The following is a 60,253-nucleotide window of genomic DNA, read 5'->3' on the forward strand; positions in this document are numbered from 1 at the left end:
CAAGAACTCTATACTCCTTCACCTTTTGTAAATGATCATTGGGAAGACACACATTTCATATTAGAGCTTCCTAGGACAACAAAAGGTTTTGATTCGATTTTCATGGATAAACTATTCTCTAGAGAAGTGCTACATCTTCATGGTTTATCCTCAAGCATAGTGTTGGATAGAGCTCCAAATTTCGCAAACCATGATTTGAGGATTCTCTTTGGAAAACTTGCAACTAAGTTGTACACTTTAAATCCTCAAAGCCATGGTCAAAATACATTTAAAAATCTAGCTCTTCCTACCATGCCTAGAATAATCATAAAAGACAAACACAACTCTAGAGATGAGCATACATATCATAAAGTAGTTCACAAAGCTACTTATATTTCTACTTTTGAGGTCATATGTGGGTTAAATCATCTTTCTCCTTTTAAGTTGTTACCATCTTCTATAGGATTTATGCCTAAAGAGAAAGTAACCACAAATGAACATTTTCAAATAAATGAGATGATTATAGAACACATACAACCATCAAAAGAGAAATATTGTGAAAAGTTGCCAAAAACAAAGGAAAAACAAACATGGCAACTTAGTGAAATAAATTTTCAAACTAACACCTCTGCTTTATTTGATGATTTCCGTAGGTACACGTTTGACCCGGGAGGGCAATCCTAGTTCTCAAAGCAAGAGGCTGCTATCCGAGATCCAGTCTGATGATCTGAGGATAGATCTTCTCAAGAAGGAGCAGATGATGGACACCATCCAGCCACAACCATCCCCCTAGGAAGCAAAAGCATTGGATTTGAGGACAAATCCTTTTCAAGAGGGAGGGGATGATGGAAGAGGGCCAAGCACAACCTTTCATGAAAGGCAAGAGCCAAGTCAAGAACGTCCAAGACCAAGCTAGGAGCGTCTAGGAAAAGAAGACCAAGCTAGGAGCGTCTAGGACAAGAAGACTTAGATCAAGCTATGAATGGGAGAGTGGCATACTAGCACATATTCCATGAAGGCCCAACAAGTGTAGTTTAGCTTTAATTAGGGTGTAAATAGCATAGCCATGTGGACAAATGTTTATTTTTCTGCACATTAGAATTAAGGAGGAGTTAACCTTGATTAGCTAAAGGTTTCTAGAAGCCTTCACTAATCAAGGGACGGTTTTATGAAGCCATGTGCACCCATGGGCTCCATGGGCTCCATGGCCTCCACATTTCCATTTCATTTTGCTTACATTTCATGTGCACTTAGCTTAACATTTACGGCCTCTATAAAAGGAGATCTAGCACTTGTATTTGGAAGATTGAATAGAGTATTGTTATGCTGCCAATTTAGTGCCATACATTACTCCTTGCCTAGCTTCTAGGTTTTAATCTTCATTTCACCACCTTCAAAGGGGTTGGCCGAACCTCCCCATTTCCACACTCTTCATGCACCTTCAAGGTCACCATACCTTTTAGGAGGACCTTGTTCATCTCCTCCATTAAGCTTCCGCACCATTTTTCACAACATTCAAGAAGAGCTCCATGAGAATGCCATCAGATAGGCTCGAAAATGGCTCTGATACCATATTACAAAATAGAATATAGATGAACAAAAGAGAAAAGAGATGAACAAAAGAGTAAACTGAAGACAAAGGATATGAGAATGAATATCTCTTCTTTCTTCTTATTCAAATTAAAACAAATGGTCTGAATATATACAAGTAGTACACTCATTCTAGGTTTAACTAAAGAGGAAAATAATCAATAATTAAATACTAGAATAATAACACACAAGACAAAATAAAGGTTATTCACCTCTATAAAGAGAAACAACTGATAATTAGAAAAGACACCCAATTAATATTAGGATCCTTCTATAACTCTGGTATCTGTATCCTTTAATATGGTTAGATCAAATACCTTTGGAGAAATGGACACAAGCATATGACAGAGGCAGGAGGTATGACCACATGACAACAAACTTAGTTGAGTGCATGTTACGATTTGGCCATCAATATCCGAAAGATATTAATGTCTTATTACGGAAAAAGAACAAAAATTTGTTATGTTTCATGTCCAGAGCTACAATAGACAAAATTTAGAGTTTGATGTTCAAGAGCTACCCGCTGCCCAACTACGACGCCTACCTATGTCATACACAGTAAGACTTAATGACTAGTGGTGTGATTGTGGGGAGTTTCAAGGTCTTCGGCTTCCCTGTGCTCATGTTATCGATGTTTGTTCGGCATGTCATTTACAACTAATTATATTTGTTGATCCTATCTATAGTTTGTAGTATATTTTGAAGGCTTACGAAGTTGAATTTCATCCATTTTGAAATCAAGATTATTGGTATGTAAGAAATTATGTAAATTAATTTCTATAAAGTGACTCACATGACTTAGAGTTTGAGCTTTGGGCCCGAATATGATTTAATAATAATAGAATAAAGGGCCCATTGGTTAACGTGAGAAATATATATATGATGATATACCTAATGAAAACCTACATCTGATGGAGATTGGGAATTAAAGACAATAAGGTTTTGTCTCTGCAAATAATAGTTGTCTCACTGTTAACCATCACGAAAGTGTGTGACAAAAACATAATTGCTAAGAGATAGATTAGAACAAAGGAGATAAAGTAATTGCTAAAATTAGGATCACTCATGGATCAAGGTAAGTGCCTATTCCTTCTTGATTGTATGGATATATGTGATAATCATTTTTTTTATTTTTTTTATTTTTTTTATCGGCAATATATGTGATAATCATGATATGATAAGATTTGTATGTGAACATTATTGTATGTGTTCAATTGTACGTTTATTCATGTTTTAGTTTACATGTGGTATCAGGGCCTTGTTGTTCAGTTTGTGATTCTCCATTAATGTTTTTCCATAATTTTAAGAACCCTAATTCTGTTCCCAATTTAATTAATCTCAATTGAAGAACCCTAATTTTAAAATTAGGGTTTATGGATCAAAGTTTCCATTCCTCAATAACAGAACCCTAATCTTCCTGCACCCAATGTCATTAATGGCGTTAACACCCTACAAACCCATTAGCGGAACCGCAAGCCATCCGCCGCCACTTGTCCATCTCCATCACTGGTAAAGGATGCAAGTCGCCACTGCAACCTTGTGTTGCCGCCCCGACGCTGCCTTTCTATGCGAAACCGCATCTTTGTCACCACCAATTACTGGTTCCTTCCCATCGTTGTGTCGGTCATCGTAAAGGAACGAGATCATGCTAGGGTGCGGTGGTTCGCAGTTCATGGATTCTTTGGTGGCACGGTGCGGCATTGGGGTTGTAGTCTGGTGCGGCGCAGTGGTTCGCGCAATGGCCGGCACGATGGTTCTTGGCTGGCGGCGTGGTGGTCGTCTCCTTTAAACGGCTTGGTGCAGTGTTGGAGTTGAAGAGGGAGAGTGATGAATCTGAAACCTAATTAGGGATTGGGGTGGTTAATGGCGTCCTTGCACCTTAAGCAATTTTGCTTCATGAAAAAGAAGCAAATTTATTTACTGCACTTTAGGTTATCAATTTTTTTAATGCTTTTGTTAAAGTTTAATTAAAGTCTTTTCAAAATTTTATTATATTATAATATATAAAATAATGAAATGAATGTATGAAAAGAATTCAATTAATGAATCCATGTATGAATTATTCTCTGCAACTTATGTCATCAATTTTTAATTCAATTAATGAAACGCATTGAATTCCTTCCTGTAGATTAAGTTTTAATTAATTGAAATTTTTTCTACAATTTATGTTATGTTATAATGTAATTCAATTTACATTTAAATTAAAGTTTAATTAATTAATTAAAAGTGAGGAATGAAAAATTAATTTTTCACTTTATGTATTAATTTTTAATGGAATTTAATTTTCATTAAATTAAAATTTTAATGAAGTTTTATTATATTATAATGTAATTTAATTTGCATTAAATTAAAGTTTAATTAATTGATTGAAAGTGAGAAATGGAAAATTAATTTTTCTGCTTTATGTATTAATTTTTTAAATTAAAATTTTGGAATTATTTGTATGACAGATTTGTAATCACCAAAGTGATCAAATCTTTATGTTTTATTTAATTTCAAATTATAGATGAAATTTTATTTCAATTAATGATATTATTTATGGAATTATTTGTATGACAGATTTGTAATCACCAAATTGATCAAATCTTTAAGTTTTATTTAATTTCAGATTACTGATAAATTTTATTTCTATTACCTATAGAATGGATGTTAAATTATTTATATATATGGGTAAATGGAAATTCATTATTATAGGGCATTTTGGATCACCCAAAGGTTGATTAGTTGTCCTTATAATTAATATATATGATTGTTGGTAATGTGTATGTGTTATTAGTTTTGCTTGTATATCCAAAGATAACAAGTGTTTCTAGTTATGCATATATCTTGCCAAATAAAGTTAATATTATTAGCATCATTATGTTTTGTGTATTAATGAATCTCCCAAAGGAGAACATTAGTATACATAGAATGTTTTCTGAATCTGTATTGTATTTTTAGTTTATGACTCAAAGTATTAATGTTAAGCATGTGTGATTGCAGTATTTGTTCCTGTGGCCTTACATTCGCAAGCTACGTCTGTTCCAGTCTTTAATGGTCTAAATTTTTCTGACTAGAGTGAAAAAGTCCAATTTCACTTAGGTGTATTGGATCTTGATTTGGCCATTCGAATTGAGAAACTTGCTGCTATTACTGATGATAGTAGCAATGAGGAGAAAGCTCATTATAGGGCTTGGGAAAAGTCAAACAGACTTAGCTTGATGTTTATGCGAATGAGCATAGCAAACAATATTAAGTCTGCTCTTCCCGAAATCGAGAATGCAAAAGAATTCATGAAGTATGTGGAAGAGCGCTCCCAAACCGTTGATAAGTCTCTTGCATGGACATTAATGAGTTATCATCGTCATTGTTTTCTTCTTCGTTGTTGTCAAATGAAATATCAGACCCCCAATTGAAGGCATTGTGGGCCGATAACAATAAATGTTAGGAACTGGACGAAATACAAAGGGTGGTGACATTGTTGAAGTACCAAACATTTGCGATGGACCCGAAGAAAAAATATTTTCCTACAATGGAAAATTTGTGTAAGTTGATGGCACTTGCTAGTAGGGAAATTAGACAAACATGTTGTGGTGGTGGTCTATAATGCTGAATATTTGTGGTGATTGATTGAGGGAGGATTGAAGTTGGACTTGTTGTCCAAATTGTGCAACATTTGATTGAGGGTGGTCATCGGAATGGTATGGTTGACTATCGAGTGATATTTCATATTGTTGTTCAAAAAAGAATTAATGTAGGATTTAAAAAATTAACAATATGAAATGGGGTATAAATTGAACTTACATCCTCTTCAGATGTGACCTCTATAGGTGAGACGTAGCAAATGGTATGAGCGATGTACCATTGCATGTAAGTTGATTCATCACGCAAATGGTCATTTTTGTGGCATGATACTCCCTGAATTAAACGGTTTGTCGGTCATGCCACACTGTTATCCACCTCTAGTGATATTATGGCCAATACCTATATGTTCTCCCACGCATGTCTTCTTTGTGCATTCATCGAGGTTGCATGGGTCGTGTGGAACATGTTGTTGATACTCGAATTATCACATCATTCGATTTGCTTGGTGAAATTCAACAATTGCAAAACAAATTAAAGGTACGTACAATTGCCCGACTTACAACTGCCACATCAATTGTAATTAGACCACTTATTTGAGGTTGCTTATATGGAGTCCACAAAAATTGTCAACAACGGGAAATAACATTATTAATTTGTTGGATTACTCGGAAAGAATTTAGTTATTAGAGGATAAAAGGATAACCTGTTTTGGTTGCAGCTGATCTAGCATTTTCTGGATTTCACCCACACTTATTACACTCGTGTTTGATCGATGGAAATTCCAAATCTACCTACGATCAACTTTTGACATGTCATAATGAATATGAATTTTTCTACTATACAATATTAAAAAGGAAGAAAATAAATAGTAACTTCCTTGCAAGCAGAAATCTAACCCCGACATCGATGTCCTTAGCACTCAATGGGTCAATGATTGGTGAAAAACATGTCATTCGGTCCCACACCCAACATTGTAATAGCAACATGCACCATCTGATATTGTCTGGATTATAATTATTATCGTGATTCATTGCACGATACAAACACGCCAACAAAGTTGACCCTCAACTAAAATTTGATACATTATTCAAGCCAACCAGTAACAACTGATACATCAAATGAACCTGATTGCCTAATGTGTGGGGCATCAATAAACTTCCAATTAATGTTAGTATGTGCGCTCATGCGTGTTGTGTAATAATAATATTTGTTACATCGTATGGCAAGTCCTAAAAAAGAACTATTCAACTAAGATATGTTGATTGTGTTTCCTTGAACCACAATTTATGGTGCCACGGATCCCAACAATGTCTCACAGAGAGATACCAAGTCGCCACTATTAACACTCGTAACAGGTTCCCCATGAATTGGCAGTCCAAGTTGAAAAACAACATCTTCTAAGGTGATTGTCGTCTCTCTGAGTGGCAAATGAAAGGTGTGCATTTCAGTTCTCCACCTTTCGACTAATGTCATAAGTAGTAGATGATGATTTATGTCAATGTTATTCAAAGTCGGTATGTGTCCGAACCTAACATGTTAAATTAAATTTTGGACTCGGTGATCAAGTTGTTTGGAATGTTTGAGAACCTAAATGGAATATCGTCTAGGCCTTATCAGTCTTTCCTTCCCCTCCCATAAAGCTTTCGTCACATGTTTATGTTGCAGCCACAAAAGTGGCATATCAGATGGTAGTCTTGCATTGGCTGCCATTGGTATATAAAAGAATAAAAATTATGAAAGTTCTAAATTTATTAAATATCGAGACTTCTAAGTTGAAAAAATAAATTTAAGAGTTACTTGATGATATGGACGCCCATACAGTAGTATAAGGCACAAGCTAAACTTGATCTCTAGAATCACAAGGAGGAGACAACAATGAAGGAAATGGTGGTATGCTTCTATGAACTAACACATCAATTTATATGCATTTGAATGCAAACTAACACATTTAAGCATCACATTCATAGTGTCTGGCTTTCACGAGTGAATAGGAAATATTCTTGAGAATCTTTACCAAAGAACAAAATTTTCAAATGAAGCATGATGAAGTGTTGGACTCACCTATGATATGGAAAGATTTCTTGTAAATTCAGCCTTGAAGATTCCCACGTGAACCAACCTTGGAGATTCCATGTCGTGAAGGAAAGCATAATGAAGCAAAAAGCCAAAATTGGAGAAAGGGAACTCGTCCTCCACATTGGCAAGTTCAAGTGAAACATGTCCTCCACATTGGCGAGTTTAAGGTGAACTCGTGGTCCCCATTGGCGAGTTCAAGTTAATGGCACAAATGAGTTGGTGAAAGCACACTTCACTAAAAGCATAGATCAGTTGAGTGAAAGCATGGATAATAGGTTTTGTGCTTTGGTCAAGACTAAATGACTACACTATGTTAAGCAAATTGAATGTCACAGTAAAACTTATTGGGTTGGTTTTAATAATTTAAAAGTTAAAGTAACTATGATATATGCCGCAACCAATCAATGAAAGCAACTCTTCGTGAAACCACAAAATCATCAAACTTATTTCATAGTTTAGGAAAAAAATCTTAGTAGGAAGTTTTCGATTGGAGCATAACTTGTCTTATATATTCATATTCACAAGGTAAAACTTTAAAGTTTGTATTGAAATATTTTCTAAGTATTCACACTCATTGCATGCACTTTATGCACTTTATAATAACAATATTAATTACATGTTGCATATGGTAGATGAATCCCTTTTACATTAAAGACAGTTCTAATGGCCCCAAGAAGAACCCGTAATCAGAGATATTATTAATGATTTTAGTGAAGATGACGATGTTAATGATTTACCCGAAGATGGTGGTTTTGCAACGTATCACTCCATCAAAGTGATTCCAATAATCAATCCAACCAAATAGTTCAATATGACCTTTCTTAGCGAATGAGTTTTCCTAATATAGAGGCTACTTTGGTTGTCATCAAACAATATCACATAGTTGAAGGCTACAAATTTGTTGTCGTGAAGTCAAAGACGAATCGATATGTAGTTTGGTGCATTAACTACAATAATGGATGTCAATGGTAGCTTAGAGCATCCTTTAGTAAAATTTGTGATACATGGGAGATCAAAAATATTGAAGCGCCCCACACATGTTTGTCGACCACTCTTTCTAATGATCACGTAAATTTGGACTCTAACCAAATTGCAACTATAGTGGTCAATTCCATTAAAACAAACTCATTCATCCCTGTGAAAAGTTTAATTGCAAAAATTAAAATTCGTTATGGTTATTTTGTAACATATAAAAAAAAATATGGATGGCAAAACAAAAGGCGTTTTCCATGAAATTCGACAATTGGGAAAAATTCTATAATCATCTTCCAAGATGGTTGTAAGCGATTCTAGAAAGTGTTCATAGGACAATTGTTGAATATGTAACTCAACCTTTTGTTATAGAAGGTGTTCAAGACAACTTGTGTTACATCTTCGAACGTGTATTTTGGGCTTTCAAGTCTTGCATTGATGGCTTCAATTACGGCAAGCCAATAGTCCAAGTTGACGGAACATTTTTTGACCGAAAAATACACAAGACTTTGCTAACTGTAATTGGTTAAGATGAAAATAAGAACATATTCCCTTTAACTTTTGCCATAGTTGAAGGTGAAACAAAATAAGCATTGATCTAGTTCTTCTGCCTGTTGCAATCACATGTCATACCACAACAAAATATCTTCATGGTAACTGATAGAGGAAAGGACATTTTATCAGTATTAAAATCTCCAAAAGTTGTTTGAGAATGACATGGTCTCCTATCAGTATATTGCATATGTTGCATTGCATCTAACTTCAATAAGAAGTTCAAGAATGTCGAGGCAAAGAGACAATTGATAAACATGAGTATTTATCTTAATTTAATTGACTTATATTTATTATTCTTGTTGCAACCCAATGACTTTAAATGATTTCATTTTTTACATTCTCACAGATAATGAAATGAAACAACCAACTTTTTAGGCAAAGTTGTTAGGTCTAAGATCACAATTTCAGCAAACTTTTGCCAAGATAGATCAAGTACCTTTAGAGAAATGGACACAAGCATATGACAGAGGCAGGAGGTATGACCACATGACAACAAATTTAGTTGAGTGCATGTTACGAGTTGGACATCAATATCCAAAAGATATTACTGTCTTGTTATGTAAAATGAACAATAGTCTTGTTATGTAAAATGAACAATAGTTTGTTATGTGTCATGTCCAAAGCTACAATAGAAAAAATTCAGAGTTTGATGTTCAAGAGCTACCTACTACCCAACTACGACGCCTACCTATGTCATACACAGTAAGACTTAATGACTAGTGGTGTGATTGTGGGGAGTTTAAAGCTCTTCGGCTTCCTTGTGCTCATGTTATCGATGCTTGTTTGGCATGTCATTTGCAACTAACAACATTTGTTGATCCTATCTATAGTTTGTAGTATATTTTGAAGGCCTATGAAGTTGAATTTCATCCAGTTCAAAATCAAGATTATTGATTTACTTACATGGGATCGGATTTCACTTTGAACCACACATGTGCTTAAGGAATCAGGCAGACCAACACCTAATTATGTACATATGAATCACTTCCAAATAAGTCAAACAAATGTTTTCCCTGTAGGAATGAAGGTCACAATAGATCAAATTGTTCATATCGACAATAATAGAATGTAGACTCTTCTACTATTGTATGCTTTATGACAATTAAAATTTTCGGTGTTCTTCATTTTAACTTAAGTTTCTGATTTATTTTTAATATTTTAAATTTAGAGTTTTACCAACTTTATATTTTATTATGGATTAAATTTACTTCAATTATTTTTTTAAATAATTAACTTATATTGTTTTATATTATTAAAGTGTTATATAATTAATTTTATTAAGAATTTAAAATAATTTTAATGTATTTAATTTATATAATAAAAAATTATTTTCTAAAAATTCAACAATTCTTTAATTATATATAATAAAAAATATTTTATAAAATTTTATTTAATTAAAAAATAATTTTTTTAATTATATAAAATATTATAAATAATAAATTAAACTTATCTTATTTCCTATTATTTTTAATTTTAAATATTATAAAATATATATTAAAAAATTATAAATGTATATTTTATATAAATTTAAAGTAGAAATCGTATATGAAATATACGAATTCTAGATTTTGAAATTTAGTTTTTTTTTTAATTTTATATATTATATATTATAAAATTAGAAAATGTATATAGTTGAAATCGTGTATTATATATACATTTTTTTTTTTAAATTATAAGTGTCGTCGACGATTTTAGTAATATCTCACATTGAAGATTTATTTATTTTTGGAAAAAAAAATTATCAATTTTAGAAAATTAAAAAAAAGGTTATACTACTTAAAGAAAAAAAACTTCAAAAGTTCCTATTATCTGACCCATATGAAAAAAAGGAAGTAAAAGGAGATATTAAACCATACAAAATAAAGAAAATTCAACTAGAATATAAATCTATTTTATTTTATTCCTCGTCACTTTTACTAGACATAATTTAATCGTAAAAATGATAAACAGTTTGACTGAAAAACTAGAGAGAAAAATGAATATTCTAAGTTTTAGAAAGAAAGTTATTTAATAAATGAAGATAAAATTGATTTTAAAATGGTTTATAATCCACTTTAAAAATAATTTTCATCATCATTTAATTTAAATTCTTTCTCATAAACCTAATAAAAGGGGGTCTTGGAGAGTATCTATAAACACATTTCTAAGCTTTCTCAAAAACTCTTTTTGTTCTCTTATATAATATACAGATTAAAACAATTTTTTATTGCCAATAAAAATAATTTCTCAAAACTTTAAAATCATCTAAAAGTTTTATTAAAAAAATATATATACTCCATAAATATGACATGTATTTAAGAAATAACATGCATAGATACACGATGTACCCCTTTTGCCAATTGTCAAATGTTGAACATTACTGCTTCTTCACTTTCAAACACGTTTCCTCATAAAGCCATTTTCAATGACTTCACCCACCGAATGCCTAATATATGCATTGCATCATCTTTTCATTTTAGCTTTCTAATAACTTATTTGTTTTCTATTTGCTAAACTTTTAAATTTCTTTCTTTAATTTTTATAAAATAGTAAGTGTTTAGGGTTTAGGGAGATGAGCTTTAAAGAACTATTGAGAAGCTTCTTTTTTCATCTTTAAAGAACTATTGAGAAGCTTCTTTTTTCATCTTATCGGGTGGTTGACCTACACTTTAACTTACTCCTTCAGTCTTCCTGCTACTCCTTTGAATATCGGTCGTTTGATCACTCAATCTTCTGGGGGATGCCGAATGAGAGTAGAAGGCACTCCGACACTCAAGTCAACAAAAGGTGTTTGACACTCGGTTATATAGTAATTAATGACGTATCTACTTCTTAGAATGTGCGTTATTTATATTATTTTAATGAATTTATCTTATTGGATCACTGAGGTAGGTCTTACTTAAAGGTGTATTATCTAATTTACAATGATAATTTAACTTTACTGACCTTAATTGAACGTTAATGGACCGATGATATCGATCATTCTGCACAGACATGCATCATTCTATTTGTCTGGCTATGGGAGTCGAGCCTTGTATTGAGACCAGTAAGTTTGGATTTTCTTCTACAATCAGATACACTGTATTTATTTCTTAGCATATATGTTAACATAGATAAAAAATTATTTATTTTTAAAATATTTTAAATATTAAGATTTCTCGCAGATTGAATTGTTTTTGGAAAAAAATTATCATTTAATTGAACACTGATCAATTTTCTCAATTCACTGTCTCAATTATTTTGGTTCAAAGTTAATCTGATTTAATTTAAAGAAGTTTAAATTTTTTATTTCATTTTTAATCTTACTTTTATTTTCTTATAAAATATTAAATAAATGATACCATAAATAATAAATAACTAAATCAAACATTTCGTTATATGTCATTATATAAATAATAAAAATATATTTTAAGTATGTATACTCTATCAAAAATAAATTTTACACAGCTTCATAATTATATCATACGTCTCAACTTAATAATAGTAAAGTTATTTTAATATATTTTTCATATATATTACGTCATAATTTGTCAAATACGTAAGAAAAAAAATATAAATACGACTGATATGATAAATTTATGTATTGAATGCGTACATATGTACAAAATCGGTTTGGATAGTATTTGCTTTTAAAATCGCATCCCAAATTCGATTCAATCCACACACACACACAAAAAGTTCTTAAAATTTATGATTGTCGATTCTTAGTCTTTAAATTTGTCAAATTCTCCTCCCCTTCATACATTAAATAACTTTTCATTCTCATATTTTTTTTCAACTACAACACTTTCAATTTTTTTTGTTTAAGTATAATATTTGATAAAAATAATTCCATCATTTAGAAACAACTTATTTGTTCTTTCAGTTCTTGAGTTTTAACTCTCTTTAAGTCATTTTTGGCACAGCTGATTCATGTAGGCAGTGCAGAAGCATCCCATCCAGCTTTGGGTGATTTGGTTAATTTTTGAAAATATCCGTTAATTTAGTTTTTAAATTGATATCTAATTAGTTATTAAAGATTTTGTTATTAAATATATAATCTAAATAATTGGTGGTTAAAACTTTAGTAACTAATTAGATATCAATTTAAAAATTATTTATCAACAATAGAAATTAATTTAGAAATTAATAATTTTTTTAGTCTTTAAAATGATCTCTAATTTAGTTATTATATCAACTAATTATTTTTTGTCTCTAAAATTTGTTTTTATTTAATAATTTTTTTTGTAGTGTGTAAGTGGAAGGACTCATATTTTGTTATGAAGAGCTTATTGCATATCATCTTCTCTTTTCTATCACGAAGTCAAAGCTAATGCCTTTTTTATGAGGAAGTTTAAGTTTTTTTTATGTAAGTTAGAATGATACGTTTTTATTTTGTGTTTGTATAAAGGTTGTAATATCTTTGAAATGTTTTTTTAATTTAATTATTTTTTATTAATAAAAAATATATTGATCATTTAAGTATGGGTGAGCGAGAATTTCTTTTCATTTTACATTTTTTTGCATAAATATATATATTTTTTTAGTTTTATATTTATTTTGAAAAATCATCATCACTTAAAAATAAAAACTATATTCTCAATCAATATTATTAAAATAAAATAAAATGAGATGCAACTTAAAGATATGAGTTACAGAGAGAATTTCCCATAAATTTTTGGATCAGTTTTTTCAGTTCTTATTATTAGATCGATTTACTGACATTTCCAAAAAGCATGCATCTGTAATTGTCGCATGAACATAATCGGTTCATTTTGTATTAAATACATAAGCACTTAATACGTGTGCAATATTTTATAATATAGAAATAAAAAAACATTTAAAATTGATTAAAAATATATTTATTTTTTTCATAAAAATATATTTAGTTTAAAAAGAAATATCCTTATCCTTAGAATGCCATTTAAGCCTCTTGTCTGCATTGCACCGCACCGCGTGAGCACCCAACACACACGCATTTCTTTATTTACACTCAATATTAGCTATAACTTAGTACTTAATAAATTTTTAAAAAATGTTAGTGCAAAAGCTAAATTTTAAATTATTTAAAAGTTTAAATTTAATAAGATCTAACTTTATCTTCCCTGTCAGTATTATTCTGACTAAAAAAATAGTAACTTAATATATATAGATTAAAGGACTTGATTAAATAATAGGTACATAATGATAATAACATTTTCAAAATTAACCTTAAACTGTGAAATAAACCTATATATAATTAAGTTTTGAATTAAATCACTAGCTTTTAAATTAGACTTGCATAAAACAAACCTTCAATTTGATAAAATAAATAACATAAAATAGTGAAGTTTAATGAATTGTTTGGCACTTTGTTTGCATGAATCGAGGAAGTGGATTTGAAGCGGTGGTGAATGATGTTACAGATGGAAATATAATGGATAAGATTTGTTAACACTATAGTTTGTGCCCTCCAACTCATGCATGAGATAGCCATGGACAATGTTTATAAGAACTTCAAATTATGAAACTATAATTTAAGGTTTGAAAATTTCTATACAAAAGAAATGAGTGAGAATCTTTACCATTAGGGATTGAAAAGTTCTATAACTGCATAATGCTGTGTTAAACTATTTCATGTTTATGTGCACAACTTTTTTTGGTATTTCATGTTCATAGCATTTTTCAGAATACACTTTGCTGTTAAGTTAAGGATAATGTAGTTCGTGAGACTTGAATTGCACCCACCCACATGTAAAATCTTACTCTTAAATTTAAGAAAAAAATAGTATAAACTATGAAAAAATTTGCATCCACAAAGTCCCAGTGCCACGTGGCTAGCATCCATGTGTGTGCTTCCTTAAGGTGGCTATAAATTATCATCCCACAACACCAACTCATGCAACTCATCACAATAGTCATTGCTCTCTCTAGTAAAAAAACATGGCCACTTATGCCACCACCACCACCACCACCTTGTTCCTCCTCCTTGGCATGGCCACCACCACCCTTTGCCTCCAAGAAAAGGGTGTCCTCCAAATGGCCCAAAATCATGTTTCTCTAGCCAAGAACTGGGTGGCAAACGCTTTGAGATTGCATGGCTTTGAAAGCCTAAGCCTTTCTGACAAAACAAGTGTTGTAGCCCTTAGAGACTGTGCGAAGCTGTACGAGGAGAGCGAGTGTAGGCTCTCTCACATGATGTCCCAAAACAGCAGTTACACCAAAGAAGATGCACTCACATGGATAAGTGCTTTGATGACAAATCACAGGACCTGTTTGGATGGTCTGCAAGAAAAAGGGTATGTTCAAGCTCAGATTCTGGATACAAACTTGACCATGTCGCTTAAGCAAGCTCTTATTTTGTATTCAAAGAATAAAGGCATAGCCAAAGGTAAATATAATGTTACTTAGTATATATATATATATATATATATATATATGAAAATTTCCCTTTATATATATGAAGATTCCTTACACATACTGATACATATGACATGTATTATATATATTATATATATGTGTGTATGCATGTAACTGAGTATGTATTCAACTCTGACATAAACTAAGGATTATTCATATTCTGGCAATTGCACTAAATTACATAAATGAGAATGGTGGTGGCCTCCATGCACACCATTAAACCTATTTTAAAATATGAGTTAACACTGCCTTTCAACAACTATCATACACGTGCACGTATCTTTTGTATATATAATTTTTATGTTATATATATATATATAGAGAGAGAGAGAGATTTAATGTCAGATAAAAATTTATCAGGACAGTCAAAATTAATCATATGTATTGGGAAAAAAATTAACAGAATCACATTTCGGACTGACAGAGACATTTAGAAATTAAGGTGGGATTTTGTACTTGTGACATCAATTTGACACAAAAACATTGATAAAAACAAAAATCCATAAAATGTTTTTCTTAGTAGAATTTTCTTAGTCTTTTCATGTTTTTAGGCATAAATTTCATCTGATTTTTGCAGTTTTATAGAAACTACATGTGTGTGAGCTTATCTCCACCTATATTTCCTAAAGGATATATACAATTTGAATCTTTGGGGCAAAAGAACATAGAAGAATGTGTTTGTTACGGAAGGTCAGAATATTGTCCTTTAGTAGATGAAACAAACAAAAGAATTCAAAGAACGGTGACTGGGATATGCAATAAACTCATTCATTTACTCTCCCTAAGTAGATGTAAACAAAAGTCATTATTAACTGTTACCTAAGATGTTTTGTTCCATTGTCACTAACTATTTGCTTTCTTCTCCCTTTAAGATAAAAAGCTAATATTCTCTGTCATCTCATACACCAACCACCCATTTGACCATGCACTTATGTAATAAATACCATTTCACACTATTTAAACAATATAATTAACATTTTAAATTTAATACCAAATATTTTATATTTTTATTATCAAGAAAATCATAAAATAAAAATTAAGTTTAGAGACTAGAAATAATTAATTGTTATAGTGACTAAATTAGAGATCATTTTATAAAAAAAAATAATTTTAAATTAGTTTCTATTATTATTAAATAATTTCTAAATTGATATCTAATTTTGGTTTTTCTACCAAATTTAGAATTTAAATAAATAATTGGTAGTTAAAACATTGATAGGTAATTAGATACAAATCAATAAATTATTTAATAATAATAAAAACTAATTTAAAAGTCATTTTTTTTATAAAATAGTCTTTAATTTAGTCATTATATCAATTAATTATTTTTTTTCTAAAATTAGTTTCTATTATTTTATATTATATATTAAATTTCTGAAATATTGATCAAGGTAATTTAAAAAAAAGTAGTTTACTTTAGATTCTTAAGGTTTATACACCCATATTTATTAGTATTAATGAATGTCTGAGTGCTTCAGATTCTAATCATATAAATTAATAAATTGTGTTGGAAGAGAAATATTGATAAGGAATAAACAATATCATTTATTTATGAAATAAATTGTTTACGGAACAAATAATGTATTTATGAAATAAATTATATATTGAAAGAGAAATATAAAATGTTGGTTCAATAAAATAAATGTTAAAAAATAAGTATCTTTTGTGTCAGTGGTTTTGGAATAAATTATTAATTTATTTTTAGCATTACAAAATATCTTGAATATTGAGTAAGGGTAGTTCTAGAAAACATATTAAAAAAGAATCATTGGTTTTTAAAATGAAACAATACTCTTAAAGAAGAAGATGATAGATATCATTCTATAGTAGAATGGAGAGAGTAATTAATACTAGTATCTTACTTCTTTTGTTTTACTGATATTTGAATTGTTTGTTTCAGGACCACCACCACAGGGAACAATATCCAAAGCTTCTGGCATTTTAGAATCATGGAGTGAAGCAAGCTATGAGCCAGACTTCACAGTGGCACAGGATGGTTCAGGAACCCACAGAACAATCCAAGCAGCAGTGAATGCAATTGGACATGATCGTCCTGCAAGAGTAATCATACATGTAAAATCAGGGATCTATACTGAGAAGGTGCAAATTGGACAGAAACTGCATAATGTAATGCTTGTAGGAGATGGCATAGACAAAACTATTGTTACTGCCAACAGAAATGTTGCTCAAGGTTCTACCACTATGAACTCAGCCACGTTTGGTAAGACTCAAAATCTTTGCTAAATAGAACAGTTGTATGAGTACAATGTCTATATACTGACACCAAAAATAAAAAACTGAAGATAATGTTAAAGGGGTTACTATTTTAATATATCTTAAGCTTTTAATTGATTGTACTTGTACAATAATAACTTGTTAATTGGAATCTGCTTAAAGTTATTAGAATGCATTGGAGGTGTTTTACACAGCAATTATAGATCCCACACCAAATTCCAATACCATGAAACTAAGACTATATTATCATATGGAGTAAATTATCCGTACACTGAATCATGTGATGATCGTGATGGTATAAGAAGTCTCTCTTAATGCATGAAAACTAAACTGTGGTGAAATAAGTATGAAACATTTTGCTAACTGAGTTTGGTACATGAAGCAGATGTATCAGGTGATGGATTTTGGGCAAGAGACATGACATTTGAGAACAGTGCAGGCCCAGAAAAGCACCAAGCAGTGGCACTAAAGGTTAGTTCAGACTTATCAGTGTTCTATAGGTGCAGCTTCAAAGGCTATCAAGACACTCTTTACGTTCATTCAAATCGCCAATTCTACCGTGACTGTCACATATATGGCACCATAGATTTCATATTCGGGGATGCTGCAGTGGTGCTACAGAACTGTGACATCTTAGTGAGGAAGCCAATGAGCCAGCAAGCCAACTTCATCACAGCACAAGGAAGAGATGACCCTAACGAGAACACTGGGATTGCAATCCAGAGTTGCAGGGTTAGAGCAGCATCAGAGTTTGTGGCCCTGAAGGACTCCTACAAGACATTCCTTGGAAGGCCCTGGAAGAGGTACTCAAGGACTCTGTTCCTCAAGAGTGAGTTGGATGGACTAATTGATCCAAAAGGGTGGGGTGAATGGAGTGGAAACTTTGCAGTCTCAACTTTGTTCTATGGAGAGTATATGAACACAGGAAGTGGTGCCTCTACAGAAAATAGGGTGACTTGGCCTGGTTTTCATGTGCTGAGAAGTGCTAGTGAGGCCTCACCCTTCACAGTGAACCAGTTTCTGCAAGGAGAAAGGTGGATTCCTGCTACAGGGGTGCCATTCTCTTCTGGAATATGACTACATACATCATCTCTCATATGTGCCTAGCTTCACCTTTGCCACAGTTTGCAATGTATATCATCATATATGCAATAAAATTATCCATGGATTGGTCTCACCGTATACTACTGTTGTTATAAATTCTGTATAAATATTTTTAAGAAAAATATAAAGAAATGAAATTTTGAACTTATTTATGAATTAATTTTAAAACTTAATATGATTTTTTAACTTAATCATAAGTTTTACTTCAATCATCGAGTAGGAGTTTAATTTCTTATGAAAAGTTTATTACTCAAAGTAAAACTAAGTTTTTTTTTCTTTGTAAAGACTTTTACTCTAGGAAAAATAATTAAGGAATAACTTATCTTCCAATATTGATTATATTACTTAAGTTAGTATAGGATCTATAAACTTTTACATTATGAAACATAAAATTGTTAGATTTATTTTTGGAGTTATTGTCCTAATTAAAGTATTATTTATTATATCTAATACGTTATAGCTCAATATAACCAAAGCACATGAATGTGACGCTTCAGTGTATGAGTGAATGTTAAAATCCTGAAACCAACACCCATTTCAAGCTCAATTAATACAAAACCTATATAAGTTGGTATGAGAAAAGCCATGTTACTCGATTTCGATTATTGATCGATCAATAAATTAAAATAATAATAATTGTGAAAACTACGAATTATGATTATATCTTACTAAATCTAAATAATATTATAAAAAATAAGTTAATATTGATTTAGTGAAATATAATATTCTCTAAATATACTAATATACCAACGTACCAATATACTAATATATCTTCCTTATACTAATATATCTTCCTATAAAGGTTCTAAAGGTAGTGGGAGCTGGTCTCATGAACCTTATGCAGGTGCAGGTTTCGGGGGTTTTTAGGTGTGTGATATAACTCACATGGAAAACACGTTGGGCTGACTAAAATCTATGGTTCTAGGAGAAGGATCTATTGCATCTCCGAAATCCAAATGATGAGCTTATCATGCCTATATGAGATTTCAGTTGATGGGAGTCCTGGACATAGGATTGGTTTAATGTGTAGAATAGGAGAGATGCTTGTGGAATATGGATCTTGCTCTTAAATTTTGGGTTGGTAGGCTGCTGCCATAATATCAATCTGTTCTGCATCTGTTTTTTTGAGATTCGAGAGATCAGAATATCAATCTCTCTGGTTTTACATATGTGGGTTTGGTATGCTGGTTTTTGCTGGATGTGGGTTTAGTGTGTTGGAAAGGGCATATTTCATCTTAGTAGCTTTTTAGGTTATGCTCATGCTTTGATCAGTAGGTCTTGGGTGCTCTGAAAGTGCTAGCCGGTATTTAAGATTTATCTTAGTTAGGAGTACCTATCTTATGTATACGGGTTGTGACACCTCTGAAGTGTCCCATTTTAATTTTATTCATTCTTTGCTGTTAAAAAAGAAAAAAATCTTCCTATAAATAGGAGATCAATAAATCAGTTAACAACTGATATTTGATTGATTCGGTCCATGACAATTAGGGCCCATGACTAAACACTATAAATAAATCTTTTACGTAGGTGTAAGATATGCTTTAATCAGCTTTCATTATACGCTCTTAACACAAATTACTTACTTAAACGTCAAAGTACATTTTTCAGGTCAACTCCAACAGAACACCAACAATTAAAGAAGGATTGAAGTGAAGAGCGAAAAGACAACCGACATATAAGTAATTATACAACCAATTTCAGGTATTATTTAAACCTATTTTATGTAAAAATGTTTTGTTTTAAAATAAATAGTTAATATAGATTAGGTCAACACTGAAAATAATAGTGTGCGCTGGATTGCCGCTTAAGGAGACGAATTAAAAAGAAAAAAAGGTAACGTATGATAAGTCCACAATTAAGAAGAAGCTAAAAATAAAAATGACACATTGCATATATGTGCGTTAGATAGACGAATTAAAAAGAAAAATGAAAAAGTAACGTGTGACCATGCTATAAAAAATTGGAAGGATTTATCAAGTTCTAGTGTTCTCACCTTCTGATTAACCTGTCCAACATAATCTAAATCCTATACTAATCATTCTAAATTCATTCAACTGCTATTCCAGTCAGATATTGAAATCTTTTGCAATGATAAAATACGTCTGAAATGAGTACCAAAAATCATCGGAAAACATCGTGAATCACCACACACAAGTGCAAATAATCAATCAAAGTGAGTCCAAAAAACAGACAAAACAGAAGAAAATGAGAATCTCAACCACAAGAAGAGTACACAGAAATGGAGAAGAAAAAAAGCCAAAACCTACTTAAAATTTTAAAACCCATAAGGATAATTTCGTCTTTTTCCTTATAGTGATTGGATGCAAGTTCCAATTCGTATGGTACAAGAAGCCATAGCCCCAAGATTTATAATTTCGTCTTTTCCTTATAGTGGGGTGCAAGTCCCAATTCGTATGTTGCAAGAAGCCATAGCCCCAATGTTTTCAGAAAGTTTGAAATGTCTTTGAGACAGGTGTTGTTATTTGAAAAATTTGTTCCATGACCTTAACGTAAGATTCCTTGACCAACACGAAGTTATAAAATGTCTCCTCACTCTCTCTCTCTCCCGCAGGTTGGTCTAACTTGTTTTCCTTTGTTTGCCACTCCCTAATTTTACCTTTTTGCAATCAATGGCGGGTGAATCTGATGTGTCCGAAAACAACATCTCTTGTGCTAACTGTGCCAAACCCGCCAATCTTCAGTACTCTTTCTTCTCTCTCTGTGTTCTATAGATGCTCACAACAAGTCACAATCACTGTGATTCCACTTTTTTTTTTTAATTTATTTTGTTTGGGGGTTGCAAGTTTCTGTTTTTTGTTTTGATATGTGGTAAGGACTAAGCTATTGCTTTGGTAAAATGGGGTTGTCATGGTTTCAGCTCAAGTAGATTTTGCTGCTGCTTGCAAGTTGCAATTTTGATGTTTTCAATTTTACGGTACACAAAATGTGTTGCATTTAAATGCTGGTGGTTTTGGTCAACTGGGTGCTGAAAGTTTGAATTTACAAGTTTGTTATGATGGTCTTGCAATTGGGTGATTGTGGTTTGGTACGTATGATAATGTTGTAGAAACAATCCATTGATAAGTTTAATTTACTTTTCCTCCTTTTTTCTTCAGGTGCCCAAAGTGCATGGAACTGAAGCTTCCTCGTGCAGGTTCTGCCTTCTGGTTTGTGACTATTCCTATTTGTCTGTTATTTGCATTGTGAGACCTTTTTTTTCTGTTAGTTATATTAGCCTATAACTCAATATTGTGACATTTCTATGAGTTATATTGGTTTATAACTCAATATTGTGACATTTCTACAAGTTTTTGCCTAGTGGTAAGCGCTCAATTCAATAATTGGTACTAGAGCCAAGGTCATGAGTCTAGTGAGACAATTGTTCAGGGAAAGATTGTTGCAGTTGCACGATTATCTTGTGATGTAAGCTAGGTGGGCTAACTCATAATCGAAAAGTTCAATTTCTAGTACAACAATTACTAAGGAAGAGTTTGTTATAGGTTACATCAACCCTCCTAACATAGGGTAGGTGAGTCAAGTCAAAATCGAATATTGGCGCTTCAGTTGTACTTGACTATCAATTATTCCTTCTCATATTTGGATTCCCGGATCTCCTCTAAAAGATTTTGATCCTTGCTGTCTCTAGCCACATATCCATTGTGAATTGGCAGCTTCATTAAGACGAATACCAAATAAAGTCAAATACAAGTTTGTAGATGGGAATTATCAATCATCATAATCTTCTAAATCCAAGCCGTCTTCATCATTTTCATCACTACTGAGCTGTAGATTTCATTTTTAGAAATTGAAATCCCAAGAGTTTACCCCCAGAGAGCCCTAACCTATCTGTTCAAAGGATGTCTTTGGAATCAATGACTTGCTTCTACTGTAGTTGCTATTCGGCCAACCATTTGGTCTACTACATCTGCTATGCTAAACAAACCGCAATGCTGAAGTGTGTAAGGAAATAACGGATTTCCTATTAATGGGTTATATATATAATATACAATTATATTTCCTATTTACCTTATTAATGTGGATTAAATGAGTAGATACCAATATTGCTTAATTAAGGGGATTATGAGAACCCTAATTAGCAATATAAATATAGGCTATTGGTTATGGTCCCCAACACACCAAATAAAAACAAACGTTATTCTTCCCATTAAGAAGAGAGACTAAGGTCCCATAGAGGAATTAGGTTATTTGGTTGAGGAAGACCACAAACCTCCTGTTCTTGATTGTCGTAGAGATTCCGCAACAATCGGCGATCATCACCATGGATCCAGCTATTTTAATTCATATTCTTGATAATTAGCATGAAAGATCTTGACTATTTTCGAATTATAGAATTCAAATGGCAATATTGAGAGATATAAACCCTCCCTTGTTATAATTTCTAATTATATAATCCGAAAATAGCCAAGATCTTTCATGCCAATTATATGAATTAAAATACTTGGATCCATGGTGATAATCGCCGATTGTTGCGGAATCTCTACGGCAATAAAGAACAGGAGGTTTGTGGTCTTCCTCAACCTAATTCCTCCCCTATGGGACCTTAGTCTCTCTTCTTGATGGGGAGAAGAAAGTGTGTTTTTATTTGGTGTGTTGGGGACCATAACCAATAGCCTATATTTATATTGCTAATTAGGATTCCCTTAATTAGGCAATATTGGTATCTACTCAATTAATCCACATTAAGGTAAATAGGAAATATAATGGTATATTATATATATAACCCATTAATAGGAAATCTGTTATTTCCTTACAAAGTGAACACTAAAGTTGCTAGGGCCCGCTACACTACTATATCGTGCTATCTAAAATCCTGAATGCTACTATTAATATATCGGTGCAACATAATGTATGAATTAGTGCTGACTAGTAATACTTATCGACCATTATAATAAAAAAAAGAGTAAGTTCTGATTGATCTAATTTAATACCCATAGCAGACAAATTTACTTCTTCATATCCTTCATACTTGAGCCAATTTTGATATCTTTTGACAGCTCTCAGGAATGTTTCAAATCTTCATGGAGCTCTCACAAATCAGTGCATCTGAAGGCAAAACTATCCTCACCAGACACCCAAAATTCAGGCTCAGTCAGTGAAGGTTGGTTATATTGTTTAAAGAGCGGGCAGGCTCGAACACCAAAGCTTCCTTACTTTGACTGGACTGGGTAGGGCTTTGCATATCTTCATACTCTAACCTTTCAAATCCCCACAATTTACTTATTACAAGATGTTGTGTTCATTATTAGTAAAGCTATTTCACGATTTTTCATTTTAATGGCCTTTTGTGATTGTTCATTGTTCTCCTTCTTTTCATTGATTCTTCTTTTTCGAGTTTACTTCTAATTACTTGTTCATTTGTTGAAACCAAAATTTAATTTTTGCTCTTGCAAGATCACTGCGACCATATCCCATTTCCAGTAAACGGGTTGTCCCAGATCAAATTGATAAGCCTGATTGGGCTGATGATGTAAGTTATCCGAGTTCTTCCTGTTTAAATGCTTTGTGTCTTCTCTGATTTAGCGTATTTTGCTTAAATACCATCGGATGTTACTTTTTGATTACTTAGAGGAGGGTCCATTGGTTGCTGACTTGTTTTTATTTCTTCTGTGTTTAACTTCCAGGGAATTCCAAAAATTGAGCCCAGTAGTGGTCTGCAGTATACTGTTGAGGTGGGTAATTTTAAGATACATGAGTAGGTCCAAAAATTGTCTTTATTCTACTTCCTAACTTATACTAATCTGTAGGTCAAAACTCCAGATCAAATCCAGAGAATGAGGGAAACTTGTCATGTAAGTTCCTTGCCACTCTGTCTCTGTAGTTTCCCTTGTTTATAAGAAGAGGATCTTATTCCTCTGCCATCTCAATCATAGTTATGAATCCAGGATAATGGTGCAGAGCTGCTGGCCCAAAAATTGGGATAGCAGGATAGTGGATATATACTTTAAATAACTAATAGTATGCATACATAAATGCTAAAAATAGAAAAATTACTTAAAATCATGAGTTTTGAATTGAATGACAAATTCAGAAACTGTTCAATGTGAGTAAACTTTTAGTTCTGATCTGAAAGGTCTTTTAAATAGTTGTTTCTTTTCTATTTTGTGTTGGTGTATTTAGCCTCTAATTATGGGTGAATTGATTTATACTTTGTAGATTGCAAGGGAGGTGTTGGATGCAGCTGCTAGGATTATTCAGCCTGGTGTGATGACTGATGAGATTGATAGAGTTGTTCATGAGGCAACTATTGCTGCAGGTACTAAATTTTTATTGTGTTTCCTTTTGAAACACTTCAAGTCTTAACAATTTTAAATTTATTGAGTTTTAGTAATTTTATCAATCAATGTAACTCGGATACTTCAACTTAGTAGCCTTCTCTGTGATGTACTCATTTTTTATGTTAAACTCTTCACAATCAAATATTCCTATTGCTATTTTACATTTTATTTTTAAAACCTTTATACAAATAGGTATATCATGATACCTATAATAAATAAAAAGTTTGAGATGGATTATTTTTGGGAAAATAATATTTTTCTTTTTCAAAAACTATTATTTGTCCAAAATATAGTGTTGATTTTTCTCGGCAAATGTACCGAATCAACTGTAATATAGTACTCTTTAAAGTACGAATGTCGAACCCACAGGGAACAATTCTAATTAAGATGTTCTGTTATAAAACTCATTAAGTATAGGAAATAATGTTCAGAACTTTGTTCATAACCAAATTAAAGATTTCACAAATAACTCGGAGAGTTAGGGTTTGATTCAACCAAAACCAAAACTAACTTATCAAATATAAAGAAAGATACTTGGGATTGAATTGCGTCTATCTCAATCATCTGTATTTTGAATAATACAATATATAATACTCAAAACTACTTATTCTTGATGCTTAATTTAAAATCATTCACCTTGATTCCTCACTGATGAAATTCATAGGATAATTTCTCAAACACTGATTCCTCAGATATTTAACAAATCATCCAGCTTTAGGAACAGAATTATAATGCAATCAATAACCTGAAATCTATTCCTAGCATTACAAGTTATCAAGTATTTTCGTCTATTTCAGATCCTTAAAGGTACTTTCCAGTTAAATTTAAGGATCAAAATCAAGCAATAAGCATAAAACGAAAATACCAAGAACAAGTAGAAAAGAGAATATTATATATATAGTGGAAAGAAATAGATGAAATATATTTATGAGATATCTTACAAATGTGATTACAGTCTCTATTTATAGACTGTTTTACAACCTAATTAAAGAAAGAAATAATAGGCAATGAAAGCCAGAAATAATGAGTGTTTAAAGTTGTACAAATCAAATAAAATCAAATCACTAACAAATCTGTCCTAATAAATATAAAATAGAATCTGCACTTAATTATAACATAATTCTCCTGATTATGCAACACTCCTCCTCAAGTTGGTGAATGTATATCTATCATTCCCAACTTGCAAGTAAGATCTTCGAATTGTTTTGTGGGAAGTCCCTTAGTAAACATATCTGCCAATTGGAGTCTTCAAGGGATGTACTCAGTGGCTATAAGACCATCATCCAACTTCTCTTTAATAAAGTGTCGGTCTATCTCTACGTGCTTTGTTCGATCATGTTGAACCGGATTGTGTGCAATACTGATAGCGGACTTATTATGACATGCCAAACCCATAGGAGCTTCATATTTTATTTTTAGGTCATCAAGTATGATCTTCATCCATAATAGTTCACACACCCCTTGAGCCATGGCTCTAAATTCTGCCTCTGCACTTGATCTTGCAACTACATTTTGCTTCTTGCTTCTCCATGTCACCAGATTTCCACCCAAGAACATGCAGTAGCCTGTGGTGGATCTCCTATCAACAATCGATCCTGCATAGTCAACATCAGTATATACTTTCATGGATAAGTTTTCCCCCTTTTTGAATAGCAATCCTTTTCCTGGAGAGGCTTTTAAGTACTGAATAATTTTATCTACTGCCTGCAAGTGTCTTTCTCTTGGATCATGCATAAATTGACTAACCACACTAACTGCATAGGCTATATCTGGCCTAGTGTGTGAAAGATAAATGAGTTTTCCCACAAGTTTTTGATATTGTGTCTTCTCCACTTTTGGGTTTTTCTCATCATTCCCAATCCTATGATTTTGCTCTATTAGCACTCCAGTGGGCTTACAACCCAACTTACCAATCTCTTTGAGAAGATCAAGGATGTATTTCCTTTGAGAAATAAAGATGCCCTGTCTCGAGTAAGCAACCTCTATCCCAAGGAAGTACTTCAGCTTCCCAAGATCCTTCATTTCAAATTGAGCAGCTAGTCTCTCCCTCAAATTTTGTTTTTCAATCTCATCATCACCTGTAATAATCATATCATCTACATAGACCAAAAGTAGAGTGAGTTTACCATTCTGAGAATGTTTTATAAACAGAGTATGGTCACCTTGGCTTTGTCGGTACCCCAAAGATACCATAGCTTGAGTAAACCTTCCAAACCAAGCACGAGGTGATTGTTTAAGACCACATAGGGCCTTCTTAAGTCTGCACGCCTTATTCCCTTCATTAACAATACCATAACCAGGTGGAATCTCCATGTATACTTCTTCCTCCAAGCTTCCATGAAAGAAGGCATTTTTAACATCAAATTGATGCATTGCCCAACCAAAGTGTGCTGCCAGGGAGAGAATAATCCTGACGGTATTCATTTTTGCCACTGGAGCAAAAGTCTCCTCATAATCGATCCCATAGGTTTGAGTGTACCCTTTTGCAACCAACCTTGCTTTATACCGATCCAGTGTGCCATCAGACTTATACTTAACTGTGTATATCCACCTACAACCCACTGCTTTCTTATCTTTTGGTCTCTCTACAATCTCCCAAGTGTCATTCCTTTCTAACGCGCTCATTTCTTCATTCATGGCTCGAATCCAGTTCTCATCTTTTAAGGCTTCTTGTACCGATGTAGGGATTTTGATAAAATCAATAGCTGAAAGAAAACTCTGATGCTGCATAGAAAGTTTTTCTGTAGACACAAATTGGGATATAGGATATTTGGCACAAGATCTTTTTTCTTTTCTCAAGGAAATAGGTAAATCATTTAGGTTAGGTTCAAAACCAGTATTTAAGGTGTCCTCAAGAGTCTCACTGGTATGAGTTCTTACCTCCGGTTCAGACAATTGAAGTTGTTGTTCAACCAGGACGGGTTCTTGTTGCCTTCGCTGATATTGTTTTTCAAAATATTTGTCTTCATTATTCTTCTCTGGTAATGATGTTGGTGCAGGGTCTTTGTCATCCTCCCTAAGAACGAAATCCTGCAACAAAGGAAAAAGTGGCAACTCAAGGTCCTCAGCTTCTTGAATACTCTCCCCCTGAAGCTGAGAACTAGGAAAGAAAGACTCTGTTTCATGGAAGGTGACATCTTTGGAAATATAAACTTTACGACTTTGAGGATGATAACATTTGTACCCCTTTTTGTTGGGGGCATAACCGATGAAGACACATTTGATGGCACGAGGATCTAACTTACCCCGATAAGGACTATGAACATGGACAAAAGCAGGACAACCAAAGATACGATTTTGAAGACTATTCAACATGGGAATAGAAGGATAGAATGTGGTCATAACCTGAATAGGAGTAACACCCTCTAGAACCCGAGAGGGTAATCTATTAATCAAATAAGTGGCAGTCAGGATTGCTTCCCCCAGTAAGATCTAGGAACAGATGTTTGGAAAAGTAAAGCTCGAGTAACCTCAAGGAGATGACGATTTTTCCTTTCAGCAACCCCATTTTGTTGAGGAGTGTCCACACAGGTTAATTCATGAACAACTCCATTTTCCTCAAGGAACTTGGAAAGGTTTTGGTTCACATATTCTCTTCCATTATCATAACGCAATCTCTTAATTGGACTTTCAAATTGTGTTTGAATCATTTTGTAAAACTTTACAAACAAGTGAAAAACTTCAGACTTATCTTTCATGAGGAATATCCAAGTAACCCGAGTACAATCATCAATAAATGAAACAAACCATTTTGCACCCGAGATATTAGGAATAGGTGAAGGTCCCCATACATCTGAATGAATAAGATCAAAAGGTTTAGAACTTTTATTACCATTGGGAGGAAAAGTTGTCCGATGGTGTTTAGCAAACTGACAAACATCACAATGAAATGACTCAGCAGACACTTTTGTAAATAAAACAGGAAATAAGGACTTTAGGGTACTAAATGGAGGATGACCAAGACGTCTGTGTTGAAGCCATATCTGAGAGGATGACAAAGATTCACGACCTTGCTGAAGATTAGAAGTGTGTGCCTGTAGTCTAGCACCCTTTTTACTTTCTTCATGCTGTAAATAATATAACCCACCCTGCTCTTTAGCAATTCCAATAGTCTTCCCCGTGGCAAGATCCTGAAAAACACAATGGGAAGGGAAAAATACCACTGCACAATTTAAATCTTGGGTAATCTTTTGAATAGACAAGAGGTTATTGGATAGTTTGGGAACATGAAGCACATTTTTTAAAGGAAATGAAGGTTGAAGGTGAATGTTACCACGACCATTAATGGGGATAGTGGAACCGTTAGCAACAGTAATATATGGCTTACCGGATAAAGTAGTGTAGGATGAAAAAGAAGAGGAATGAGGTGTCATATGATCAGTAGCACCAGAATCTATAATCCAGATATTTTCAGTACTAGAAGCATTAAAGGATAAAAAACTAGAACTCTTACCACTCATAGTAAAGGAACAATAGCTAGATGGCTTACTAAGGGAGTCCGTGAGAGTTCAAAACCAACTGAGTTTTTCAGATTGGCAAAATTTGATCCTGTTCACACAAAAAAAAAAAAAAATCCGTCGGAATAATTTTCCGGTGGCAGTTTCCGGCGGCGATTTCCGGCGAGCAGTGGCAGTTTCCGGCGAGCGACGACAGTGGTGGTCGGTGGTGGTGGTCGGCGGTGGTCAATGGCGGTGGCAGTAACGGTCAATGGTGCAAGGTGGTGGTGAATGGAGAAAGGATAAGGAAAATAGAAAGTTGCAGCAATGAAGGCTGTCCAAAAAAAAAAAAAAATTGCAGCAATGAAGGCTGTCAAGGAAAATGATTACAGCAATGAAGGCTAAAAAAAAAATTGCGGAAGCATAGTCTCCTAGATCAGGAGCTCTGAGCTCTGATACCAAGTGGAAAGAAATAGATGAAATATATTTCTGAGATATCTTACAAATGTGATTACAGTCTCTATTTATAGACTGTTTTACAACCTAATTAAAGAAAGAAATAATAGGCAATGAAAGCCAGAAATAATGAGTGTTTAAAGCTGTACAAATCAAATAAAATCAAATCACTAACAAATCTGTCCTAATAAATATAAAATAGAATCTGCACTTAATTATAACATAATTCTCCTGATTATGCAACATATATATATATATATATATATATATATATATATCACCAAGAATACATTTGATCAAGGTAAATTACATTCAATCCCAAGTTAGAAAGCACTTAGCCACTCATGACAGCTCCTTCAATCTTCATTCTTGATCTGGATTGCATAAGAAGGGCTGATCTGAGCAAGTTCTTCTCCTAAGAACAGAGGTTTCTTCTCTTTCTCTCACTAGTCTCTCTCTATAAAAACCCAATCTTTTTCCACCGCTGGTTTTGAGTTGTGTTTCAAAATTTATATAATCAACTTTAGCTCAAGCTAGCCCGTTTTAGCTTAAGCTAGATCTTTCGGTGCATTTTTAGCTTGAGCTAGCGATTCTAGCCTGAGCTAGAATTGTACTGCACCTTTAATCAACTTTGGACAGTTTTAGCTTGAGCTAAATCCTCTAGCCTGAGCTAAATCTTCTTGTGATCCAATTAAGTTTTTACTTTCTTTCTTTCAATGCCAGCTTGAATAATTCTTTCAATGCTTCATATTCATCTGCAATTTACACAAAAATTGAGATTAAATTTCTTCATTTGTTTCTTGGTTCAAAATATATAATCAGATTCAATAATTCTCATATTAGGATAATTTTCTTACATTAAGCAACAATTAAGTTCCAAAGTGTTCAATTTTATCAATCATAAAAACTACACATTGGCACTTATCATATAGACTTCTCGAAAGCTATTATACAAGCTTGTGACATTTAATTGTGTCTACATTAGGGTTTTAAATAGCGTGGCACAGTCATGTAGTGGTGCAGAGCTTACAGGGCAACTTTCCTGGATCCAATAGCTGGCTGAATTGTGGCACTTTGTTGATTCCAAAAAAATACCTTACAACAAAGTCATTCAGATTATTATTAGTTTTGGGATTTTAATTTCCAAAATTGAAATCTATTGATATTATTTTTTTTAATCAGCGATATCTATAGATGTTATGATTTTGAAAATGATAAAGAAGGTTTGGATTTAGAAGATGACTAATAATTCCAATCTCGGGAATTGGTATTTGGCTTTTGTTGGTGTTTACTTGTATGTTCTGTTTAAGACACTAAGACTTTTTATTTTTAATTATAGATGTTATAAATATAGAGAATTTTATATAAACAAAAAAATAGTTCACAGTAGAAGTTGTTTTGTTATACCCAAAAATTGGATATAGCCGGACAACTTCTATTATGTATATTTTTATGGGTTCCTGTTAAGTGTTGGCAATACTGCAGCTCGTGACTCTTGAGCATGCATCCTCTATTGTTTAGTGTTATAATTGTGGAGATATATGGTGAAGAGACAAAAGTAATCTCTCTCTCTCTCTCTGTCTATTCCACTAGAGGAGCATGTATATATTTATATGTCTATGTCTCAAATACAAAGAAGATACAAAGTAATGGCCCAACCTTCTCATAACTTTGTTTCCAAATGGTTGCTTGAGTTTCTTAATGTGAGTGTCATTTGGTTATTTCAGATAGTTATTGATGATGATATTTTTTTTTATTTTTAACCTTTGCAGGAGGATATCCATCACCTCTCAATTACAATTTCTTCCCTAAATCTTGCTGCACGTAGGTACTTTTCTTCTGTAATGTCATATTGTCTAGGTATATTTTAAGAATGAATTTTGCTCTGTCTAACAGGTCAGTTAATGAAGTAATCTGCCATGGAATTCCTGACGCGAGGTAGACTGTTTTGTTCCTTTTGTGATATATTCGTACAATGGTTTTTTGTTGATGCTAGTTCTCAATTTTATTGGTGGCTGTAATTGTTATAAACTAACTTCCTCCACTGATGCTTCCAGTGACTCACTGAGGCATGATAAGACTATTGCAACTTGAGTTATAATATGGTCATTGTACAGGAAGCTTGAGGATGGTGACATTGTAAATGTTGATGTCTCTGTGTACTATAAAGGTGTTCATGGTAAGTTGATTAGCATTTATATGCTTCACAGTTTCCCTTGAAGTTCATAAATCGACAACTGGTTAATTGTGGGTTGTTGTGCAGCTGATCTCAATGAAACATACTTTGTGGGAAACATTGATGAAGAGTCTTGCCAATTGGTAAAATGCACATATGAGTGCCTGGAGAAGGCAATATCCATTGGTATATATCCATTTTTATTTCAATTCTGAAATTTCTGTCTCTTGTTTAAGTTTCAAATATAATTGAATTGAAACATTATAGCAGTCATAGATCTCTTGTTTGTCTTTTGTTTGATGTGTACCTTAAAGGTTCAATATGAATTCTTAAATCAAACTACAAATTTGTCTTTAAATTGTTGATTTGGTCCTATCTCCTAAATCTCATATTTTAAGGTAATAAATAATTTAAACATTAAAATATAAGTTAAGGACAGAAGGACATGTTGAATAACTAACGTGAATTATATCATATTAGCTACTTATTATGTTGTAAATATGCATGGAAATATTGATAATTGATGTTTACAGATTGCCATACTATACAAGTATGCAATTGGCATTTGTAGATTATGTTTTAGTTGTTTAAAATACTTCATACAATTAAAATGTATATAACATTTTAAGAAACTGAAATATTGATCCTAATTCTTCATCTTTAATCAAACTCAGTTAAACCTGGGATACGGTTTCGCGAAATTGGTGAAGTTATTAGTCGTCATGCTTCAGTGTCTGGCTTCTCAGTGGTAATTTTTTACTTATTGGTTCTTTAGTTTTTGTAATCTGTTTATCATTATTCCTTCACTATAATTGTTGCTTATCATTTGTTCCTTATTTTTTCCCTTGGACCCCATAGGCAAGATCATATTGTGGTCATGGAATTGGAGAGCTCTTCCATTGTGCACCAAACATTCCTCATTATGCTAGTATCCTTCCTTAGTTTTTAAGCACTGCAAGGTATTGTAAAAAGCATGGTTATAGAATCAAGATTCCAATCGTGAATTGCTTTTTTTAATCTTGAATCTAATCTTATTATGAATTGTAAGACACATAATAAATAAAATGATATAATTTTAAATAAGAATAAGTGACATGAAAAAAACAATAGAAATATCATATATGAAAATGAAGTCAAAATGTTCAATCCACAAAATCAAAACATAATGAAATGTAAAAAACATAATAAAATATAAAATACTATTTTCTATATTTAAATCTTACATCCTAATCTTATGCTTTCACTCATCCTCTTCGAGATCGACGTCACTTAGATCATCTTCTTCCTCTTATATAACATTATCTTGTAGCTCATTTTCATCCTCTTCCTCAACATCTTCAATCATATCTTCAATTTCATTATCATTTACGATTATGGTAGATTTTCCCTTTCTGTCAACCTTAGTAATTAAATTTCTTTGACCTTAAAGAAACAAAAAACTTATTACAAGTATTATAACATTTATGATTAATTTAATCATATAGGTTTTATAATTTAAACAAATATCTCTTTTCCTTTTGTTGCTTGGAGCCCCCTCTTCAATTGTAAAAGATTCATGTATATCCATCCATGAAACATCATTTGGTAGGTAAGGATCCTTCGACCAGGTAAACATATAGGATCATAAGTATCCCTTTCTCCTCTCTAACCTTTTGCCTCATCTCAAGTTGAAGGTTATACTTAACAAAGACAAGAGCATTTAATCTTTGTTGTTCTAAACGATTCTTTTTTTTAGTATGCACTTGATCAAATATGCTCCAATTTCTTTTGCATCCAGTAGCACTACAAGTGAGACTCAAAACTCTTATTGCTAGATTTTGTTGCTCTTTACCCACTCCACCATAGCTTTCCCACCAAAGAGCTGCAATTTCGAACAAAAAGCTAACATTAATTTGTGTGATCTAAACTATTATGATTTTTATGAAACTATTAAGATTAATTAAATCTCCTTGTGTTTTTTGTTTTAATCTGTCAAGTTGTTGAAGGTCTTAATTATTGAAATTTGTGGCTATTTGTTTTTTTAGCTTTATCCATAGCTTCATATATATATGACATAACAGGTTTTGTGTCTCTATCTACAAGTCTTAATACTTTCACAAGTGGAGTTACACACTTCAAACAATATTGGATGGATTTCCAGAATCTATCATCACTTAAAACAATGTTCACCACTTGTTTATCTTCATTTTTACTACCATGATTACTTGTTGTCCATTATTGTGAAACAAACATGGCTCGAAGATCATTTTTCTGTTGCTTTGCAGGGTAAGAAAAGTAGTTGCAAATCTCGTGACTGTTGGTCATGCTAATTTTTTTCCTTTGGAATACTTTCTATACGAATTTAGAACCCATGTGTGCCTATAGATGAAAGTTGTGATCTTTTTGGCATTTGCAATGGTATTAGAAAATACTGGGAGCTGACCAATGTCTTCAATAACTAAATCAAGACAATGAACTGTACAAGGAGACCAAAATAATTTTGTTTTTTTCTCCTCTAACATTTTTCCTGCTGCCACAAAATTAGAAGCATCATCTGTCACAACTTGCACAACATTATCCCCCAATTTCTTCTACAACAAAATCTAATAGTTCAAATATTTGTTTGGTATCATTGATCACATTACTAGTATCAATGGATTTTAAGAAAATTGTTCCACTTGGACTGTTCACCAAAAAATTGGTAAGAGACCTTCCTTTTCCATATGTCCAACTATTACACATCAAAGTAGACCCAAATTTCTCCCATTCAACCTTATATTTCTCAAAACTAGCTTGGATATTGTCTATTATCTTTTTCAAATAAGACATCCTAACTTCATGATAAGTAGGAGGCTTTAGACCCTTTCCATATTCAACAACAACAGATTTTAACATTTGAACAAATAATTAATTTCTTACCAAATTAAATGGTAAAGCATTACCATATATGCATTTGCAAATGTGTGTAATCACTAATTCTCTATCCTTAAACATTTCATTCATGCTTTTTATTTCCTCTTCCTGGGAAATGACTCCAATATCCCCTTTTTATTACTATCTTGGATATCCACTTCTTTTAAAACAATTTTGACGATTTGCTTCTTTGATTTTTTCTTTATCTTCTAATAACTTCATAAACATGTATTTGATATAATCTGAAACAGATGTACATGTAATGACATCTTTCTTTATACCAGCAAGATGATGTTTCATTCTTGCAACACCCCCCAACAAGTATGTGAACAATACTTACACTTGAGTAGAAGTCTATGGGAACACTCTCACAATGATTCCATGCAATATTTGTTTATTTCTTTCGCTTTGTTTGACTTATTGCCTCTACCAACAAAAGTCAAACAAATAACAATTGTTTTTTTTCTAAAATAATAATAAAATATTCTTGAAAAACTCACTTTTGTGGAAAAAAAATAACCAAAAAATATTAAAACAAATAATACAAGAACAACTATATATAAAAAATAAAAACTTTTATATAAACATATGCTAAACAATCTTATATAATTAGTTGTTATTTGTTTGACTTTGTTGGTAGAGGCAATGAGTCGGACAAAGCGAAAGAAAACAAGAAATATTACATGAGTCATTGTGGGAGTGTTCTCCCTCATAGACTTAGTCAAGTGTAAGTATTGTTCATATACTTGTTGGGGTGGTGTTGCAACAATGAAACATCATCTTGATGGTACAAATGAAGATGTCATTGCATGTACATATGTTCCAGATGATATCAAAAACATGTTTATGAAGTTATTAGAAGATAAAGAAAAAAATTAAAGAAGCAAATCGTCAAGATTGTTATGAAGAACTCGATATCCATGATAGAAATAAAAAGGGGACATCGAAGTCATTTTAGAGGAATTGGAAACAAACCATAAATGAAATGTTTAAAGATATAAAATTTGTGCATTTAATTTAGTAATAAGTTCCTTATTTGTTAAAATTTGTTGTTGAATACTTATCATGAAGTTAGAGGTGTTTTATTTTAGAAAGACAATTGACAATATCCAAGCTAGTTTGGAGAAATCTAAGGTAGAATGAGAAAAATGTGGGTATACTTTGATGTCTGATGGTTGGACAGATGGAAAAAAAAGGTCTTTTACCAACTTTTTGGTGAATAGTTCAAGTGAAACAGTTCTCTTAAAATCTATTGATATTAGTAATGTGATCAAGCATGTCAAACAAATGTTTGAACTATTGGATTCCGTGGTAGAAGAAATTGGGGAGGATGGTGTTTGCAAGTTGTGACTGAAGGTGTTTCTAATTTTTTGGCAGCAAGAAAAAAGTTAGAGGAGAAGAGAACAAAATTATTTTGGTCTCCTTGTGCGGCTCATTGCCTTGATTTAATTCTTGAAGACATTGGTCAGCTCCCGATATTTTATAATACCATTGCAAATGTAAAAAAGATCACAACTTTCATTTATAGGCACACATGGATCCTAAACTTGTATAGAAAGTATTCCAAAGGAAAAAAATTAGCTTGACCAACAGTCACGAGATTTGCAACTTTGTTTTTCTTATCCTACAATACATAGGATAACAGAAAAATGTTCTTCGAGCTATGTTTGTTTCACAAGAATTGACAACGAGTAATCATGCTAGTAAAAATGAAGGTGAACATTGTTTTAAGTGACGATAGATTATGGAAATCCACCCAATATAGTTTGAAGTGTGTAAATTCACTTGTGAAAGTATTAAGGCTTGTAGATGGAGACGCAAAACTTGTTATGCCATAAATATATGAAGCTATGGATAGAGCTAAAGAACAAATTTCAAGACTCTCGATACAAAAAGGTGTGGAAAATAATTGATACTCAGTTGATTTTGCAATTACATAGTCTTCTTCATGTTGTTGCTTATTACCGTAATTATTATTACCTCAATCATGATTGCAAATCAGTAATGATTTTTATTTCGATAAATTTTTTTCATTTTATTATGACAATTTTTAATGCGGATAGTAAAGTTGGAATTTTATGAGACAAAAGGTTAGAGAGGAGATACTTATGGTCCTATATATTTATCTGACATTGAATCAGATGATGAGTGAATTACTGAAAAGGAGGATTCTTGTCTACCAAATGATGTTTCATGGATGAATATAATGAATCTTTTATTCTTGAATAGGGGCTCCAAGCATCAAAAGGAAGAGAGGTATTTGTTTAAATTGTGAAACACATACAATTAAATTAATCATAAATGTTATAATACATATGTTCAAGAAATTTAACTACTAAGATTGATAGAAAGGGAAAATCTACCATAACCGCAAATGAAAATGAAGATGTGGAGGAAGAGGATGAAAATGAGCTGCAAGAGAATGTTATATTAGGAAGCAGATGATCTAAGTAACGTTGATCTCATAAATGATGAATGAAAACATAAGATTAGGATTTAAATATAGAAAATTATATTTTGATTATGTGAACATTTTGACTTCATTTTCATGTCACTTATTCTTATTTTAAAATATATCATATTTTATTTATTATGTATCTTACAATTCATAATAAAATTCATGATTCGAATCTCAATTCTATAACTATGTTGTTAGGCACAAAATGGCTTGCAAAACTAGAAATCATTCTATGGATGTTAGTCATTCACTTTCTTGTTATAAATACCATTACTTCCTAAGAGCCGATGTGCATCTCTTGCTTTTCTATCACTGCCAACAAAGATTGCTAGAAAATAGAAAGAAAACTTGTGGAATGTATATATACTCCTTAACCACTGTCAGGAAATAAAGCAGTTGGTGTGATGAAGGCTGGACAAACCTTTACAATTGAACCAATGATCAATGCTGGTATGCTTATAGTTGAAAAAAATAGATGAAATGTATTTCTGAGATATCTTTACCAATGTGATTACAGTCTCAATTTGTAGGCGGTTTACAATATAATTAATGAAAGAAATAATAGGTAATTAAAGTTATACAAATCAAATCACTAAAATATATCAAATTTGTCCTAATAAATAGAGAATGAAATATGCACTTAATTACAAAATAATTATCTCCTAATTATTCAACATTCCCCCTCAAGTTGGTGAATGTATATTTATCATTCTCAACTTGCAAGTAAGATCTTTGAAGTGTTTTGTGGGAAGTCCTTTAGTAAACATATTTGCCAATTGGAGTTTTGTCGGTCTATCTCTACGTGCTTTGCTCGGTCATGTTAAACTGGATTTATCACACACCAAACCCATAGGAGCTTCATATTTTATTTGGAGGTCATCGAGTATGATCTTCATCCATAATAGTTCACAAACCCCTTGAGCCATGACTCTAAATTCTAAATTCTACTTCTGCACTTGATCTTGCAACTACATTTTGTTTCTTGCTCCTCCATGTCACCACCAGATTTCCACCCAGAAACATGTAATAGCTTGTGGTGGATCTCCTATCAACAATTGATACTGCATAGTCAGCATTAGTATATATTTTCATGGATAAGTGTTTTCTCCTTTTTTGAATAACAATCATTTCCCTAGAGAGGCTTTTAAGTTCACCAACTTGAGGGGAGTGTTGAATAATTAGGAGATAATTATTTTGTAATTAAGTGCATATTTCATTCTCTATTTATTATGACAGATTTGATATCTTTTAGTGATTTGATTTGTATAGTTTTAATTACCTATTATCTCTTACTTCTTTTACTTATTATTTATTTCCTTAATTAGGTTGTAAACAGTCTATAAATTGATACTGTAATCACATTTGTAAAGATAACTTTGATGTGATGAATACATGTGATGTGGCAGCTCCAATATTATTTTTCAATAGGTGTCTGGCGTGATCGAATGTGGCCTGATGGATGGACTGATGTTACAGCCGATGGTAAACGAAGTGCTCAATTTGAGCATACTCTTCTGGTTAGTCCTTCTGCTTTCTCCACACTAAATTCTGGTTATTTTCTGCATCATGTCCTGCCAAGTAGAAAGAAATGAGAGAAAATGATCATAGTTGTAATTTTCGTGAGGTTAACCATTAGCCATTTACTTCCTCACTCACCTCTATATAATTAATACTAATGATTTTGGTGTGAAACAAGTGTAACTTCAATCATATGTTTTGGACCTATAATCTCACAGAGTGAACCTATAATCTCATGCATACTATCCAAATCCTTCACCACTCACTAACCTAATCATATGTTTCTATCACATAGTGCTACAAAGCTGTGGCCACTTTGTTTATATTTGTTTTGGTCAGTGATTTAGTAATTTGAAATTTACTTATATTTGGTCTCTGAAGTATAGATTAGTAGATGATGACTATTTTTAGATGATTGTAGCTATCTAATATAGTTCATGGTGTTCATGATAATTAGGTGACAGATACTGGTGTTGAAGTTTTAACAGGGAGGTTGCAGACATCACCAAGTGTTTTTCCTTGGCTAAATTCATAATTGGATGAATCAATATGGAGACAGATGCTGGGCAATTTCTTCCTGCACCTCCATAGAAAACGTGAATGACAACTTTACCCTTTTTTCATTGACACCTCTCTTCCCTTTCTTTCATACTCTAAAATTTCATACTCTAAAATTCCGAACTTTAGAATTTAGAATATTATTTTGTATTCCAAATTTTAGAGTTTGGAATATATTTTGAACCCAGAATACCTTTTTAATTTGGAAAACAAAATTGTATTCCAAAGTTTAGAGTTTGGAATGTGTTTTTTGGATTCGAAAATACCTTCAAAACTCTAAAACTCAAAATACATCGCAAGGTCTACGGATTATACAAGTCGGAAATGAAAAAAAAAAATAAAAACTCTGCACATTTTGCCGAAGGATAGTGTTGGAATAAAGATATTTATGGAGGTGTAGGCAGAAACTATGGAGGCGGAGGAAGAAATTGTCCAGATGCTAACATTGTCTAAGAATACCATAAATTAACTGAGCAACATTTAGGCATATCACTGCACCCAATTCTAGTGGAAAAGACGAAAATGTCCTTCATGTATTATTTTTTGTATTGCGGATTTTCTTATCTAGAATGAGCTTTTGATTTTTGTTTCTGAATTTTTATTTTCGGAACACAAAAGCTTTTTTCGATTTACTTTTTTTTCGAATGTATTATTTTCAATTTTGATTTTTTATTTCTAAAATAAAGGGTATTTTTGGAATTTTTTTTGAATGTATTATTTTCAATTTTGATTTTTTATTTCTAAAATAAAGGGTATTTTTGGAATTTTAAAATTGTGTTGGGTGCGGGTTCAAAAATATTGGGTGTAGGAAGAATTTGTCCAACATTTATTTGCTCGATTTCTCTGGTTGCCTCTTTTGGGTATCATGTTTGTAAGCTATACAAAAGAAGAAGAAAAAGACTCAATTTAATATAAGTGGCCAAATAAAGTTTTTTAAGTTCAAGCATCAAATTTCAAGAGATTAAGAAGGTAATTAAGCTAAACAAAATTTTATCAATGAGTGTACGTGTATTTAAAAAATAAAGAGAATAATAAAAACGAATTATAAGAATAAAGATATAAAGGTAAAAGATAAAGACATTAAACTTTTAAATTTAAAGTTTTACAAAACCATCTAATATAAATTAGTTAAATATAAACGTATCTTCATAAATACCAATCATACTATCAAATTCATTTAATTATTAAAATCTTAATTCTTTAGACAAATAAACTTGCGTTGGTTTATTATAATCTCACTCCCTTGCAAATTATAATCCATGTATCGACATTGTAGAACAAGAGTTTTTAAATGTGTTTAATTAAAACCAATTTATTCCTATCATTAGTTTTAAGTAGGTGTTTTTCACAACATTCTAGGTTTACAAATATTTTTCAATGTCAATTAATAATAGGTTGGTTGATGGAGAGGAAGAATCCAATCCATAAAAGACTCTTGGAATGACGAAAGCTTTGATGCTTTAGAGTGAATGATGGATGAAGAAAATTGGTGGAGAGTGTATTCTAGGGAGAAGGTTTGTCCAAACTTACTAGGAAAATGTTTTTTGACTAGCCAGAATTAGGAAAGAATTTCTAAGTTGACTTAAGAACAAGTCAGATGAAATTTTAGCATAATAAATCTACTCATTCATAAGTGAATTCTAGAATGCATGAAAGGTTTTATTTATGAGTGTGTCATATTTGGAAAGAAAAAAAGAGAGGGAAATTCAAATTGAATTTCTCCTTATGCTCCCTTAGAAAGCTTAGCACAAAGTGGATCAAGTGTGACTTGTATAAGTTTGCTTAAGAGATGGGAACAAACATTTTTTCCTCACTAGCACATAAAAGCAAAATATTTTCGCAAGTGGAGTTGTGCATGCACACATTATTTCTATAACTAGACTATCAATTCCTAAGGGGTTGAATTTTGGGGGTGATTTTTATTTTAGTTGTTGGTGTAGAACGGATGAGGGTAGTTCAGTGGTTGATCAAAATTCAATCATTGGAGAGCTAAATTACGACCTGCATTTTTTTTATTTTTGCGTCTAAAACTTCACTAAAAATCAACTGCGTGGTGGTCCATTCTGAGAAGGGGTTTTGTTTATTTTTTATTTTTGCTTTGTAGGGAGTGAACGAAATAAAAGAAAGAAAAACTAAATTCAATTCAATTAAATTTAAAAAACCTTTTGTAGGTAAAAAGTTGTATAATGTTTTTCAATAATTAACAATAATTTTCAACTATTAAACATAACAAAATCTAAAAACAATTCACAAAGCATGTTATACAAACAACATAACTATCTATTTTCAAACAAAGTGTGAAAAATAAATACATAAAATTGCGCATGTCTCCATAATATATTCTTTGGAGTGCTTCTTCCTGCACCTCCATCCCTTCTTCAGCCACCCTCATAGTAAACGTGATTTTACTATTATGCCCCTCAGTAAAATAATATTAAAAATGTAAAACTAAACCTAATTTTACCCACCCACTTTACTATCTCTTTGCTTCCTTTTACAGCAGCAGCAGAAGGTGCGGCGGCACCCACCCCTCCCATTCACCTTCTTTTTCTTCAAATGCCCAGCAGCCTCCATTCTCGCCCAGCTGCTCCATCTTCGTCACCATTCACTTCCATTGTAACTCCAAGCATTAAGCCTCTTCATCCAAGGTTAGTTCTGGATTTTTTTTAAAGGAATTGTTTTAAAGCATGCACTGTTTTGTTCCGCATCACAGAGATCTCTAAAATCCGGTAGTGTGTAGTTAGGTTCCGTATTCAATAATCCGGCAGTGTTTTTCAATAGTCCCAAATCGGTAGTCTTTTTTGAATAGTTCCGGATTACATAGGTTTCAGATTAAATAATCCGGTAGTCTTTTTGAATAGTTCCGGATTACATAGGTTTTCGGATTAAATAATCCGGTAGTGATTAATTAGTTATATAATCCGGTATGTGTTTTTTAATTGTTGGTTCCGGATTAGATAATCCGGTATGTGTTTTTTAATTGTTGGTTCCGGATTAGATAATCCGGTATGTGTTTTTTAATTGTTGGTTTCAGATTAGATAATCTGGTAGTATTAATTTTAGGCTAATCCGGTAATGACTTTTTTTGGAGTTTCACTTATGCAATCTTGTTTAGTTTATTTTGTTTCCAGTTGAAAAACTTTTTTTTAGATTATGTGCCATGGTTCACCTATGACAGATATGGCTAAAACAAGAGGTGGTGGATCTCAAGGTCATGATCGAACAAGACCAACGGCATCCGTCCGTAGAAGAGATCGAGGTGTTGTGGAGGAAAGAATTGGTGATGTTAATATTGATAATGACAATCAACAAGAATTACATGATGATAGGCAAATGGACCAGGGAGAAGGGTTTCTTGGAGGACCTTCTGATATGTCTTTGCTGGTAAATTTTGCTGACCATGTTGCTGTTAAGCTTTGGGATGGTGAGGTAAGAACAAAAAAACATTCAATTAAATTGTTTTTGTTAATTATTGTTTAAATTGATTTAATTATATTAAATATATACAAATTTTGTATTAGGATCGGGGAGAACTTAAATTGGTATCCCACGGTAGGAAATTATGTAAATTTGGGATGCCTCATGCTGAAATTGAAGTTCTTATACAAAATTCTGGATTATTTAGTCTGTGCAATATAAGTTATAAGGTGGGGGACAGGGGTTGATTTCAGCCTTTGTTGAAAGGTCGCATGCTGAGACAAACTCCTTCCACCTTCCCATAGGTGAGATGACCATCACACTGATGTGTCATCTCTTTTACACCTCCCCATTTTGGGTCAATTCCCTACGTATGTGCCCTTAGAGTACAACGGAGCTGCAACTATTTTAACTGAGTTATTAGGGGTGGAGGAGGCTCGTGGGAAGGCTGAGATGAGGCAATGTCGAGGCGTCCACGTACGATTGAAGGATGCCTCCTACTTTAACACAAAGCAGTTGGGCAGTTATGTGACACTTGTTCAGGTATGAAACCATACAAATAATTAGCAATCACATGTTACATTCCATAATTTTTTGTATTAAATATTTTATAATTAATATAATGGAATTACGCAGGCATGGATTTATGAGCACTTCTCGGGCATGGGAAGAAGGGATATTAATCCCTCATATGACGAGGTACATCCGCGGGCAGCACGATACATTGTTGCCCATCGGATTTGTGCGGTTGGTGATGTGCGGGTGCAGTTGGATGGGCTCACACACGATGACGTCATCTGGACTCCATATGAGTACCACAGATTGAGCAGGCCATTTGAGACCATTTATTTATTCTCGGGTCACCTACGATTGGGCAGCTTATCACAGAGACATATGCCCGAGCGTGTGTTGCGCCAATTTGGCTACGAGCAGAGCATTCCACCATCACCGATGCCGACTGAGAGTCCTGGTGCACATGTCATTGATCAAAGGTGGTTGCAATTTGATCACTACTTGGTGACAGGTTTGACAGCTGCTTCTAGTCCATCTGCATGTGTTCCTGAGTACATGTCTTGGTTCAGGATGGTGTCACACCCATACATTCGCAGAGGTGAGCTTGGAGATCGACCCAGTGTTGTACCACGTCGTCGCCTTCGTAGTCCAAATGCTGAGCAGGCAGGTCTCTCGTCTCAAGATGAGCGTGCACATTCGGTAAGTTTTTTTTTATTGTTATGTGATTAGACAATATATTTGAGAAGTTTAATTTATTTTGAAGTTGGTGCAGGGTATATTTAGGCGCATTGTTAGTATTCTCCAACGCATGATAGATTGTCGTCAGGTCACTGAAGGCACTGACGCATATGAGAGTACAGAGGCAACACTGCATTTAGCCCGAAGCGTGACAGATGATGGGGCGGTGTACACTAGACGATCACGTAATGTTCGTGGACGTCGTTGATATTTTGTTTTATGACATGATTGTAATAATAATAACTTTGTATGTGTACAATATGGTTGTAGTGTTTGCTATGTTGTAATAATAATAACTTTATGTTGTAGTGTTTGCTATTTTATTTTTATCTGACATAAACATGAATTCATTATGAATCGGAAATGAAGTAATAAATTATGAATCAAAAGTTAAGTAATAAATTATGAATAAGAACCCCACATTATAAATTATGTCTACATCAATCGTCTCCAAGGTTCACATATTTCGGACTAATACTAATTAATTGGGTAAAAGATTGCATCCTACCAACGTAATATGATGACCATAACCTTGCCTCTGGGTAACAATGTGTACACCATAAAATGTCAGCGGTAGGTATGGGACAATCATCAACCATTTTTACCTGCACAAAGTGTGAATCATATACATGACCAATACATAGTAATCGGTGTAGACCAACATCGGTAGGGGGTGCAGTACGTAATGGGAAAATAGTAATATTTTGTTTCAAAGACAAACAAACTAAGATAATATTGTATCTGCTTGCTATTAAGTATCCCATATCCGGTATTGTCATCCATTTGTCAACACTAGCCTGCAAAATACAATAATGAAAGTAGATAGCATACAAGTTCAATTAATCAATGCACATGACTCTTATGAATATACACTTACCACTGACAACTCATCCACTAGTAGGGATCTCTTGATATGTTCTACCTGTTGATGACCACCTAATAATGTTGCATATTCTTCACGCCACTGAGATATTTCTTTGAATAAATCCATTCTGGTAAGTGGCCATGACTCTTCACCCATCCCCAACAAGGAGGCAATAGCACGAAACCCACAATGTCCATCTGCTTTAACATCTATTACATCCAAAATATAAGGGTGACATTTCGGATGAAATTGATTAAGCATGGGAATTGCATTGGTGTTGGCCGTCACCTTAACCTTTCCCTTAGGAGTCTTCAAAGATGATGAGCTATCATTTACAATATGGATGCGATCTACATGCTCAAAATATGAAGGGATGCGTTTTGTAGACCTCTGAAATTTATTTGTTTGACTCTTTTGGGGATCCTTTTGTCTTGACTACATTAAGTGGTGCACATAATGTTGTCATGTCTGGGTAGGCAATTTCACGCAACTTGTTTTTAATTGTCACTTTGCCACACATGTCAACCTGTTGGAACCGGGATAGAATGGCATCCCATTCTTGTTGAATTGACAACTCAGATGATGAATCACATTCAGATAAATCTGAAAAGCTTAGTCTCGTCCACATAACATGAACTTCACTAAGAGGAATGACACCCATAGCATATCTGGCTAATTGACAAGCACATGGTAATCCGTGAGTCCGTCTAAGTACACATCCACAACATTCACTATCAAACCCCACATCATTGACCGATCAAACTCTTCAGCAATGAGAATCAAAGCATGTTTAGATACAAAGCCAACCAACATCTTGTACAACTGCACATTGAATGTGTGTCCTATCACATGTAGACTCATTTCAAAGGATGCCTTGATTTCATTATGTTGAAGTATAATAACATGCTTGATAGCATCCCAACATGAGCACAAGTCTCCCATGCTATTTTGTAATATTCGTTTCAAAGACCAATGAGCTGATTCAACCCTGTATAAGTATAAAACATAAAACAATTAGACGTTATAATGAATTAAACAAAGTAAAGGCATTGATATACCTGTTTGATGTTGTATTTCCCAAATGCATTAATGAATTTGTCCAACACTTTACAAATTTTTCTTTGTGCGGAATAATCCATGTGTTCTTCACATATTCAATAAGTAATGGCCACGGTGAACAAATAGTTTCAAAACTTTTAACAAACTCATCAAATTGAGCAATATCTGTACAATCAATGATAGTCCTCCATGAATCCATCACAACTTCCCAAGCCTCGACAGAATCAACCAACATTTTACACTTTGCTTTAACATTCTTATTGATATGAAACCGACAAAGAAGGTTTCTTGCTTTAGGAAACACAATATTGATAGCATTCATCAAAGCAAGATCTCTATCACAAACAATGACTTCAGGCCCCACATGCGATGTCAAAAGTGACCCTCTAAATTTTTGTAGTGCCCATATGAAGTTCTTTTCCTTCTCGCTAGATAAGAATGCAAAACCAGCAGAAAAGGACAAACCTGTACAAGTCACACCAACAATCTCAAGCAAAGGCAGTCGATACTTGTTTGTTTTGTAAGTCGTATCCATCAAGAATACAATGTTAAATGCATTCAAAAGTTTCACAGCATCAGGATGAGTCCAAAAAATATCACTAACAATATTGGAAGACTCATGACACGTACTCCAGTGAAGATAGTTGTCACGGTCTAACAACATCATTAATTGTTGTAATTCAGTTCGTGGTCCTCTAACTGATCTCTTGTATGAGTATCTTGCATGTATACTTGCTTTATTGTTGTCATATTATCCTCATTATTCTCCTTCAAAGTACGTAGTATGCTACTCGGTTTAACCATACTTTTAGTCATATCAACAAGCATGGAATGTTCATTCGCTTTTAATCTGCCCGCATATGGATGACCAACTAATGTATCATACAAATCATGATTATGAGTACCACACATTACCTTAAGTACCCAACCTTTGACCCTTTCCAATAGGTTTACCTCGCAATTTAAAGGGACATTGACATTTTCGAGTACCAGTTACAGTAACCTCCAAACCATCCTTATACTTTCTGTAACTACCCCCCCTTTCACAACCTAACAAGACATATGTTTTTCTCCCTTGCTTCCCATTTGCTATGTCAGACCTAATAATGACAATAACAAAACCAAGTCTATAAGCAACCCTACGGACCCATTCAAGTAAGTCTTCTCGCGAAGGAAAAACCTACACAAAGTTATTCCAACAATATTACAAAAACACTTCTTCAAATTATAAAGCAATAAACATAAATAGAATGAAATTTTATTCACCTCATCTGTTGTAAAATGAGTACCATAATCCTCTTCAACTTATTCATGTTGATGCACAAAATTCCTTAATTCTTCCATATATATCATTTCTACTTCATCCGATCTTTTTGTAATCAATCCAACCTCCATGTCCATACTTACACCTTCATTCATAAAACATAAATTTCTATTTTATTCTAATTTTCATAAATTCAAACAAGTATGCAAAATAAAAACAACATTCAATTACCCTTCCGGATAGTGTAATCCATAAGTAAAATAGTACCTTCCAGATTAGATAATCCGTAATGCATTTCACAACTTCAAAGTGACTTCCGGATTGTTTAATCCATAAGTCAAATTAAAACAGCAAATTGCATTCCGGATTACATAATCCGTAAGTCATATTTAAAGTTCTAAAATGACTTCCGGATTACGTAATCCATAGTTCATTTTAATGTACCGGATTACACAATCCGGAAAAGTGAATATCTTTGTTCCGGATTCGGTTTACCCCAGCTTTAACTAATCCGGAACACTTTAATGTTGTCTTACGGACTGTGAAAACATTTCGGATTATAGGGGTGGATTCATTGCACGGATTATACAATCTGGTGATCTAGCGGATTAACCCAATCCGAAGAAATGTGTTTAAAGCACGAAGACTTACCTACGAACGGACGAGCGCGAAGACCACCCACCACAGCAACAGCACCACCTCCACGGTTACCACCACAAGCACCACCACTATCACCACCGGCAAGCACCAAGCACCAAACACCAAGACCAAACACCTTCGTTCTTCGTTTTCACTATGAGTAGAAAGTAAAACAAATTTTCTAATTTTATCTTTTTTTACTGAAGGGCAAATTTGGAATTTTAAAAGTATATGGGGGTGGCTGAAGAAGGGATGGAGGTGCAGGAAGAAGCACTCTATTCTTTGTTGGGCCACACTAGTCAATATTGTGCACCACTACATCAATCCCCATATTGATTTTTTGTGACCCCACTCACCACAATAATGTTCATATCCATAATTTTTTTTCTCATTGTGTTTGGTCACATCACTCCTCCATAGTTTTTTTTCCTCATGCCACACAACACAATAATGTGCATTGTCATATCACTCCTTCATAATTATTTTTCCTCACACCACTCAACATAATAATGTGCATCATCACGTCACTCCTCCATAAATTTTTTTCTCACGCTACACCCCTCAAAAATATATTCCACATGTCAGGATTCCCAACAGAACCAATGTACTAACATTATTGCATGCATGATAACACTTGTAATAAATTTTTTTACCTAATACACATGTCATAAATAACCATGTTTATTTGTATCTCAATCATTCTCTTGCTATAAATTCAAGCTTCCAGCTCCACACCACTTTCAATTAGCACATATATACAAATTTTTCCTTATTTCCAAAACTTTTGCTTTCATCTTCAAATGAGCTATCTTTGCATAATAGACACTGAGAATTTTTACAATTCTGATCTTCTTGTTGTCTTTGCAAATGGTTGAATAACAAAATATGATAAATGTGTCCACTTTGAATGCTCATCTCCTAATTTTTTTTACATCCTTCAGAACTGTACATTCTCCCAATTAAAGGAGAAAATTTGTGGTGCTTTGGGCAGACAACATTGACGAAGTTGTACTAGTGCCAACCTCAACTAACCACACAAGCGCAAATTAGGTAAGATGTTGTTCGAATAATAATTGATGAAAATGTTTTTTAATTCTTAACTTGGAAGTCTAAATTTCCATTCCTACAATGTTTGAATTATATGTCAAGTTAACAAGATTTATAGAGAAAATTTTTGCATATTCTAAACGCAACCACTACATCCAACTCTTCTACAAATTAATACCCAATTAATTCAAGGCAATAATCTACTTTGAAGGACTGTCCAACAGGCCACCATAATACACATGTGTTAATCCTAAAAGAATGTCAATCCCACATAAGTGCTCTTTTAATAAATTATTTCACAACATATTGGAAATACTCTAATATAGAGACCGAAAACAAGTTATAATACCAATGTCTAGCTAGAGTTGTCGATCAAAAACTTGTACATGACATAGTGTAAATACAAAATGTTGTTGACATCCAACAAATGATTAATTGTTGGAAAAATACTCAACTTTTAGTGTGTAACGTGAAGATTCAACTATAAATATTGATTTGTTTGTCCAAACAAAAAATTTACATAGTTAAACATATCAAGAATTGACTCAAGACACAGAGAATAATATTTGCATCAACCATCTCGACAAACAAGATTCACACTTTTCTAATTCAGTAGTGTTTTCTCTGTTGTTATATTTATGTTATATAAATTTCAAGTATTACTTTTCATCCACCTCAAGAATTTATCATTTGTTTTTCTCATTATAATTAATCAATACAAAATATCTATAAAATATTTCATTTCATTATCCTTTTATAATCCTTTCAAAATTTCAATTCAATCATTTTTATATTTTTTCATCATTTTAATGTTAAACCAACTAATAAATAACAACTTTATTTTCATATAAATTTAAAAAAAACAAATGATTTTTCCCCTTAGATAATTTTTTGTTTACATCCCTCTCTCGTAAAAATTAAAAATTGTTGGTTATTAATTCAAATTTTATTATTATTAATTATGATTTTATTACCTTTAAACTATTTTACCGTTATATTGCATTAATGGTTAGTTTACAGGCCTGTTAGTATTCCTATTTTATAGAGCTTTCAGTAATTGTAATTTTATTATATATATGATTGAGTAAATCAAAATGAATAAGATCAGTTTTGCAATTTTGTGCAATTACGTTCAATCAGTTGCTACAACCTTTTGTCTTCTCTTATTTCCTTCAATTAGTTCCTACAACTGGTATCAGAGTCAGTCTGTTATCATGAATTCTACTCAATTATCAGTCTTTATCCTTGATGGAAAAAATTACAATCAGTGGTGTGTGCAAATGAGAGTTTTGTTTGATTATCATGAGTTATGGGATGTCGTTGAGAGTGGAGTGTCTACATTAGCTGCTAATGCAACTTAGGCGCAACGAGTAACACATCATGATCAGAAGAAGAAGGACAATAAGGCTTTGTATCTCATCCATCAAGGGATGAATGACTAGACATTTGAGCAGATAGAAGGAGCAACAACTGCCAGTGAGGCTTGGACAATTTTGTCAACCAATTATAAAGGTGATGATAAGATCAAAAGGGTGCGTCTTCAAACCCTAAGACGCCAATATGAACTGCTGCAGATGGAAACCACAGAGACTATTGATGTCTATATAAATAAAGTTCTTGCCTTGACAAATCAGATGAAGACCAATGGTGAAACGCATTCGGAGCAGACAAAGGTGGAAAATATTTTGAGATCTTTAACTCCCAGATTTGAACATGTTGTTGCCGCAATTGAAGAGGCCAATGACATTTCAAAAATGACAGTAAGGTTATTGTCTGGTTCTCTACGAGCGCATGAGCAGTGGATGAATGACAATAAGATTGAAAAAACAATTGAACAGGCTTTAAAAGCACAAGCCTCAATTGGTAACTCCTATCATAAATATGGTAGCTATTTCAGCAAAGGTCGTGGTGGCCAGAATCATAGAGGCGCTTGGCGCGGGGAACGTGGTCGCGGAGGACGAGGAGACATTTATAATAAATCAAACGTTGAGTGTTATAATTGCCATAAACGTGGCCATTATGCAAATGAGTGCAGATCAAAAGGTGATAATCATGCTTCCAATTGTGCTCAAGAAGATAGTAATCACGAACAAGATGAAGAGGATCATGAAGTATTAATGACAACCACATCAAATGAAACTCCAAACAACCAGACTTGGTATTTAGATATAGGTTGCACGAATCATATGTGTGGTCAGAAGGAGGTGTTTGCAAATTTGGATGACTCATTTCGCACAAAAGTGAAATTCGGTGATGGTAGGTTCGTTCCGGTGATTGGAAAAGGGCGAATTCTTATTACATTGAAGAATGGTGATCACAGGTACATCTATGATGTTTTCTATGTACCTGACATGAAAAGTAATCTGTTGAGTGTGGGACAACTGGCCGAAAAGGGTTACGTGATGCAAATAGTTGAAAATAAATTCTCAATTTTTGATAAAAAAAGGTAATTTGATTCTTAAAACCTTTTTATCAAAAAACTCCATGTTTCCAGTAGATATTCATATGGGTGATTTCAAATGCTTGAATGCAATAGTGAATAATGAATCGTGGTTATGGCATTTACGCTTTGGGCACTTAAATTTTCAGAGTTTGGAAAATCTTTCCAAAAGAAAATTTAGTGAATGGTTTACCCCATATTCATCACCCTGATCAATTGTGCGAGGCTTGCATTTTTTGAAAGAATCACAGGATACCATTTGTTAAGGAGCCTTGGCGTGCAAAATTTCCTTTGGAGCTTGTTCATACAGATGTTTGTGGCCCGATGAACATATCATCAGTTCAAGGAAAACCTGGATTTATGTATTGAAAAGCAAGGATGAGGTATTCCACTGCTTTAAAATATTTAAAGCATTTGTTGAAAGAAAGAGTGGCAGGCAAATTAAGATGGTGCATAGTGATGGAGGAGGTGAGTACAAGTCTAATGAATTCAAGAGGCACTGTGAAGAACTTGGGTTGCAACATAACATAACTTGCCCCTACACACCTCAACACAACGGAGTTGCTGAGAGAAAAAATAGAACAATCATGGACATTGATGGAGGAGGGCCAAGCACAACCTCTCATGAGCGTCTAGACCCAAGCCAAGCGTCTAATGATCAAGCTAGGAGTGTCTAAGACAAGCTAGGAGCATCTAGGACAAGCTAGGAGCATCTAGGACAAGAAGACTTGGATCAAAGCTATGAATGGGAGAGTGGCATACTAGCACATATTCCGTGAAGGCCCATCAAGTGTAGTTTAGCTTTAATTGGGGTGTAAATAGCATAGCCATGTGGACAAATGTTTATTTTTCTGCACATTAGAATTAAGGAGGAGTTAACCTTAATTAGCTAAAGGTTTCTAGAAGCTTTCACTAATCAAGGGACGGTTTTGTGAAGCCACGTGCACCCATGTGCTCCATGTGCCCATGTGCCTCACATTTCCATTTCATGTGGCTTACATTTCATCTTCTCTTAGCTTAACATTTACGGCCTCCTTAGCCTATAAAAGGAGAAGCCTTTCACTTGTATTTGCAAGATTAAATTGAGTACTGTTATGCTGCCCATTTTGTGCCATACTTGCTCCTTACCTAGTTTCTAGGTTTTAATCTTCCTTCACCATCTATCAAAGGGCTGGTCGAACCTCCCTTCTTCCATACTCTTCATGCACCTTCAAGGTCACCACAACTCCTAGGAGGACCTTGCCCATTACATACATAAGCTTCTGCACCATTTTAACCATACATCCAAGAAGAGCTCCTTGAGAATGCCATCATTTGGTATCATGAGCATAGGTTCTTCAAAGATGAGTAGTTCTTGGTCATTTTCATTTTGAGTTCTTCTTTAATCCGTGTTGTTCTTTACATTCAATATTGTCTTGCTGTTTTTTAATTTTTGCTTTGAATTGGTGTGCTGTTTGGAAATTCCAATCGGTGCATCTTGTTCAATTGATCTTGAGCAATCCTTGTGCAATTTTTGGTAGGATTCCATACACTTTGTGTTGCTGTTTTTTATTTTAGGTATTTGAGTCCTTATTGCAATTTTATTTTGTTTCATTTTATGCTCTTTGAGTCTTTTAATTTCTGAATCTATATGTGTTTTGTCTAGTCATGTTTTTCCAAAATGTCATCAAATCATAGTAGTACTTTGTTTGGCTTATTTGTTTCTTGATTTTGGTCTAAATGTTTGTTTTGAATCTACTGTGTTTTTGATCCTTTGGTGCCTTTTATTTTTAGCTTGAGTTCATATTTGTGTTTAGATCTACACAAATTCCTTTTCACCAATTCCATTGTGTTTTTCTTTTGGTATCTTGCTGTTTTTTTTCCAGATTTTACAGAATCCCCTGTTTTGCATAACTCTGTGCTGGCTGTTTTGCTTAAGAAAATTATTTTACCACATAGGAAATTTCTGATCCTCTGGATTATGCAAGATTGAGGTGTTACAGAAAAGACAAAAAAAAAGAATCAGTTCAAAAGAGTCAATAGAAAAAAAAATGATAAATATTATAAAAACAGTGTGCAAATCTGGCGCTACAGTTGGCGTAACTGAACACTGATTTTAGAAAATTTATTAAAAAAAATGGTTCATGCGTTTAGAGTGAAACCAATGCCAGAATTTAGTTAAGATCTTGAATTATTGGCATATAAATTTTCAGAAGTAAATCTTAAAAGGACAGCTCAGCATAAATCAGGGAAAATCACGCTCTCTGGCCCACAACAATTTTTCAGTGGTGCTGTTTTTTATTTTGAAATCAATTCTAGTGCTATTCTTAGGATCCATTTTGTGTGCCTACCTTTCTTTGAGTACCTTTATTTGCTTGTCTAATATTTCTTTGGAACTCTTTCTAGTTGTCACATTTTAATTCCATTTGTGTGGTACTATTTTTCCAATTAATTTGTTTCTTGCTTTAATTCTTTGGCCTCTAAATTTGGTGGTGGATTGATTCACAATTGGTGCTTAATTGAGTGGAAATTTGACTTGAGTGAGGTCTAGTTTGCTTGATAGGTGCTGGATTGGAGAATTAATTCCCTAATTGTAAGAGGAGCAAAGGCAAGGGCAGAAAACAAATGCCTACCAAAAACACCACAAACATTGGAAGGCCCAACAAAGAAAAGACAACCAAGGAAGTGCCAATAGCAAAAAAAAAGATCAACAAAGGGAGTTTTCTTTATTCTTTGCAACTTAATTTTTGTTAATTACTTCTTTAATTACGTGATTAGACGGTGAGGGTGTCTTCAAGGGCTCCAAGTGTCAAAGAAGCCTCACCTAGGGCCGACTAGTGTAGAACTATCTAGTTTAGCAATTGTTAATTGTTTTAATTGCATCTCTTTGCTTTAGATAGTTACGTTTTTAATTGTCTTGTTTTGCTTAAAGCTTTGTTAATTGTTGCTTGGTTAATTAGCTAGTTTGCATTGCTTTCTTGCATTAAAATTTTGATTTCTCCAACTTAATTGTGTTTTAAGTGATTTACTAAGAGAAAACTTTATGTGAAGACGTTAAGGGATAGTCTTTGGCTAAGGCAAGGCTTGGTATTTAAGTAGTCCACTGTGACTCACCTCCCTTACCTGGAAGACTACCTTCTTTGACTTCCCTAAATTTTCTCAAGGTAAAATACTTCTACACACAAAGCTCTAGTCATGTCTTCTTCTTCTCATTCTGCAAAGTCTATTGAAAGTGAAGTAAAATCTTTGAAAACTCTTTTGAAAGAAGTTTCACAAGCTGTGCAAATGATTTCATTTAGACAATTGGAGAATGAGACTAAAATCAATGAATTGACTAAAGCCAAGGAAGAGAAGTCTCAAAAATAAAAAATAAAACTCATACTCATACATCCCATTCTAAAAGTAATGAGTCTCTAGGGGAGGGAAGTCTTAGAATCAATTACTATTACCAACCACCCCCTAGAAGAAATAGGCAAAGGGAGGAAGAGAGCCCAAGGGAAGTAAGGGTAGACCTACCCCATTTCTATGTTAAGGAAGATGTAGAGGTATACCTAGATTGGGAGATGAAAGTAGAGCAACTCTTTGCTTGCCATAGGGTGAGTGAAGAAAGGAAGGTACCCTTAGCAACCCTTAGTTTCCAAAGCAATGCCATGTATTGGTGGACCTCTCTAGAGAGAGACCGACGTCTTCATAGGGAACCTCCCATAGAATATTGGAATGACCTTAGGGGAGCCCTAAGACGTCGCCACATACCTTCCTACTACCATAGGGAGTTAATGGACAAGCTCCAAAGACTCCAACAAAAGAACATGAGTGTGGAAGAGTATAGACAGAAAATGGAGCTCTACATGATGAGAGCATCCATTAGAGAGGAAGAAATCACCACCATATCTAGGTTTCTAAGTGGGCTCAACCTTGAGATAAGGGATAGAGTAGAACTTCTACCCTACCAAGACTTGAATGACTTGGTTCAACTTTGCATTAAAGTTGAACAACAAAATTTGCGCAAAACTTCAAGTCAAAGGGTGGGTTCTTACTCCAACTTTTATCCCAAGAAAGACTTTAAAAGGGAAGGTAGCACATCTAGAGACGAACCCAAAGAAACTACCAAACCTTTAGTGAAAGATGCCTCCACCCCATCCATCCGTGTTAGGGACACCAAGTGTTTTAAGTGTTTTGGAAGAGGGCATGTGCAAGCGCAATGTCCAAACCAAAGGGCTTTGTTCTTAAAAGGAAAAGATGAGTACACTAGTGGTGAGGATGAACCTAGTACACAAGAAAAGGGGGAAGGAGAGAGGATAAATCCTTTGGAGGGGGACTTATTGATGATTCAAAGAATCCTCCACAATCAACCTAGTGCATCCATCGAGACACAACGAGAGAACATCTTTCATACTAGATGCAATGTTTTAGGAAATATATGCTCTCTTATTGTGGATGGTGGGTCATGCTGCAATTGCTGTAGCACTAGATTGATTGAGAAACTAAATCTACAGGTAGTTCCTCATCCAAAACCTTACAATTTACAATGGATCAATGAGAATGGGGAACTACGTGTAGACAAACAAGTGGAAATCAAGTTTTCTATAGGTAACTACAAAGACAAAGTTTTATGTGATGTAGTACCTATGGAAGCTTGCCACATCTTATTAGGGAGACCATGACAATTTGACAAGAAAACCTTGCATGATGGTCTCACTAACGAGATTTCTTTCATCCACAAGCACAAAAAGTTTGTACTTAGCCCTTTACCACATTCCCAAGTGGTAAAAGACCAAATACAAATGAAACATAAGAGGGATGAAGAGAAAATAGAAAAAGAGAAAACTTTTGGGAAACAAAAGGCATGGGAGAAGAGTGTTCCTTCCCACAAGGTCATTCAACAAGACAAACACATTGAAAATACCCTTGAAAACATGCTTCTTGTTGAACAATCTAGCCTTACCTATTGTAAAGGAACACTTGCAAGCATGAGCAAAAAAGAAGAGTCTTTAAAAGAAGCTTGCATAGATAAAGACGATTTCTCAAATGTGCTAGGATATCCCCAAGAGAATGTCAAGTTATCTATAAGCATCTACAAAAACAAATTTTTGTGTGAAGTAGTGCCTATAGCAACTTGTCATGTCTTATTGAGACAACCATTGCAAAGTGTACAAATTTTCATAAACAATGGTTGTACCAACGAGACTCTCTTTACACATGAGAGAAAAAGTCTACATGAAGGAGAACTCATGGGCCAAATTAGAGTTGATAAAACTCTAGAGCTTTTAAAAGAAAAACTTTTGTCACCCATGAGAAAAGAGGTTCAAAGACATTACTTTAGGTACAATTCTTGTTTTCAAACTACACCTAAGGCAAAGTCTCAAGAACTCTTTACTCCTTCACCTTTTGTAAATGATCCTTGGGAAGACACACAATTCATATTAGAGCTTCCTAGGACAACAAAAGGTTTTGATTCCTTCTTCATGGATGTGGATAAACTCTTCCTAAGAAAAGTGACAAGCCTCCATGATTTATTTTCAAAAATAGTGATGGATAGAGCTCCAAAATTTGAAAACATAGCTCTTCCTTTTATGCTTCACGAAATCATGAGGGACACCCACAATTCTTGGGATAAGAATCCTTTTCCTTTTGAGCATGCATACAATTGAGTAGTCCACAAGATTACTCATATTTCTCCATTTGAAGTTGTATGTGAACATAGTCCTCTTGCCCTTTTAAAGTTGTTACCATCTCCTAAAGGAATTATGCCTAAGGGAAAAGTAACTACTATTGGAAATTTTATAAAACATAAGAGGATTAGAGGACACATACAACCATCAAAAGGGAGATATTGTGAGAAGTTGCCAAAAACAAAAGAAAAACAAAAATGGCAACTTCACATAATTAAATTTTATCCAAATGCTCACACCAACTCCTTTGCTTTGTTTCAAGATTTCCATAGATTGACATTTGATCCGGGAGGACACACCTTGACGAAGCAAGAGGCTGCTATCCGAGACCAAGTCTGAAAATCTGAGGATAGATCTTTTCAAGAAGGAGGAGATGATGGACATCATCGAGCCACAACCATCCCCTAAGAAGCAAAAGCATTGGATTTGAGGACAAATCCTTTTCAAGAGGGAGGGGATGATGGAGGAGGGCCAAGCACAACCTCTCATGAGCGTCTAGACCCAAGCCAAGCGTCTAAAGATCAAGCTAGGAGCGTCTAAGACAAGTTAGGAGCGTCTAGGACAAGAAGGCCAAGCTAGGAGCGTCTAGGACAAGCTAGGAGCGTCTAGGACAAGAAGACTTGGATCAAAGCTATGAATGGGAGAGTGGCATACTAGCACATATTCCGTGAAGGCCCATCAAGTGTAGTTTAGCTTTAATTGGGGTGTAAATAGCATAGCCATGTGGACAAATGTTTATTTTTCTGCACATTAGAATTAAGGAGGAGTTAACCTTGATTAGCTAAAGGTTTCTAGAAGCTTTCACTAATCAAGGGACGGTTTTGTGAAGCCATGTGCACCTATGTGCTCCATGTGCCCATGTGCCTCACATTTCCATTTCATTTGGCTTACATTTCATCTTCTCTTAGCTTAACATTTACGGTCTCCTTAGCCTATAAAAGAAGAAGCCTATCACTTGTATTTGCAAGATTAAATTGAGTAATGTTATGCTGCCCATTTTGTGCCATACTTGCTCCTTACCTAGTTTCTAGGTTTTAATCTTCCTTCACCATCTATCAAAGGGCTGGCCGAACCTCCCTTCTTCCATACTCTTCATGCACCTTCAAGGTCACCACAACTCCTAGGAGGACCTTGCCCATTACATACATAAGCTTCCGCACCATTTTAACCATACATCCAAGAAGAGCTCCTTGAGAATGCCATCAGACATGGCGAGGAGCATGCTTAAAGCGAAAGGTATGCCAAATTATTTTTGGGCTGAGGTTGTAACATGTGCGGTATATTTGATAAACAGATCACCCACTCAGAGTGTTCCGAACACAACTCCGATTGAGGCATGAAGTGGATTCAAACCCAATGTGCAACACTTGAAGGTATTTGGGTCAATTACTTATGCTCATGTCCCTAAGGCAGCAAGATCGAAGTTGGATGATAAGGCAGTGAAGACCATTTTCATTGGATATAAGCATGGGGGATACAAACTGTACAATCCAATGACAAAGAAAGTGATTATCAATCGTGATGTTACATTTGCCGAATATGAGGAATGACAATGGAACGCAACAACTGAAATGGATTAAAAAAAATGATATATTTATGTTTTGAACGATGATGTAGAAGATGAAGTCACTGTTGAAGCACCTGCAATTCAACGTGAAGCACCTGCAGTTCAACCTGAAGTTATAATTCAACCTGAAGTTGCAACTCCAATTGCAACGATGATGGAGCGACCAAGAAGGCAGCAACGACAACCTATACATCTTCAAGATTACGACCTGTCAATGCCATTCAACACCCCAAATGGCAAAAGGCTATGAATGAAGAATTGATGGCGATTGAGAAAAACAATATCATGACTCAAATTGGGAAGGTGGTTCCAAATCAGAATTAAGGGAGAATGTTGGTTATTAATTCAGATTTTATTATTATTAATTATGATTTTATTATCTTTAAACTATTTGACCGTTATATTGCATTAATGGTTGGTTTACATGCCTGTTAGTATTCCTATTTTATAGAGCTTTCAGTAATTGTAATTTTATTATATATATGATCGAGTAAATCAAAATGAATAAGATCAGTTTTGTAATTTTGTGCAATTACGTTCAATCATTGCTACAACCTTTTGTCTTCTCTTATTTCCTTCAATTAGTTCCTACAAAAATAACCCTCCCAAAATTTAATAAATTTGTTTACGCAAAACATTTTTCTTTTGCTTTTTCCTATTCAATATTTCCAACTGTATTTTTTTTTAAATCATTTCAAATTTCTAATTTATGGATAATAATAAACATCCACAAAAATTTAATATTTACTTTTTCAAATTTAAAAATATTTTAATTCTCTACACAACCAAATTATATATAACCTTTACTATTTTTTTCCTCTCACAAATCATTTAGAATTTATTCCCCATTTTTTATTAAATGTTTCAAAACATTTTGTACCTACAAAAAGTTTTTTAAATTTATTTTATTTTTTTATTTTTCCTTTCTTCTTCCCCTCTCACTCACCACTCCAAAGCAAAACAAAAAATAAAAAATAAAATCGTCCCAAGAATTTGACCTTTAGGAACCAAATTCTCTGTATATATCCTTTTAGTCATAGCATAGTTGTTGATCTATTAGCTTGAAGTCTTCCATCAATTAATCATAGTTAAACAAGTAAAAGGTTATCCAACTAATACAAATATTGAATATAAATATAAATATAATTAAAATAAACATTTAATAAATTTAAAGTCCAATAATTTATCCATCCTACAGTGACAAAGAGATGTATACTCTAAATAGCTTGACATAACTACCTTTAGGGAAATATTAAGTCATACTAAATTGAAGGTAATTGTCATAATATCTTCCTAAATTGTATTCTTTTAAATGAGAAAAATTTATACTTGAATAAAAGTTGTGTTGTTTAATCAAATCTTATTTTTAATCAAAATTTAACTTTTTTATCTTATATTTTCAACAAATAATCAAAATTGTTATTTTATTATTAAAGATACAAAACTCTAAAATAATTTGTTAACAAAAAAGGTTCAAAAATTGGTAAAAACATATATCTAAAATTGTGATGTTAGATATTTTTTTGAGTAGTTATTCTCTTAAGAATATCCAATTGTAAGATAAAGATATTACTAGTGTTTATCCGTTATCACTACCTATTATTTATTATAAGGCTAATAATTTCTATTAGAATAATTTATTTACCCTTCATACTGCTAATAATATTCATTTAACATGTTTTAAATATATTTTATTATTAATTGAAGTTTATTAAAAAAGTATAAAAAATTGTGGATTACATTTAATTGTTTTTATTTATTATTTTTATATTTTTCAATAATTTTGTAAGAAATAAAATGTTAGAAGGAGTGTATTGTAAATCCTCCTTGG

General features: G+C 33.3%; 6 protein-coding genes across 15 annotated transcripts; 3 read left to right on the forward strand and 3 right to left on the reverse strand.

The window, feature by feature from the left end:
- Positions 1-14,207: 14,207 nt before the first annotated feature.
- Positions 14,208-18,510, forward strand: LOC137819410 (probable pectinesterase/pectinesterase inhibitor 36). 2 transcript variants are annotated; one of them, XM_068623257.1, is made up of 3 exons: positions 14,208-15,064; positions 16,994-17,314; positions 17,714-18,510. In XM_068623257.1, exons 1-3 carry the CDS (start codon positions 14,617-14,619, stop codon positions 18,403-18,405), a joined length of 1,461 nt encoding a protein of 486 aa, XP_068479358.1. In that variant the 5' UTR covers positions 14,208-14,616; the 3' UTR covers positions 18,406-18,510. The 2 variants fall into 2 exon arrangements, with proteins under 2 accessions (XP_068479358.1, XP_068479356.1); XM_068623255.1 differs by having other exon boundaries at positions 14,213-15,064; positions 17,711-18,510.
- A 1,569-nt stretch (positions 18,511-20,079) lies between these two features.
- On the forward strand, positions 20,080-39,817 carry LOC137818097 (methionine aminopeptidase 1A-like). Of its 9 annotated transcripts, none has more exons than XR_011082031.1 (17): positions 20,786-20,905; positions 21,005-21,133; positions 21,549-21,599; positions 23,448-23,618; positions 23,845-23,920; positions 24,075-24,122; positions 24,198-24,242; positions 24,607-24,706; positions 31,393-31,444; positions 31,517-31,558; positions 31,738-31,799; positions 31,884-31,982; positions 32,471-32,544; positions 32,655-32,724; positions 37,531-37,596; positions 38,553-38,663; positions 39,122-39,817. XR_011082031.1 is itself a non-coding variant. In XM_068621317.1 (17 exons), the coding sequence occupies exons 2-17, from the start codon at positions 21,063-21,065 to the stop codon at positions 39,197-39,199; spliced, it is 1,194 nt and encodes a 397-aa protein (XP_068477418.1). In that variant the 5' UTR covers positions 20,786-20,905; positions 21,005-21,062; the 3' UTR covers positions 39,200-39,817. The 9 variants fall into 9 exon arrangements, 8 of the variants coding, with proteins under 8 accessions (XP_068477425.1, XP_068477426.1, XP_068477424.1 ...); XM_068621317.1 differs by having other exon boundaries at positions 38,575-38,663; XM_068621324.1 differs by lacking the exons at positions 20,786-20,905; positions 21,005-21,133 and adding an exon at positions 20,080-20,133 and having other exon boundaries at positions 38,575-38,663.
- A 3,348-nt stretch (positions 39,818-43,165) lies between these two features.
- On the forward strand, positions 43,166-44,112 carry LOC137819379 (uncharacterized). Its single transcript, XM_068623209.1, has 2 exons — positions 43,166-43,851; positions 43,925-44,112. The coding sequence occupies exons 1-2, from the start codon at positions 43,303-43,305 to the stop codon at positions 44,096-44,098; spliced, it is 723 nt and encodes a 240-aa protein (XP_068479310.1). The 5' UTR covers positions 43,166-43,302; the 3' UTR covers positions 44,099-44,112.
- A 218-nt stretch (positions 44,113-44,330) lies between these two features.
- On the reverse strand, positions 44,331-45,416 carry LOC137815176 (uncharacterized). The gene is made up of 4 exons (XM_068618252.1): positions 45,282-45,416; positions 44,768-45,190; positions 44,616-44,687; positions 44,331-44,495 (listed from the first exon to the last, which is right to left on the reverse strand). Exons 1-4 carry the CDS (start codon positions 45,414-45,416, stop codon positions 44,331-44,333), a joined length of 795 nt encoding a protein of 264 aa, XP_068474353.1.
- An 11-nt stretch (positions 45,417-45,427) lies between these two features.
- On the reverse strand, positions 45,428-46,478 carry LOC137815186 (protein FAR1-RELATED SEQUENCE 3-like). Its single transcript, XM_068618263.1, has 2 exons — positions 45,814-46,478; positions 45,428-45,743 (listed from the first exon to the last, which is right to left on the reverse strand). The coding sequence occupies exons 1-2, from the start codon at positions 46,476-46,478 to the stop codon at positions 45,428-45,430; spliced, it is 981 nt and encodes a 326-aa protein (XP_068474364.1).
- Positions 46,479-46,480: 2 nt separating this feature from the next.
- Positions 46,481-47,127, reverse strand: LOC137815194 (uncharacterized). The gene is made up of 3 exons (XM_068618275.1): positions 47,104-47,127; positions 46,769-46,994; positions 46,481-46,686 (listed from the first exon to the last, which is right to left on the reverse strand). Exons 1-3 carry the CDS (start codon positions 47,125-47,127, stop codon positions 46,481-46,483), a joined length of 456 nt encoding a protein of 151 aa, XP_068474376.1.
- Positions 47,128-60,253: the final 13,126 nt, after the last annotated feature.

This window comes from Phaseolus vulgaris, chromosome 10 (genome assembly GCF_000499845.2).
Source record: "Phaseolus vulgaris cultivar G19833 chromosome 10, P. vulgaris v2.0, whole genome shotgun sequence".
Classification (NCBI taxonomy): Eukaryota; Viridiplantae; Streptophyta; class Magnoliopsida; order Fabales; family Fabaceae; genus Phaseolus; species Phaseolus vulgaris.

Coding starts and splice junctions, on each gene's coding strand:
- LOC137819379 (XM_068623209.1), top strand. CDS start 43,303: ATGGGAAGAAGGGATATTAATCCCTCATATGACGAGGTACATCCGCGG. Junction 43,852..43,924: donor AAGATGAGCGTGCACATTCG/GTAAGTTTTTTT, acceptor AAGTTGGTGCAG/GGTATATTTAGGCGCATTGT.
- LOC137818097 (XM_068621317.1), top strand. CDS start 21,063: ATGGCGGGTGAATCTGATGTGTCCGAAAACAACATCTCTTGTGCTAAC. Junction 23,619..23,844: donor CCTTACTTTGACTGGACTGG/GTAGGGCTTTGC, acceptor TGCTCTTGCAAG/ATCACTGCGACCATATCCCA. Junction 32,725..37,530: donor AAACATTCCTCATTATGCTA/GTATCCTTCCTT, acceptor AACCACTGTCAG/GAAATAAAGCAGTTGGTGTG.
- LOC137815176 (XM_068618252.1), bottom strand. CDS start 45,416: ATGGGTGTCATTCCTCTTAGTGAAGTTCATGTTATGTGGACGAGACTA. Junction 44,688..44,767: donor TAGTGGATGAGTTGTCAGTG/GTAAGTGTATAT, acceptor TGTATTTTGCAG/GCTAGTGTTGACAAATGGAT. Junction 44,496..44,615: donor GCAGATACAATATTATCTTA/GTTTGTTTGTCT, acceptor CACTTTGTGCAG/GTAAAAATGGTTGATGATTG.
- LOC137819410 (XM_068623255.1), top strand. CDS start 14,617: ATGGCCACTTATGCCACCACCACCACCACCACCTTGTTCCTCCTCCTT. Junction 15,065..16,993: donor GAATAAAGGCATAGCCAAAG/GTAAATATAATG, acceptor TGTTTGTTTCAG/GACCACCACCACAGGGAACA. Junction 17,315..17,710: donor TATGAACTCAGCCACGTTTG/GTAAGACTCAAA, acceptor TGGTACATGAAG/CAGATGTATCAGGTGATGGA.
- LOC137815186 (XM_068618263.1), bottom strand. CDS start 46,478: ATGTTGTTAGACCGTGACAACTATCTTCACTGGAGTACGTGTCATGAG. Junction 45,744..45,813: donor GGAAATACAACATCAAACAG/GTATATCAATGC, acceptor ATACTTATACAG/GGTTGAATCAGCTCATTGGT.
- LOC137815194 (XM_068618275.1), bottom strand. CDS start 47,127: ATGAATAAGTTGAAGAGGATTATG. Junction 46,995..47,103: donor ATAAGTTGAAGAGGATTATG/GTACTCATTTTA, acceptor AACTTTGTGTAG/GTTTTTCCTTCGCGAGAAGA. Junction 46,687..46,768: donor ATGTCCCTTTAAATTGCGAG/GTAAACCTATTG, acceptor ATGATACATTAG/TTGGTCATCCATATGCGGGC.